The 72,089-nt window shown below is 39.9% G+C and overlaps 2 protein-coding genes across 2 annotated transcripts in view; one reads left to right on the top strand and one right to left on the bottom strand.

The window, feature by feature from the left end:
- nfil3-4 (nuclear factor, interleukin 3 regulated, member 4) overlaps positions 1-603 on the top strand; it is a 9,808-nt gene extending 9,205 nt beyond the window's left edge. The window contains exon 2 of the mRNA XM_021317627.2: positions 1-603. This exon is cut by the window's left edge and continues 2,315 nt beyond it. The gene's annotated coding sequence lies outside the window, so the exon portion shown is untranslated.
- Positions 604-16,671: 16,068 nt separating this feature from the next.
- lingo3a (leucine rich repeat and Ig domain containing 3a) lies at positions 16,672-65,991 on the bottom strand. The gene is made up of 2 exons (XM_012864866.3): positions 65,479-65,991; positions 16,672-18,615 (listed from the first exon to the last, which is right to left on the bottom strand). Exon 2 carries the CDS (start codon positions 18,552-18,554, stop codon positions 16,722-16,724), a length of 1,833 nt encoding a protein of 610 aa, XP_012720320.2. The 5' UTR covers positions 18,555-18,615; positions 65,479-65,991; the 3' UTR covers positions 16,672-16,721.
- Positions 65,992-72,089: the final 6,098 nt, after the last annotated feature.

Genomic DNA, 72,089 nt, shown 5'->3' with positions numbered 1-72,089 from the left:
TGTCTGAAGGAAGATTAGAGAGGCACAAGGTCGCGGTTAGGACACAATGTCCTCTGCTGGTGTTGGTCCCCTGTCCAAAGTTAGCACATTCAACTACCAGTACATTTTGCAGATTCATGCTTCCCTCTCTTAACACGCTTTATGGAGATGCTGGATTCATTTTTAAGCAGGACTTGGCACCCACATCCAGATGTACTAATACCTGCTTTAGTGATCATGGTATCACTGTGCTTGATTGGCAGGGAAACCTTGCTTACCTAACATCTCACCAGAGCATTTGGCTAACAGCCTCCATGTCATGAACATCAGTGAAGTAATTGTGCATAAGACGCTCCAGATAAGGGTTGAGTGCACACTGTAGTTTATGGAAATGTTTTTGACTAGTGTGACATTCCTGTTTTAAAATCATTCTGTTATTAGTCTTCTATAATGTTGTAATTTTTTTTTAAAGAAACTGCATTTTGGATTTTCATGAGCTGTAAGCCATAATCATCCGAATAAAGAGAAAATAGCGCTTGAAAGGTATCGTGTGTAATGACTATATATGTCATATGTGCTTACATTTTTATATTAAAGTATTGAAATCAATCAACTTTTCAATGACATTCTGATTTAGCATTGTTGAACTATCCCGACACATTCAGATGTGATGTCTTAAATGGACATATCGTATGTTGAGTAGACCTAAAGTCCTCTGTGGTTAAATTGCTGTTGGCCCAGCCACCTACATACCAAAATAAAAAATTACGGAAGGAGTGGAGTTTATCTCCTTCAGCTGTCCTTTTTCTTGGCTGAATGTCTGAGTCAGAAGCAGCTCAAAAAGCAGCAGGTTGCTGGCTCTAGCCCTGCCACTGCTGCTAGCAACATTGCTCCTGGGCAGGCAGGCAGTCTGTCCCACTGTCTCATTTATAAACGAAGACTCAGAGCCAACTGGAGGACAGGGACTTACCTTAGGCAATATTTTGTAATGCAACTCTGTTTTAAAGTATACTCAGAAAGTCAATGTATCATTAGCTGTCATAGCTACAACTATGGAATCTAATTTGTGCCACAGTAAGCAGTGAGATATCTTTAATAAATTTAAATAAGTACATATTTCAGTCAAACTGACATTTACTTACAGATTTTTAGGACACTCACTGGATAAGATGGTCATGTTTGAGTTCAGCTTCACGTGTCTGCAGGGGAGAAAAAAAACAACGCTTTACCTCTGACAATGAAAGAATTACCACAGTTTTATTTCTATCAGTTTCTCAAAGGGATCAGAATTTTCCAGAGGGTTCTGTGAAGTAATTATCTGTAGTAGGTGTCTTACCTGCAGTAAATGAAAACATATATAAAAAATTGTATGCTAACAAATGTTTAGACAAGGGCCCTCATTGAGCAAAATGTTAGCCATGGGTAACAACTCAAACCTAAAATCTTCATGCCAGTTTAACTGACAATCTAAGTTTATGTTGAACCTCTACCAGTTAGCATGATCCCAACATTGAGGTTTTTCATTGAGTTTAAAATCAGCTTAAAGTTTCGTTTTCGAGTTGCTCTGCAGGGCTGAAGTCTACTCTTCCAGGGGTCCCAGTCTGGATGATTTTGTTTAAAGAAATTCAGTTTTTCTTCAAACTCAGTTCACTCTGACTTCAGCCTGTACAGGATCCACCGGTCCACATGATGACGCTTCAAACAAGCCACTTAAAATTGCATTTTATAGTTACTGTATTACTTACCTAATGTAACCTTTTCCAGTTACCACCCAACACTATTTTCATCGTCCTTCTGAATTGGCAGCTATGACCGCTGTCATTGCTGCCAATTGTTCTGTAGATGTTCTGAAACAATAGCTCAACATTCTGACCATTGAAATGTGATTTTATTGGCTTAATTTCCATGAAGCCAATAATACCACTGGTTCTTTTGGAAACTATCACATTGTTAGACACCCTACTGGAAAGATCTGTTGTTTATTCTGATTCTGTCCTAGCTATGAGAAAAATAAAAGGTGCAATGCAAGGGGAGTACAGTTCAGTCTTTCAAACACCTGGGCTTATCCTCTTTCACAACAACCGATGAAAAATAAGTGTCCCGCCTTAAGTCCGACTGGAAACATCAGTCGCTTACTACCTGCTAATGAGGCTTTGCAGGAGGCAGGCAGAACACAAACAGGAGGCTAACAGATCGTAAATTTGTCAAAACACTCACATTAACTCCTTAGTGCTTGAATTCATACATTTAAATAAAAAAATAATCAATTGTGCTTTATTGACAAGCAGATGCTAATTTTTTTCTAGAGCTTATTATTGAATATAGCAGAATAAAAATATGAATTGTAGGATGCAAATTAGGCATGACTGGACATGATAGTGTGCAAACAAATGTTCTTGTCTTGGGTACGTAGATTAATTTATGTATAAAACTAAAGGTTAAAAGGGGCTTTAAAACTGGATAACTTCATAAATTTATTTTTAATTCATTCTATTCTATAAGTTTACTGCTTTTCAAATACAGCTTAATACTGTAAAATCACAAGCAAATGTTCTCAGTCTGCCATACCTAGCATGTGTAAAATATGCATCAACAGACATCACTGAGACTGAAAGCAGTTTGGGATGATTCTGTGATTCTAAACCAAGTCAAAGATGTTACACAATCATAATTAACAATTGAAGCCACCAGAGAAAGATAACCATGAGCTAATCCAGCTTATCTAGATTTCACAGTTAGAAAAAAAAGAGGAACTTCAAGACATTTCCTAATCACTCTGACTTTTAGCTTCACGGCAACCCAAGATCTCGTGTTCTTACGCTATGAAGATAAGAGCTATTTGGGCAGAAACTGTTTAAAATAGACTATAACCTTCAAGGAAGGATATAATAGATGAAATAATGCATCATGAGGCCAGTCAGATTTCAGCAGAGGCACGAAACATGTGGCAGCAGATAAAGAACAAGACATGACTGAAACAGAAACTATTGTGTAGTAAAGTATTTTAAAAAAAAGTACTGTGATACACACAAAACAGAGAACAGCAATCTAACCTCAAATCAAAACTAATACATTTTCTACTGTAGACACTATTTTTTTGCAGTTGTATTAAATCTGGAAGACATCCTGCAGTAACAGCAGTATTGACTCATGGTACAAGGGCAATGATCTGGGTCACAACAGTACAGTTCATGATGACGTGTTGCCAAAAATATGTTCATTTGTATAACATTTGTGTCGTCTTCACACTTGGGGAATATGACATTTTAGATTTATTTTACTATTATTTCTTAGATTTATAAAATTACTTTTTTTTCAGTAAGTCATTATGTAAAATGTCCAATGTTTTTGAGAACATGTTTTTTATTGTATCACATCTTCTTTGTTACAATTTAATTGTTTTTACCTGTGTTTGTTAAAAAAAAAAATCCCATTTATCAACAAATCCCACGCCTTGACTTGGAAATGTAATAATGTTTTGGGGAGTAATTATGTAAGAAATGTTTATTATTTGGAGGAACATCTATCTTAAACAGATATTTGTGGCGGCATGGAAACTGATCATGGCAGATGTTACTTGCTATCTCGTTATCAAATAAAATCTTGAAAAACGACATGTTTTATATAATAGTAGTGGTACTAGTGGATCTGACCTAATTTACACATCTGTGACATTTTCTGTTTCATGGCAACATGTCATTGTTATATCTGGTCTATTTCCTCAAAATCCACCCAAGATTAAATGTTTGCCATACCCCAAACTTTTAAATGTGATTATTGATAAGCTAAAAAAAAAAACCTAGGTGGCACATATGAGCTCAGCCACCCCTTGTTGCGTTTCAAAACAAATATTTGATAATAAACACACTACTTAATTGTTGCCCCAAAATGTATTAAAATTTGTAGTAATTTTTCTTCGTGTAAGGGCATTTCTGTACAGATACACATGCATTTACATCTTAACAAATAGGTGTCAACTAATTCAATCACATATTGGTGGATTGCTGTACTTAAAATATATCTGCTGGAAGCTAATAACTGATAGTGAGTCACTGAATAGGTTTGTATTAGTTAAAGCACAAAATGAAAGGTTCGAAAAACAACTCTCTGATGGTCTAATAGGGCTGGACGATATAGAATATAAGCATGTTGATAAAATAGCAATCATATTGATCGATATTGATAATTATCAAAAATTTCAAAACATATTTTAAGCCCTGGTCATTTTGTGCTGATGTTTAATGACCTATTTTTAGGTAAAGAACAAACTAACACTGAATTCAAACTCAACCCTTTATTCAAATAACTTTTTATCAACTTTTTAAAAACTGCAAGTTTTTCTTTTTTGAAAAAAAAAAAAAGAACGTGTGCTCTCTGAATTTTATTAAGGGGGCAGAGTTTGGTGACGGAGTGCTCCTGGTCTGCATTTGAGCTTTGTTGGGAGGATGTAATGACTGTAGTATTAACCTACTTGATAGGCTAGAATGCAAAAGGAAAGAAAAAAATTTCTATTGAACTTTTTATTGACAACGCATGTCTATTGATCAGTCTATATTGTTATTGAATTATCGTCCAGCCCTATGGTCTAATATTTTATATTGAAAAAGATGAAAACACAATTTTTCTTTCCATTTACAAGAATTTTACATTAATGGAAGAACATGCAAGTCATTGTTGAACGAAAACCATTAAAACTTATTTTTGTAGTTTGCCACAAGCCAAGCAGGGGACACAGTAAACATGTGGAAGAAGACGTTCTGGTTAGATGAGACCAAAACTGAATCTCCTGACTTATATGCTAAATGCTATCTGTGGCTGAAAACTTAGCGTTGTATCTCCTTGGTGGTCAAGCTGTGGGGATCTCTTGCATGGAGGCTGACAGATTTGATGGAAAGATACAGTTAAATACAGGACAATCCTTTATGAAAACCAGGTATGGGTAAAGTAAAAGATTTGAGACATCCACCAGAGTTAACGTAGAAGGATTTACACCAAACCATTTTATTCATTAGAGTGTCTCAGTCAAAATCCAGATCTCTGTGATAGGACACTAATACCCTGAACACAATCTTTCCATGTTGAAGCATGGCAATGGCACATTACATTCTGGGAACACTCTTTTCAGCAAGCATAGAAGCTGGTCAGTTTTACAAGGCAATCCATCAAGAAAACCCATCAAGTCTGCAAATCAAAATTATTTATACTGAAGCATGTCTATGTTAGAATGGCCCAGGCAAGGCACTGACACATATTCAAGCATTCAAAAAACCAATAATCCTTATTGTCATTATGCAGCCATAATAACATTTTGGTGAGACGTTGGCTCTGAATGCACACAATAACACACCGACACACATCAAAAACACCCATAGAAAAATTAAGAGTGAGCATTTCTAGAGAAACCCTTCAGAAGTGCAAAAACACAATATGAAAAAAAGCAATATTTAAGATTAAAGGAACAATAAGCCAAAGCCGGGCCGACCTCATGCGCAGGTACGTCCATGTGAACAGCTGACACTCAAGGCTTAGCCCCCCTAAGCCCATAAAATGCCATGTTAGAACAGTGTAGCATGGGAGCAATATGGCAGAGGGCATGTCCATAAAAGTTGATGAGCAGCTGAGTAAAAGGCCCAGTCCGTTTCAGTTTTCTGTGAAAGAAGGGCTGTTGTTGGGCTCTCTTCATCAGGTGGGAGACGTTCTCAGTCCGGGATAGGTCAGAGGAACAATCTGAATGGTTCTACTGATGGGTCTGGTTCTGCAGATCGGAGGTTTGTAGGCAGGGTTCAGATTCACAGAGATGTGATCTGACATTACAAAGTGAGTGGCTGTTGCAGTCTTATATGCTCCTGGAAAGTTACAGTAAACCTGGTCCAGTGTATTGTAGTCTCTGGTTTGGAACTTAATGATTTTTCATGCAGGACTTGAAAATTTATGTTGAAAACTGACAAATGCTCTTTATAAACTCGATTGAGCTTGAGCTATTTCACAAAGTAGAAAGGATGAAAAAAATATGTCCCTAGATGTGTAAATCGGGTAGAGATGTACCCCAAAACTTCTATATCCATGAAGCTGTGTGCAGGTGTGTTTCTTACCTTGTCTGATTGGAGCGTGTGACTGGCTGGTGTGTCCATGCAGCTGGAGCTCTCTAAATTCTCCTTAGGTGCGAGAATGGTTGCTTGTCCTGTTTGTCTCTGTATTGCCCTGCGATAGACTGGCGACCTGTCCAGGGTGTACCCTCTCACCCATTGGACAGCTGGAGATAGGCACCAGCACCCCTTGCGGTCCCACAAGGGATAGACGTGTTAGAAAATGGATGGATGTATTAGTGGATCTCGTTACTGTGAAATCTCTTAGTCATTGTGACACATAAGCAAATTAAAACACCTATTTTCTGTTTTGCCCAGTTTTTCTTGACATGGTAAGGGGTCGTTAGCTTAGCGTTAGCTTAGCGTTAGCTTCAGCACAACAATGGCTAACCGATTTGCCTCTCTTGTTGTTTCTCCATCTGTGTCTGAATCTCTTCCTCGATCCTGATCTACTCCTTTGCCTCCTTTAGTGATCATGGTACATGTAATAAATGTAATATTTTTCTAGGTTTGGAGGTGAGGGTGAAAAACCTGCTGAAACCTAACAGATATTCATTGACCATAGCTAGCACAAACCACCAAAGGGTATTTTCACTTAATATAGCCATGAAAGCTGAGCAATCCGGCTGGTTGGGTGATGGTACACGCAACCCGTCCATCTTTCTAACAGGTTTTCTCCGCTCAGCCAGACACCGACTGAGAAGCTGTCTCTGGTAACTGGCAGCTCCATCATCAGAAACAAGGCAACCTGAATGTCATGAAATTTGCATCTGGTAATGAAAACACATGGAGACCACACTTTTTAGATTTTCATTTGTAACAATCTACGAAAAGCACATCCTTTTCCTGTCACGTCACAACTGATCTGAAGCCGACTGGCAATCAATCTTGGAGGCTTGTCAGTAACTGACCAATCAGCAATCGCAATTGTCCCAAACTGAAACGCCTCTTACCTGCAGTGACTAAACACCCTTTAGCTCTGACAACATTGCTTGGATTTCACATTACAAATGCATTTTGGTCAGAGAAATTTTTTATAAAAAACATCTGTCAAAATCGTTAAAGGTTGTCACATTGTTATGTTACAACTCATTGTTGTGTAAGTTGAGACTTTGTTAGATCATCTAACAGGACTAACAGGATCCTGGCACAAATAGGTCTAACAGGACAAATAGGTATAGTCAAATTTGCACTCCTAATACCGAATTTCACTGTAAAGTCTTGCCATGGATAGCTCTATGGCAGCATGAAAACATCTACTGCAGTCTGCAGTAACAATTTTACGCTACTAATATATATTTTAAGTTGGGTATAAGCTGGGCTTATATGTCAATTTGTCCATGGTTACCATGAAATAACTATACTGACAAAATGTAAAAGTCGTTTGAACATTTTTTCCCTGCCTTTTTTCCCTTAGTGTTGGTAGAGAAGAAGAAATATATCTGTTAACAATATGAGCTTCACTATCTTTTTTGTCAGGGATTTAGATCGGCCTGGGTTGCACTTCCGCGTGGGTGGAGGAATCTTACAGTTGCTGCCATATCAATTTGTTTTGTCATGCCATTAAATGTGCATACTGTTATAAGACACCTTACCTGGAATTAAGTACTAAATTTAATATTTTGCAAATTGACAATCAACAAAAAGTCAATGTGGCTGCTTTTTCACCATTTTTTATGAGAAAATCAATCTAAACAATCTGTTAGCTTAAAAGTGACAAATACAAGAAAGGCATTACATGAAACTTGAGTCATACTGACTCTGCCATCGTTTATTCAGACCTGAGTAATTCAGGACTAGAACATGTTAAGAGAGCAACAAGTATTGGCATTAGAATGTGAAGATATGCCTAAGAACACACATAAATAATAACTGTTTTATAACACTTGTAATATTTATTAAACCATATTGAACTTCTGCATCTAAACAACATTTACACCTAATCCGCCTACATGCAAGCAGCCAGAAAGAAGCTCACATATTCTCGGCAGGTGATTTTTTTTCTTCTTTTCAGCAGCTGCCAACCACAACAATCCCATTTAGGCCACCGCATTTCAACACCATGGTAACACAATATGTGTAATCACGCTGCACACACACACAAGCATACACACTTATACGTGTGCACGCACCACGTTATATCATCTCGCTCACCCAGTGTTTCCAGTGTACCACCAAAAATAGCTCAGGTAAAGAAGAAGTTCAGTATCGCCGTGTTGAAGTGCATTCTGACATCACTTCCTCTCATAACCAATTGACAGAGGCACTCCAGAAAAAGGTTGCTGCATATTTTGGCACTCTTACCCCATTCGAGTAGATGAGTTATTAAATGAGTAGATTAAATTCAGCAGACTAATTTGATCAGTGATGTAATTTCACACAGATGCCTCTATAGAGAGCCGTGCTGGTGACACATCTTTCCATTGCTGTGAACTGAGATGTTGCTGCAAAAAGCGTTAATTCCTCTTCAAAGACTCCCTCCTCTGCAAAGCTGGCCGCAGTTAACACATACAAATGTAGGAGGGAGTTTCACATACATATTATATATATATATATATATATATATATATATATATATATATATATATATATATATATATATATATATATATATATATAGTCTCAGAAATATTAAATACAGTGAAAAAGTGAACCTTCTCCAAGTTTAATCTTCAACAATGTTGCTCGTAAAGTTGGAAAGTGTAAAAGTGAAATCTTCTGTGTATCGAAGGCCTACATATGCTGGTTTTAATACTTCAAGCAAACAGCACCTTGAGGGTATAAATACATATATAAGTATGACTATTTCCTTTTTTTTTCGGAGAAATAAACAAAAACAGAACTGGTGCGTCGCCCCTGCCAAGTCAAGCAGAGCTTTGTGTCATGACAGGGATTTCTCCATTTGTGAGTCACCTGCTAAACATTTTGTTTAGGGTATGTTTTCCTTTTTCTCAGAATGAAAGCAGCAGTCAGTAACCCACGATCTTTGCCGATGCATCTGCTTAAGGGAAATATTACAACAAAACTTGACAATCCCAAGAAGTTATTCCATTTATGTGTGAATGGTTAAAAACAAAAAGAGAACCTGTATACTGATGTCAATGTTTCGTTACTGTAAGAAGAACATGTAAGAGGTGCTTCAAAAAGTCAGATAGATATTTGTGACATCAAAGGTGCGAAAGCCCTTTCCACACACTCCTCTGAGGTGTGGACATATCACTCTATGAGTCATACTTTGCCATATTCGTGGACATAAGTGTGGGGAGTGTAAGAGCAGTAAATACCAACAGAGTGGTCGAAGTGTCAGTGTCTGACCCTGACAGCGCGGGCGTTGGCTGTCTCGTTTTTTCCCCCCCTTCATTTGGACCCACGTGTTCCCTAAGGTGGTAGGGTCATCTGAAACTCAACTCAAAGTCTTTTTGTAGGTCTTGTGTCTAATGCTTAAAAGCATTTAAAAAGGTGTGATAAGGATTTTTGTCTGTGGCATTTCCCTTTTTATTAATGCAAAGGGAAATAAAATTTCCTCGTTTAGCGGAAGTCCATTTTGTCATGTTTGCTGATAGGCAAAGCTGTGACTTTGGCAATAGTAGCAAAACAAAACATTTCCTTGTCAAGACAGATATAAAATATTTAAGGATGCATGGGTTTTTACCTGCCACGTGTTTCATATTATTGCACCATTTAGAATGTCGGCTGGAAACTTTGGATATTTATAAGACGACTATCACATTCTGCATTGGTGGACTGTTGACAGAAACATGATAAAATATTCACAGCGTTCTCTTTTTTAAACATTGGAAGGATAACTGCTGTTCACAACTACCTCAGTCTTGGTCATTATCATATTCATTGTAGGCCTTTGTGAGGTTTATTTAAAGTCATTTCTCCGCGGTATGATGGTTATATAACATAAACCTTTGTTAATAAAAAAAGAAAAAGATAGTGGGCCCACATTATTGAATTTGTTGTGGATTTTCTACACTCCATACAGGCTCTTAATTATACATTAAAGCTCAAATATACAGTCAGGTGTAAAAGATAAATAGGTACTCCAATAGCATCCAGCATTATTGAATGTATGAATATCCCATATCCCTAATAAAAATACAGAGAAATTCAAGTTAAACGTAAAACAATTGAACCTGAATTTAACATTTTCTGTGAACTATATTAAAAGCTGCCATTTCTTGTGAGGAGTAACTTAGGAAAGCCTATGGCTTCATTTGCATAGGCCTACCATATCAGTTGCACATAAAGTCTTTACTAAGCTGTTTAAAGGAGGTTCTTTAAACATCAGACATTTATTGTAGTTTGCCCTTGTGGGTTAAAGTAAAAGTAAACACCACGAGATTGAAAGAGCTGTCTGAGGCCTTAAGGAAGAGAACTGCAGCAGCTTGAGTCTGGCAAGAACTGTGTAGAGGTCTCAAAAGAAACTTTTGAAAGAGACTTCACAAGTTTAACCTTCATTGGAGGTGTGCAAGGAGGAAACCTTTGCTATCGCAGGACCTAAGGACATCATAGTCCTAAAATCCACCATGAATTTTGCTGTGATGTATCAGAGGTTTCCTGGGGAAAAATGTGAGACTATATGTAAAAAAAAAACATTGACGCTAAGGCAGTCCCTGCAACATGACATTTGCCCAAAAATATAGGCTAAAAATTAAGGAATGCAAAGTCCTGGGCTGAGTCAAAGCTTAGATAAAAACAGATAGAAAGGATTAGATGATACACCAATATATTAAAAACATTAATGAAGAAAGAATATTAAATTTCTTAACATGCCTGTGTTGACACTGTCCAACTAACATTTAATTAAGTCAGTGTTACACCTCGACCGCAAGCTTGTTGTAGCGGTCAACAAGCTCTTGGCACAAGGGTGGCTAAGGTCGGGACTTTATGAAAGCCATTCTACAGACCTAATGTTAATCTGCGTTATCCTTTCAAAACCCAGATTTCACAGGCGTTTTTTGGTTAAGAAAAAAGTTTGGCTTAAATTTGTATCTGTCTCAAATGTCCTTTATTCATTTCCGGTTACTTATAGCACAGAATCAGAATCAGAATCAAGTTTAATCGCCAAGTAGGTTTGCACTTACAAGGAACTTGACTTGGTATTGATGATTCAATCTGATTCAAACAACCCCAGACATCTGCTGAACGGAAAAGCAAAATATCGTCTGGAGGTTTTGTGGTCGCAGGAGACAAAGGTTGAGCTGCTTGACCAGAATGCCTAGAGCGATGTCAGTGTGGTTTTAAAACCAAACAACGCTAAACCAAATGTTAAGCATGGTGGTGGTAGCATCAGGCTGTGGGCCCTTCTGTGCCAGTGACATTAGGTCATTTTATCAGCTAAAGAGGGTAAAAAAAAAATGTGGACCACCTCTAAATGTTTTACCTTGAGCACAGCTGGGTAATTAAAACTTGGATGGAAACGATTTAACAGAAAAATCAGGCCACACATAGATAAAATTTGATTTTAATATGGGTAAAACAGATTAATGTTGGTCTTGTGGAAAGGTCCTGACCATATATCTGATTCATGCCCCCAAATCAGCCAATTTAAAAGCTTCCAATTATGCCAAGAAGAATGGTCAAGTCTCCTGCCAGGTACGGCTGGCCAAAAATAATAGTGGGGGTTAACAACTGTAACCCCGTGTTGACAAGAGATTATTAACAATAACCTTAAACTTGTTCTCCCAGTTCTTGTTTTATAAGATGATTTAAGCTGGTTACTAATTTCCCACCAGCTCGAATCATTTCATAAAAGCCACACGTTCTGTAGGGCATTGAGGCACATAATGAGTGTAAATAACTCACCAGACTTCCTGCAGGTTCTCTTCGTCATTGCATGATCTGTTGCACCATAACACAAGCAGAGGCAATCAATCAAACTATGATTCTTACGCTGAGCCTTTGGAGTTTTGTCATCACCTTAGTTTCACAACACATTTTTTTTTTTTTTAAAGCTGTAACATTGCTCCACATCCTACTCAAATAGGTCCTAAGGCAAGATCTCTAAAAATCAAAGCTCAAAGTTTTGATGAGGGCTGTCAAAATCATACCCTTATATAAATAGTTTTTTAGTTTCGGATTGGTTATCGATTTAATCCACAGCAGTAACAGTTTGCATCTAGAGAATCGATTATAAACATTGAATTGAATGACATCCATCCTTCCATCGTCTCCCGCTTATCGGTCATCGGGTCGTGGAGGTAACAGGTCTGGGGGGGGAACCCCAGACATCCCTCTCCTGAGCGACATCCTCCTGCTCATACTGGGTGATCCTAAGGTGTTCCACTGCCAGATGGGATAGATATGTCTTCTTGCGAGTTCTGGATGCTCGTGACTCATTTTGATGTGAAGAAGCAGCATCTCTACTTCTCCTTCTCTCTCTAAGGCTCAGCCCGGCCGCTCCTACAGAGGAGGCTCATTTCAGCCACTTGTATCCGAATTGAATCACATGGATGCTTATATATCTGCTCCCAAGCTTTTATTTATTTCTGCACTTTCTGAAACTACAAAATATGTATAACATCTTATTCACCTTATATTCTTTGAATACAACTTCAGTGATCAAAGGTGACTGGCTGATGTTGAATTCGTAAATACAAATTGTTCAACGCAAAGAAGCACAGTCTGGACATGCATTCACTTTTACAGTTGTTTAGATGAAAAGGGCAAGACTCCTGTACAGATTTACCAAAACAGTACTGAAAAAAATCTAAGTAGAAAATGTGCTCTCATAATTTCTCAACACACAAGGGTTCATTGGTGCCCCATCGTAGCTTAATATGTTGATTCCCATGTTTTCTTCAAACACCTTCAAGGAAGAAAAAGCAAAAGTAACAAAAGTAACTTTCCTCTTATTTTCTCAGTTATTACACTGTGGGTCACACTCATTGGCTCCCCACTAAAGATGTGTGAAAAGCTTAGAAAAATTAGATCATTCTTTGCGTTTATAATTCTCTTCGAAGATCCAGCCTTTAATTTGAGTACAATTATTTAGTTTGTGGGGATATCATGTTAAGAAGTAATGGTTTTAGTTAACAAAATGACTATTGCCCGAGTTGACTGACACTCTACGCTTTTTACAATCATTTCATTTAGTTTTTTAAATTAGGATAATGCATATTAATCTACATGTCCGCAGTAACCATCAGTGTAAATATGCTGGAGTTAGCCCAGCAGCTAAGTCCCCTTTTTCGCCAAAAGGACAGCGTGCGTTCTTCTCCTTTAACATTTCTTTAGTTTGGAGCGTACAAGACAGAGGGATCTTTGATCAGTCGTCTTTGCACAATCTCTCCAGACCCTCGGTTCTTCTATTATGGTTTGGGTCTGTATCCTGTTAAAAAGGCCCAGTGATGACCCATTTTCAGCTGACCGTTGGTCCTGGTATTTGTAAATCTTCATAATGCCACGTACGCTGAGGATCTTCGGATAAAAAGAGTCAGGGGTGTATTATAAAGTCAGTGCCCATTATGGCCTTCAGATTCAGAAATAAAGAGACCAGAGTATTGTCTCTGGGAGTGTAACACATGATAGGACAATCATTGTACAAGGCAATATGAAAATGATCCATGCCTAAAAGAAAATTGTGCTTTATCTTTTACGAAATATCAAAAATAGCATGTAACTTCATGATGCACTGGAGAATTTTTCCACGAACAAGGAATTTACTGAAACTGGACTAATATTTCTGAAATTCTTTACCAAATCCAGTAGTACATATTGGACACATTTATTATTCCGTTTTAAGCTTTAAAAGAGTATTTAGAGGCAGGACGTGTTGTGCCAGGGAACATTAAACTTTAATTTCCTGCAGCCCTGGATTCAGGTTAGCCATGTTTCAATTTCATTTTTTTTTCTTCTTCCTGAGTAAATTAAGTCCATAGCTGTTGAGGGGAAAATCCATCACCGTTTTACATCAACAGAGGGCAGCAGAGCAACACTATTAGTTGAGCGCAGATAAAGCAATATTACTGTAGTGCAGTGTTGCAGGGGCATCGGCACCCTTAAGTCCTAAATTGTATGTTTAGATTTTTATGTAGAGTAATAATCTCTCCCTGCATTCCCTTCGCTCACACACTTTATACATCTGACATACATAGGACAGCATGCAGGTGTTTAATGTCCCACTGTGCTGCAGCCGTCTAAATATCACTACATTTTGTTCTTATCTCTGCCTCAGTTTGCTAGCTGGGCAAGGTCTGTGATACATTAGCGCTTGGCCTGCACTTCTCCATGGAGGTTCTTCAGCCTCTGCTCAGAGAAAACTCCCCACCTCAACACTTACAAAGTCAAAAATAGGCAACTGAACTGAAACCTGCTGCACAGTGAATGTCCTTTATGATTGGTTAACAACAACAAGCAGCCACATTTACATGATATGATACGGTTGAAGTCCTGTTTACAGCTGCACTGAAGTTCACCGATTGCACAAGGGTACTTTAGCAGTTAAACAACAGCAGAGCGGTAAAGACGGATTAGTCACTCAGCAGCACTATAAACTGTCACATAAATTTCAAAATCAGCAATTACAAAATGTATAATACACCTTTTACACTTGATAGGTTCTGTCGACCACCTTGGTGATCAATGTGCACCAGCGGATGTTTGTCTTATAAATACAAATGACTCAAAGTAAGAAGCAAAGTCTGTACATGCATTCGTTTGAAAAGTTCTCTGTGTGTCAGATCAAGAACAGATTTTACACAATAATGATGAAAGCTGTAACTAGTAGTCCTCATCATTTGTCAGCAGGCGAGTGTTCACCTAGGTCCCATCGCAGCCTAATACTGTATGTTGACTCCCGCGTTTGCTTTGAACACCTTTATCTGAAACAGGCAAAAGAAACTTTTCTCTTCCACACATTCATTACGGTGGATGACACAATTGTTGGCATCCCTGGGAAAGAATATGGTAATCTTGAAATGATCTGTTCTTGCAGTAGCTGCTTCTCACACTGAAAATGTTGGAGAAATCCAACCTGTAATTGGAGCCCATAAATTCAGTGGGGGACAAAACATCCTGTTACAATTACAATTACAATTTAACAAAATCATTGCTGGCACAATAACTAGAATCATTAGGCTCTCCTTTTTTGATGAGTGGACCGCACTTGGTCCTCCTTAACAGTTCCCAAGGTTAGATCATACAGAGTGAGGGGTCTTCGTTCAATGCTCTTTGGCGAGTCTCTCTACATCCCTCAGAGCCCTGTTTCCTCTTACAATGCTTCTTCTCCTTAGTTAACCTCGCAGGTCTTCCATAGGATTTACCTCCGGGGACTGGAATGGAAAAGGAAAGTCGATTTTGTGCAGCGTAAACCATTTCTAGTTTGATTCAGCCATATGGTTTATATTGTTTGGATCAGTATCCTGGTGTTTATTTAACTAGTGTTTTAAACAGTTCATGATGCCCCTGTCCCTGGTTTTCTGGAAGGGAAACAGGCCCACAGCATAATAGAGCCACCATCGTATGCTTAATAGTAGATATGAGGTACTTTTCCACCATTTATGGTTTGCCCTATATACCAAAACCCATCTGGAGGGTTTGTTTGCCCAGAAAGCTCAATTTTGGGCTCATCGTAACAAAGCACTCAGCTCCGGCTAATACACCAGAAGAGTACAGCAAACTGCACATGTTTGTGTTGGTGAGGGTAGACCAGAAAATGCTTTTTCCTGACATTACTCCCAAACAGCTATCTAATTTGGAAAGCATCTAGCGAGTGCTATGGAGACTTGGTGACTCTTGTCAGTGGTTAACAGAAATTGGGCCCTTATTGATGTTTATATGGGAGCAAAATGTTGTGGATTTATAATTAGGTCAAACACATTCTGTATAACCTAAAAAAATAAAGTGCACATTTTAAGAAAGCTTTAGGTAATTTTTTTTCAGGGAATTTAGAGCTACCAGTGACTGTGTCACCGGTAGTTTCCTCACAAGGAATATTTTTTTTGTAGTAATCCTTTACCCAGGGTGCCATTAAATGTGGCCCACGCTGTACTTGGGGCTCTGTGGTCAAATTGGCAGTGATCCAGGTACTAAGTTGGTCTATTTTTTTCTTAAGAAATACATTGGTAAAATGCCGGCACAAGCAGAGGCTGTTTAGCTGTATGTAGCTCTGAATATGAATCAACTAGCTGGAAATCTATATATATTGGCAATTCCTTGGCAATTACGGAGCACCACCTGTAATTATGTTTTGATCAGCTTGAAGTCCTTGAGTCACCTCAAATGGAGCAGACAGGTGTGGTTCTCCAAATGAGAGGATGGTCCGGTTCCATTCAGGAAAGAAGAATGGGTCGGCAGGACTTATTTGTGAAGATTAAAGACTGGTGGGATGTTGAGTGCTTATGTTGCTTGGTCTTTTAACAGACTATTCAAATGTTTGAGACCCACTTCTCTGGCATTGACTATGTATGCACAATTATATGAACAAAACCGAGAGCAGTAGAAATGTATCAAAGCATCATACTGTAGTCTGACATTTTTGCATGCATGCACCAGCGTTTAAAAACAAAACCTGGGCTCAATAAAATGTCCCGTGGTTTATTGATTTTGATGTTTTGCACCACAGTTCATTTGTCCAGTTAATTTGTGTCTTTGTTTGTAACTGAAACTGTGAAAAAAAAACAAAAAAACACCAGGAGATCCACAGAGTCAAATCATTTTCATGTTGAACTTGCGCGCTCCCCCCTGTCCTCCGCTGGCTGCGGGTCCGTCCACTTTTCTGAAAGAATACTCGACCGAGAAGTTGTTCTTGTGCTGCCCTCTCCCCCGACTCCACACAAACAGCAGGATAAAGCAGAACAAGACCACTCCCAAAAACATGATGCAGCCCATAGCCGTAGATATGAGAATCGTCTTCAGGTCTAAGGTGAACTTTAAGAACACCCTGGTGTCGTTCAGATTTGTGTCATTAAGGTCCCCGGCGTAATAGGTGCGGTTGGCCATGAGAGCCGCGTCCAGCGGCAGCCCACTTACTGTGAGCGTAGCAAAGTAGGTGTCATTTCCACCAGCATTGCTGGCTATGCAGATGTAGGTTCCACTGTCTGTTACCTGGGCGTAGCGTATTTCTAGAGTGCCCTCCGGTAACACAGTCAGGCGCCCGCTGCTCTTTGTGGTTATGCGACGACGCTGAGGAGAAATCCAGAATATCACCGGTGCCGGCTCACCTTCTGCCTTGCAGATGAATGACACTACTTGCCCTTCGCGGGCAGATATCTGCTGCAGTTTCCTGTTGCGGATTTTAGGTTTCTGGCAGGTAAAGTGGTCAAAGAGAGCCGAGTCAGCGAAAGCGCTGAGAGCCCGTCCTTGGACTTCAACAGGGGTCATACACACAGGGGAGGCACCGTCAAAATTGAGGGTCTTCCTTCGCTGAAGGATCCAAAGCAGGCGGCAATCGCAGGCAAGAGGGTTTCTATCCAAGCGCAGCGTCTCCAGAGTGTTGACTGACTGAAAGGCTCCCTCCTCCAGGGTCACCAAGCTGTTGCTTGAAAGGTTAAGTAGCCGTATTTGCCTAAGACCACCAAGTGCGTAAGGTTGTACTGCTGCCAGGTTAGTGTTGATTAGATGCAGCTCCTTCAGCCGGATGAGATCCCGCAGACCCCAGGACTCTAACACAGTGATTGGATTGTAGGAAAGGTTGAGGCTAGTGAGGTGAGTCAGACTGCGGAGGGCAGAGGTGGGCACAGAAGTGATGTTGGTGTGAGTGATGGAGAGCCAGGACAAATTGAGACCCTGCAAGCTATGAGGGGAGATGTATTCCAGAAAGGGCCAGTGATCAATCTCCAGACCCCTAAGGTTTACAAGTTTGCGAAAGTTCTGGTCATCTAAGGAGGAGATGCTAAGATACCGGAGCCGAAGGGTCACTAGGTTGTGCAGATAAGATAACGATTGGCTGGACACTGACGTCAGGTTGCATCTCTCAATTGACAGCTCCCTGAGTCCCACTAAACCCAGAAAAGCTTTGTTAGATATGTAAACCAGATCATTGTCACCAACTTCCAGGTTCTTGAGACTTTTCAGGTCTTGGAAGGTGAAGTCCAAAAGAATTACAATCTTATTGCCACTCAGATCTAATGAAGTGAGGTTGGAGAGACGTGAGAAAGCCCCCATGGGAACCAGTTTCAACTGGTTGCCCCTCAGTGAAAGTGACTGCAGGTTCTGAAGGCTTGAAAACGCGTTTGGCTCGAGGACACTGATCATGTTGTCACTGAGTTCCAGTTTTTCCAGGCGTGGATATGGAAGCAGATCATCTTGTTCTACCCAGCGAAGCTTATTCCCACTTAGGTCCAAGACTTTGGTGTCAGATGGGATTCCCTCCGGCAGTGAGGACAGACGTTTCCCGAAACAGGACACCGTCTTCAGTTTGGGAATGCAATCACACCGCTGGGGACATCCCTGGCTTTGGGCGGATGACACCGTGATCATGAGCAGCAAGAAGAGGAAAGGCAGGAGCCAACATACATAGTGACCCAGGCAAACCCCCATGACCCTCCTCTCTTCCTCTTCCTCTGTCTCCTGTCCAGGTTTCAGTCACTGGGTCTGGCACCTGAGGGACATGATAGAGGGATAAGATGGAATAAGTGAAAACGAGAAAGTAGGAAAGAGGGAAAGAAGTAGAGAAAGAGACAAAAATAAAGACAGTGAGATAAAATGTATTCAGCTCAGATTCCTTTAAACAATCAATCAGACACCCTAAATCCTGCGAATTACAGTGTAAAACCCTAATAGAACTCACTCTGTAGTAAAATTAAAATTAAAGCTCAATGATAATTCCCAAAGGATTGGGTCTGCTGTTGAATCAGTTTTCCTTGCTATGGTTAATTGTCCTTTAATGAAAACTCTTTGGGTTTTTTATACGACAGACAGGTTTCCTCCCAGCTTTGAGTCAGTTGTACATCTGATGGTAATACATCTCTCTATGTCTCCCTCTGGCTCTCAGATTATATAATGAGACACTGAAATCAAGCATCTATAGTGCTGATAAAACCTTGTGTGAGATAAAACACACGAGAAACTGAAGCCAGATCCTTATTGTAAAGCACATAAAAAAAAAAAAGCAACTGTTTGGCTTATAAACAGCGAATAGCCAGGCAAATGGACTCTGTCGGCACATTTTTATATAGTCTTTCAATTTACAGAAGGCCAGCAAGGAATTTTAAACAGAAAACAAACTACTTTTTTTTTTTTTTAAATAACAGCACTGAACAAACAAACCAAAGGACTGGCATTGTAAACGTGTCCATGGACAACACATGACAAGGTCATTCACCACAGCAGAAGGTTACAGCACATAATGATTGGATCCATCCCATCCTCTGCATGGCTTATCATAAGAGGAGCCTGCTTAGCTTGCGGCACCAATGGGTTTCATATCAGACGCACGCAAACGTGCAAGATGCTCCCACCCGATGTCTCCGTCTGCTGATGGATGTCAACAGCAAAGCAGCAATCTCTCTATAAACCCAGCGTGAAATGGCAACTAACAGCATGGAGAGTAGCTCCCTGATGCTCATTGTAATAGGAAAATCGAATGCTAATGCTGACTGCGTCTCACATGAGCCTCACAGACATGTCTGCTGTTAAATTATGGAAAATTAAAAGGGCCGGTGTCACATTACAACACAGTGGTTCGGTTTCTTTCCTCTTTCTTTTTCTTTTTTCATTTACCGTCTTTTACAAATTCCCTTTAGAAACATCCCTCAACCTTTGTGATAAAGGCCTTTATTGCAAAGATTATTCACAGAGCTTAGGAAACCCTTTTCTGTTGGATTCATCAAAAATAATTTGAGCAGTCCACTTTTCATCAACAAACTCACCAGCCACTCTATCGGGTACACCCGATTCAATTCGTCATTAACACAAATAGCGAATCAGTCAATCACATGGCATCACATTGCTTGTTTGAATGTTTCAGAAACAGGTGACCTACTGGGATTTTCATGTGCAGCCATCTGTCCGGTTTAGAAAAGAAATCGTCAGAAAGAGAGGAAATATCCAGTGAGTGGGGGTTGTGAAAATGAAAATGCCTCTCACATGTCGAAACTTGAAGCATGTGGGCTACAGCGGAAGAAACCCTTGTCAGATAAGAATAAGAAACATAGGCTAGAGACTACAAAAACATCGCCTCTTCCAATGAATCTCAGTTTCAGCTCAGACTTTCAGATGTTTGGCTCATAATATGGCCTGAACAGCATTAGAGCATGAATGGATCCCTCTTTATATAAATCAGGCTGCTTCTAGTGGTTTAATGCTGTAAAGGATATTTTCATGACCTCTATCAATTTGAGCATCATGCTAATTATGTCAATCCCTCTATAATCACAGTGTATGTATGACCAAATGGGTGCTTCCTGCAGGATAATTCACCATGTCAGAAAACTCAAATCATCGGGACCAAGTTTCATTGAGTTCACTGTACTCCACCAGATCCCAATTCAGTACAACAACTTTATCTTTAATCTGCATCATGGATTTGCTGCAGACAAATTTATACTCTGTAAAAAACAGACAGTCCCCTTAAATTCAATGCACTTATATTGTCTTATAAACTTAACTTATTATAATGCGAATTTGACACCGAAGTTAAACCCATGTTTAATTTATGGTTGTAAATTGTCCTGACTTTTCTTAAATTGGGAATATGCAAATCTGAATGTTGACTTTATTTGCAGTTTTAAGGCAGCTTTTGAACTTTTGTTTCTTCGTTGAAGAGACTTAAAGTGCATAACAGTGTGGCAACCGTGTGATGCCATCATGTCAGTATGGACCAAACACTCAGAGCAGAGTCTGACACCTTGTTTAATCTACGCCATGAAGGATTAGGTGAGTTCACCCTGATACTAGCAAGGTCTTCCTAATAAAGTGGCCATTTAGGGTTTAATAAAACCACTTTTAGTATTAAAAACTTTTGTTCTTGTTGTAAGTGTCTGACGTTGCCCTACTGCTTACTATTTTCAAAACTCTGAATGTATCTTTTAAAAAATCCTTTAAAATGTTGATGCAACACACCTTATAAAATATTAAATAAAAGCTTCAATAATGTTGAAATTTACAACTCACCATAACCAGGGATAAATATTTTCAGGCTATGTTTTTTACCCCATATTTATGCACTGAATGACTTAAATCTAAATATGTGAACATAACTGTCTGATCTAAGTAGTCTGGTCTGAAACGAGCAGTGCACTTCCTGATGTAATATTTGAAAATCTGACTTTTCAAAACACATTTGCAATTGAAGCGAGCACACACGCACACTCATCCTTGTTCAATGTACTTTGTGAAGATCGTGCCTTGACTTCCATAGACTTTCATTCATTTCAAGCCTTTCTACAGGATATCTCTGACTTTAGCCCTAACCCTAACCTTTGGGGGTTCATACCTAACCCTAAACCCAATTGACGCCTTGGTCCTAAACCTAAACACTCGCACAGAAAAAAAGAGAAGACGTTTTTCGGTTCTCACTTTACTAGCAAAATTAGCTAAAAAATTTCCTCTTCAGCTGCGAAGAAGAACATAAACACACACATCCTTGTTTGAAATACAAAGCGAGGACCTTGCCTTGGCTTCCACAGACTGCCATTCATTTTCAAGCCTTTCTAAATAGCAACTTGTTGCAGGTTTTTGCAGTGGCCAACAAATCTTGCTTAATTCACTAATTAAGATTGTAGCGAGGAACTGTAAACACTGTGCACCTGTCTGAGCTAATCGACTGGGGTTCAGACCTTAAAAACAATAAGAACTGTTCTAAAGACGGTTACAAATTAAGCGTTATTAATTATTTGAATTAGTATAGCCAAAAATATTACATCAAATAATATAGAATTATTTATGGCTATAAAAATTCAAATAAAAAAAGACTTCAAAGGAAAAGAAATACAGAAAAACCAGAGAAGCGGCTTGTATCACATGGCTATTAATTTTGTGCTAACTTTGTTTTCAAAATATAAACTATCTAGAGATTGTAATGAGACAAAATGGGGAATGCGCTGCTCTTTACACTCAGTAACATGTATTTAAAGTTTTAGAATATTTTAAAACATTGTATTATATATACATTGATAGATTTTTAGCACATTTGCTGGCACTGCTGTAATGCAGCAAGAGGGTCCTGGGTTCAAATCCCAGCCTGGAGTCTTTCTGCGTGTATGTTGCATCTTCTCCTAGTGCGAGGGTGGATATTTCAGCTTTCCCTCACAGTCCAGAAACACGCATGTTAGTACTTGGTCTCTCTAATCAGCCCTTAGGTATGAGTGTGTCTGTGCGTGGTTGTCCTGTGTGTCTCTGTGTTGCTCTGCTCCAGCAGTCTGGTCCACGTAAGCTGCCTTTTTTCCCAATGATTGCTGGAGATGGGTACCAACCCACCACTCTCCCCCCAGCAACCCTGACAGGATAAGCAGGTATAGACAATGGATGGATAGATGGATGCATTACGGCTGATCTTCTTCAACAAGCAGAAGAATGTGTTGCCTGAACAGTAATTATTGCCCATGTTGCAATTGTTTGCATAAAAAGTGTCTCTTAAGACAATTGTTAATGTATTACCTCCTTGGCAATAGTTCCCAATGCACAGCACAATATTTTAACTGCTACTGCCTCTGACTTCAAATTAATGACTGAGGGATCTGAGGAAAGGGAATCAGTTTCATCTAGTTTGTACTGACGTAGGATATTGAACACTAATTAAAAAAAAAGAAAGAAAGAAAACAAAGCCTTCAATGAAACCTTAGGGGCGCCAAAGTAAAACCAAACATCATTTTGGAAATCAGAATAACTAAAATAATTACAGCAAGTTCTCATTTATGTTACAGTTGACAAAAATAAAACCTAAATATAATATATATCGTAAATTGTTGACACGTTCTGATATTCATGTATGTAAAAAACTATCCAAGAAGATGGCCGTCTGCCTAAACATTCACGGCTATCAGCTTTCCACTCTGAGCTCAAAGCTTGGACAAAGACGGATGGGTGCCAAATGTTGTCAAGATTATACATGTGCCATTTCCTTTCAGCCTGCCTTTGTAATGCTTCAGACACACTTCTAAATCTCCCGTTTTTCATAAAAAGCCATGTTGCAGCTGTCCGCAGTCCCTCGGCAGGGTTTCTGCGTCTGTTTGCTGACCTCCCCTGAATGTTTGGATCATCCCTCATCCCCTGCACAGATGCTGCTCATTTGTGCCCAGCTCCTAAATTGCCAAGTTATTGCAGAATTTAACATTCTTTTCTTCATTTCTCACTCCTGCCTATAATTTCGTGCCTGTCCATGCCTCTCTACCTGGTAGGCTTTTGAGGCAACATCCGTGTCCTATTTCTCATTACATGCTGCCACAACCATGATGATAGACAGATGGTGGCTGTCAGTCACTGTCATGGAGAGAGAGAAAAAAAACCTGATCGCATGATCAGTGCATTCAAGATGCACATCCAGCAAAGCCTGGCTGCTGGAGAGTTAGCGTATACCTTTTTCCGTTGCCAGGCAACATTTACTAATCTTGCTCATGCTGTTCTCAGGAAGTAAATCAATACCATCTATTATTACTGCAATTAAAACTGCAGATGGGGCAGAAATTGAGATGGTAAATTCATATAAGTACCAGAGTATGAACATAGATGATAAACTTTCCTTCAAGGAGCACATTAACAGTCTTGTGTCAAAACTGAAAGCTAAGCTGGGGTTCTTCTGTAGAAACAAAGCCTGTTTCTCTCATCAAGTACACAAATACTTAATCTCTAACCTCTTCTGGATTATGGTGACTTGTTTATTTATTCATCCAAGAAAAAGAAAAAAAAAAAACTAGACTCAGTGTTTCACTGTGTTCCATGTTTTATTACTTGCTGTGCACCTTTTACACCAGAAAAGTATCTAAAAGGCTGTCAAATTGGGCTATCTTTGTTACCTCTGGTGTTTTTCATCTAAAGAGTAATTCTGGAAGTCTGGACTCCAGATCTGGACCAAGGTGTGAGTGAATGCAGAGACCTTATTTTTGGGGACTTGCTCAGTCAAACCTTAGCACTGTGCAGCATGCTGCAACAATACAAGTCATCACTAATTATGTCATTAAAAGCAATGCTTTGACTTTATGAAGCAGGGACAACCCTTTCATAAATGTTACCCACAAATTATTAACTGAATGCACTAAGAAAAATTTCTATAAACCAAATTACCAAAACAGAGAGGAGGGAAGTTAGCATTAGCCTAGCACCTCTGCAAAACAGTTCCCTGTGCAAAGATCCTGAACAAAGGCACAGCAACATGTGCTTTTAGGATTCTCTTTTTGTGGCAGAATGTGCCAAGTTAGGTTTTTTTTAAGAAAGAAATGGAAAGGCTTTGTGTGTTTTAGGGTTAATAATACTCTGTGATGGAGCAGGGAGGACCTTTCAGGGGAAAATATTGCTGAAAAAGTAAGTGAAACCCATCCTTATTAGTGAGTGAGTTTGGTCAAATACAATTAGAGTACTAGATATCTAATACTGATTATACTAATTTAAAATGAAAATGCATATGTAAAGAGTTTTTATTCAACAGAAAATTGTTTCTTTACTTTCATTGACAACCTGTGTTAACTTTTTATTGTAAAATAAATATTGAAAAAAATAACAGAAGAACTTAGGTTTATAAGAGCTTTACTAAAACATAAAAATGTATCCCAGACATAGCCAATTAGGCTGCAATAAATGATGAGCGTCTCTGCATGTCTGCAAAACTCATTGTTTGATTACATGGTTTCGTTGAAGTCAAACATAAGTTTATCTTCTTGTTCTTAAACACATGTGAAGAAAGGCCAATTATTTTTGAGGCATTAAAAGAATTAGGTCAATAATTACATTGTTGCCAACAAACTAGTGGAGCCATAAAGTGGCATTTTTCTGTTTGTAAGTCAAACACAAATTTTAAATCATCTGCAACTCACTAGTTGTTCTTAACATTTACCCTCATCTAGAAATCAGATGTGATTTTTTTTTATTTAGTATTAATTGTTTGTGGCACTAATGGCCTGTAATGAAAGTAGGCTGACAGGGAAAGGGGTTGAGAGAGAGGCGGCAGACATGTGGCCAAGTTCCACAAGCCAAACCCAGGATGGCTGCATCGAGGATATAAGGCCTCCATATAAAGGCTGCATACTCTACCGCTGCTTCACCGTTGTACCCTACATGTGAACTTTTGCATGTGAAGTATGAGAACCCACGATCTAAAGAATGATGAACAGCTCAGGTCTTTTCATTTTGTTAACTAAGTTGTATGGGATGCATGTATGTTATGTGTAGACATGATCCTGAGAAATTAGAAGAATTTCAAAAAATCTTTAAAAGCAGCATTCATTGTTCAATGAAATGAGTGAGAAAACAGTCAATGTCCAAAGGAAGAATTTTAAAAACCTTCAGAAATTTCAAAAAGTGTTTCTCATGATGAGTTTAAAAGATTACAAGCACCAATGGATCACTTGCAGCAGTTTTGCACATTGTTGCATGTATCATTATAGCTAGAGTGATAAAACGAGAAACAATGTGCACAACTTTGTTTGTAGTTTGCAAAGAAATTGATACATGTTGTTACATAAAGGTGATGAAATCAAAATGTAATCCTATTGAGACTGATTCATTTTGGAAAAAAAATTACTTTAACTTATTTACAATAACTTATTTACTTATTCTTATAAAATGCAGAATTGTAAAATGGGACCAGTCTGCTAATGCAAGCACTAATTATGTATTACTGCTTTTATTGTGACATGGCAGAATCTACGCATTGTGTTTTATGTAACACCCTCGCCTCAGAGCAAATGTTCTCTGTAGCTTTAATGTATTAAAGTTAGCTCATGTTTTTTCAAAAGTGCACAATTAAAAGTAGGTCTGACAGAGGAAGGGTGATCTGTGAATTGTAAATGTTTTAAATGTAAAAAAAATAATAATAAACTGCTGGAGTTCCCTGCCTGTGCACTAGGTGTTACAGACTGTCAGACTTCAATGCGTTCAAAGTGAAAGACAGACTGCCAGTGAAAATCCGAGATAAAGTCCTCCTCTTGTCCTGCCCTCTTGCAGTTCTTGAGACATGCAGATTACACTTGTCAGGTTCCTGTGAAGCTGTACAAACCTGATTCTGCCTGAAGCAGTGAAATACTTACAAAAGACATGTTCCCCGTTTCCAACTAAGCCACGTTGGACTACGACTCAAATATTTACTCACTGAAACAAAGCATGAAAGGATTTCATTTATATCTGACATTTAAAGGTACAATAGCAGCAAGAGGCTATTAAAATTCTAGTGAATATCACCAATTCATGTTTGCCTTTTTCTAAATGTTAATGAGCATGAATAAACCACCGCCTCCTAAAAGTCACATTACAATATTTAGTACTCATCTGTTTGATCGCATTGCATCAGCTGCGGAGAGTTTTTAGTTTTGATAATATAAAAAACAACTGGGAATATGATGCTGTTAAAATTTCATAAAAGACGCTTTTGTAAAGAAGATACGGTTGCTTTTCACTTTCATGATCTGACACGGAGCAGATAAATGCGTGACAGATTAGGGCCGATGATGCAAACAGATGGGCTCATTGGTTTCTAGCAACCCTCTGTTGTTTCACGTTTGATTTCTGAGGAGTTGTTTTAATTAGAATTATGAGGCAGTTTCTTTGTTCGTGAGAACAGATCAGGTGTCTGATATCTTAATAATAAATGCTTGTTTCAGTCATCACCTTCCGCATTGTGTATCTACAGATGTGTCTATAATGACAAACATTTACATCTTATTTATTATAATCACAGCATGCATCTTTAAATAGACGGGCCCACGTATACCAACTTCATGTTACAGCTTTACAAAGCCATCAGCATGACCTATTTTGCTCAAATTTGAAAGGTTGTTAGCACAGCTGCCTTGCGGCAAGAAGCTCTGCGTTTGAGTCCTTTATTCGTGGACTTTGCATGTTCACCCTGTAGATGCCTGGACTCTCTCCAGGTACTCGCGTCTCTCTAAATTGCCCATAGATCTGAATGTCTGCTTTCAGGATTGTTTGATCTGTGCATCTCTGTGATGGACTGGTGACCTGTCCAGAGTGTAGCCCAGCTCTCACCCAATAACCGCAGGAGATAGGCACCAGCTCCCTCATGCATAGTGATGCAATGTAACCAAGAATAGACTACCTAACTAATAAGGAAAGATAGAAAATAAAGACTAGTACTAAAACTCAGGTGTCAGTGATGTAATTCCAGACTGGCTTTGACATATTCAAGTCAAAGAAAGTAGCAGGTATTATCAGGTATTTCCCACTGTGATGTATGGCTAATTTCTTTAAATACACAGATTTATGTGAAAAAAAGATCTGAATGTCATATAACTAACTTACTTCAACTGCTGGTTCCACTTTGAATTCATTCACAGTGTTAAGTCTTCATATTTCAGAACATTTTAAAAATGCAATGCCCGCTTAAACATGTGAAGTGGTAAACAACCCTGACTTCCTCTGCCACTTTCACTCTACGCAGCCAAAGCAGGCACGGGTCCTTTTTCAATCTCTTAAGCGCAGATGGTTAAGGAGGTGCTCTGCAACTGTTGTGCTCTTTGACTGCAGCTCAATTACCATCTAAACACTGCAGATACTTAGCGAGAGAAGGAGACGGAGCGGGAGACTAAAATAGCTAAATGCAGGTTAGGTATGGCATAAAGAGCCAGATTTAGAGCGTGGAGTGGGCTGCAACAGCAGGAGACTCTGAGATGTTCTGATACTTTTTCTCATACACCTAACCCTGCATCATTCGTTTCACTCAATAGACATCGAAATTAGCTCGTGGGGTACATCTAAACACAGTGATATGGAAAATTAAAACAGCGACTTGCGAGCCCCCCTCATGCTTCATGATGATGGTTCGTTGATTGGAATAAAACAGAGGCTGCTGAAAAACTCTCCATCAGTGATATAAACATGATTCAAATGTTTCCTTTAAAATAAATCTCAACAAATGATAACATTTGTCTAAACTAGTGTTGTGTCAAATTTAATAGCACTGTTATGTCAGAGTAAAATAAATATATTAGGGGCAAATAATAGCACTGGAGAAATATACGTTTGTCCTAACGACTATTTCTGAATGCAGACCGTTTGATCCATCCGTCCATCCGTCCGTCCGTCTGTGTTTTTGTGCTTGCCTTCAACAGGACCTGACTCGGACTAATCTGCAACAGAACATGGAATAAATCTACCCGAAAGAAACTCATGCTGCAGGTGTTGGATACAACTGACAAATGGGCAGCAAGCGTGTTGCAGAGTGTGTAGGTGTTGCCAGAAAAAAATCACACAGACAGAAGTTCAACATCTAAAGAGGCTCTTCAAGTGGCTGTGCTCACTGATTTCTAGCCCGCCCACACAACACACTTTACATAAACCCGATTCTGTTTGCGCTAGAGCGTGCGTGTGTGTGTGTGTGTGTGTGTGTGTGTGTGTGTGTACGCTCCACTGAAGCATCCCTCAATGAAAAAACAGTAGTCATTTACACTGAGGGAAGCCATTGTCAGTGTCCACAGGGAAGCCTCGCACCTCCTGGCAGCTCTAACACACATTCACGGAGAACATTACGAACACTCAAAATTACAACGTGTGAGAGAAAGGGCCCAGGGCTAAAAGTGACTGGGATGCTTGTTCCCTTTAATGTCCCTTCCACCTTGCAGTGTAGTGATGGATTGTTGTTTCCGGCGGGGTCATGCCACCCACCACAGGCAAGGACAGCCAGTCACGGAGGGAGGAAGGAGAAGCTGCGGGTGATAGCCATCTATGTTTTATGCAGATGTGAATAAATGTGTTTTAGGAGTCTTTGGAGATGGAGAGGAATTATGATTTTAATGCATGAATGTGCATGCACAGTGCCTAGCAAACATAGTCATGTCCCTTGAACTTTTCAACATCTCATGTCACAACCACACATTTCAATGTATTATGCTGGGATTTGATGTGATAGACCAACAGAAAATAACGCACAATGGCAAACTGGAACAATCTAAATTTATAAATCTACCCCTTAAGGGTGTGGTGCAACAAATTGCCTTCAGAAGTCGCCTAATTAATTAACATGCATGTGATTTAATCTCTATAGATGTAGATGTTCTGTACTTCGAGAACATTAGTGAACAAAGCAGGGTCAAGTTAAAAACTATATCCTATGCGTGGAAAATCTCATGAAGCGCTGTTCAATTCATGTGGCATAACTACAAACCTACCAAGACATAAACCATCCACCTAAACTGCCAGGCTGAGTAAGGAGAACATTGATCAAAGACACCAAAAGACCCATAGAGAAGCTGCAGAGATCTACAGCTAACCCGGGAGAACGTGGTGAAAAAGCAACTATTCATGTGCTGCATTTCACTAATCTGGCCATTATCGAGCAATATGGAGGAAAATGTTTTTGGTTGAAAGAAAGTCATAATAAGTCATGTTTAGAGTTTGTCACAAGCTATGTACAGGACAGAGCAAACAGACTGAAGAGGGTGTTCTGTTCAGATTCAACCAAAATTTGACTTTTTCTAGCTTACCTCCTACAAAACTAACACTGTCTAGAACCCTGATCACCTTGTCCCCACTGTGAAACATGGTAGTGGCAGCATCATCCTGTGGCTGTACTTGTCTGTACCAGGAACAGGGAGCAGGGAGGATCAGAGCTGATGGGGAGATGAATAGTACTGAATATGGAATAATCTTGCATCAAAATCAGTTGGAGACTGGAAAATGTAAAGCTAGGGCGAAGGTTCACCTTCCAGCAGGATTACAACCTTAACACACAGCCAGCTCTACAATGGGAGGTTTAGATCAAAGCAAACTCGCATGTTGGCATGGCCCATTTAAGGCCCAATTTCAATTAGAAATCTTTGGTAAGATGAGAAAAGTGTTATTTGCAGAGGTTTTGCATCCAATATGACTATTCTGCAAAGAAAAAGAGAGGGAAACAATTTCATTGTCTAAATGTAACGCTGTACATGTTTGTGCAACAAAAGGTTGACTGAGCATCACACTTTTCAAATTGTTTGTTGAAATTCTTTAAAAATGTACCAATTTCCTTCCATGTCACTGTAATGCACTCCTTTGCATTGATCTCACACACAAAAACCCAGTAAATCTCAGGATAAGATGGATGATTGGCATCATGTCCAAACAGCCCAGTCTTTTATTAGATTTCCAGCAAATATATTTGAAACTTTTACCATACACGATTTATGCAAAACGATCGTTAAGTGTGCATGCTTATTACAGTGAGACAATATGGGGAGATTGCTAGACTGCAGTTCTGTGCTTTGAAAAGCATAAACAGTCAAACCAAAGGGCACCTAGAGGTGATTAAGAATGTGCCTTGCCATGTGCGGTGAATCTTTAATGAGCGAAAACTGTTTCAGGGCTCATGGGTTAAAGGCTTCACCGAACAGAAGCTAAATAATTGACGATGTTTTGCTACATGGCCATGACCCACTGGCATGCTGGGTTTGACCTCACCTGGAGCAGTAATTGCCAAAAAAAAATGAGACGGAAAGTGGGTAAAGACACACGATACACTCAAAAACCACCTACAACATTACATTCAACCGAACCGCAACCTCTTTGTCCCTTTCCTTGTTAGTACGACTGATGAAGGTTTTTAGTCAGCTTAATATTCAGTGGCTGGAGTTTAATGTAGACAATTAGAAACAGTTGGTAAAGGAAGTTTTCAAAAACAAAATCTAGTCTTCCCAAATCATGTCCAGGCCAGAAAAACCAAAGCACAGCACCTTTTAAAACTACAAACTGCATTCAAATTAAGTTGTGACTTATTTCCAATGGAAAATTTTGATTGGATGTGAAGTTATTTTTTTTTCAATAGAAGAGTAAAAATATGGCGGGGGGGGGGGGGGGGGTGTTCTTGCTTCTGTACAAGTTATCCTTAAGTAGCCGCTAGCACTTCACTCTCAGTTATTTGATGTTTCTTTTGAGAGAATAAAGGTTAAGATGCCCTCCACATGCTCTCCATTTTGGTCCTACCTTTATAAAAGATCAACTGGTGGGAGATTTGGAGTCTTACTTTTGCCATTAGTTTGACTTTGGCTCTTTTTGCAAGAGTTAACCATCAGAGCATAAAATAAAAGACATCTATAAAGACCACCAGACTCTATTTAGGGAAACCAAAGTTGGACCCCACATCAAAAATATCAGCAAAAACAAATATACAGGAAATCAAAAAATATCTGCATTAGACATAAACACAATAGGCGCTTCGTTCTTCCTGTGGAAAGGTCTATGTTGGGTCAGTCGTCCATAATTATGCGCTCATCTGCGGTCAGTAGGGGCACAGACTGTTTAATAAGTAGGAAAGCCAATTATTAACCTTTACCCCAAAGGAAATAACTGTTTTTTTCTAATTAATGTACTCTTTCTGTAAGTTGTGTGCTTGTTTTAATGTAAAAATGTTACTTTTACCTCAAAATGTTACTCACTAAAACTCAGCAGAAACATGGTGTCTAGAATAATGTTAATGTTCTCTTTCTCCTTGGAAAATAATATGTACATTGTGTGGTGAAAAAAGAGATAAACACAATAAAAATGTTTAATGCACAGACAATGTGCTGGTAAAAAAAACAGAAGCATTAGATTAACATCAAAATTTAAATAAGGTCAAAGATATATCACATTACCAGCAGCACAGTCCTCAAAGCCTGTACTAATTTGACAACTCTGAGAAAAACAACTTAGCATTTCCAAAGGAAATATTGTATAAGTAGAACCTCAGTGCTTTGAATTAAATTGAATAATTAACTTCTTTTTGATTTGTCGCCTTTCTGCATTCAAAAGTTAAACATGTTGTCTATCTGGAGAATTCAGGAGTGTGGCTAAGAGGAAATCCATTAATAATTATCTTACAGAAATTGCTGCCGTGCATCAATCTGACCAAGAGCCCAAAATAACCCAGTGTTCAGAATCTATTAGCAATAAACACTACAGTGTTCTCAACATACAGCTCAGACGTTTTTTTTGTTTTTTTTTTCCCCAGTCGTATAAAATACAAGTAAATTACTACTTAGGAACAATTTTAAATTGAAACTTGGGTTGTAAGATATCAGGATAAAACTGCTGAATAGTCCAGAGCAAATATTGATTAACCCACAATTTCCTGACTCTTTTTTTTCTTTACTTTAATCATAAAGTCATACCGCTCTGTGTGAGCTTTAGCATTTTAATCACTAAAAATATGAAAAAATATTGCTGACATGCAGAATTTGCATGCATGGCAATTTAAATATACTGTCCTGCATAATAATGCATCCAGACAATCCTTGTGAATGCAATATTGCACACATTGATATTCAAACATGTTAAACTCAATGCAATGGTGCAGCGCTGATAAAAACACCGATAAAAACCCAAACAGTCCTGCTTTAAGAGCATCACTGCGCCATAACCTAACGTCTCTTGTAACCTCTGTCTGCCAGTGACATAAGAAGAATGAGGAAATTGGTTTGTTGTAAGAGTAGATTATTTTTTTCCCGGTTCAATAATGTTTGCAAAAGTAATTGGAAAAAAAAACTAGTATTTTGTTTTGTAAAGGTTGAACTACATGCAATGTGAGCTTGACTGATTTTAAAGCAAAGTCTGGCCAGCAAGTAAACGTAAGCATTGGCCACAACCTAAAGCAACACCGTAAACAGGTTCACAATACAAACGTGAGACTGATAGTTATAAAGAAAAGGATTATTTCAATTCCTCGTTGGTTTTGATGTTGTTATACTGTATATTTACCTAAAAACAGCATTTTACATGTATTAGTTGTTCAGCAAAGGCTGCAGTTAACTTCCAGCTGTTTTGATTACTATTTGAAAGACCTGGTAAAGTCCAGGCTTTAATAAAATGTTTTATCATGTCCTGAAACGGAAATGTTCACGACTGAAAGTGGGAGTATTTACTTTTACAAGGCAATTCATAAACCACTGTCTATAAATTCTTGTATCACCTTGGCTTAAATATTATTTATAGCTTCTCTTAGTAAAATTCAAGCACAGGCAAGCAGGTGAGCCAGCCATTGCAATTTTAAGCTTAATTTGGTGCCTAGGAACGATGTGTTATTCGTTTTTATAAATTAGCACTGATGCATGTTTGCAACTAAAGGTAAATACATTATTTTTGTTTTCAAATCGAGCACTCCCACACAATCCGAGCCCTCCGAGCGCAGTCACTTTGAGTTAATACAAAGAGATCTGTGGCTCCAAAGAACATGGAGTGTGATGCCACGCTCTGCGGGGCCACAGGCCATCACTGTAATGGAGGGTGAGGCGTCCTCCCACAAACACGTCCGCACGCTCTTTTGAGGCTTATTCAACCATCAGCAGTGTTAGTGCTGCGACACACAACCTCGAACACCTTCATTAGCAATGTTCTGTAACAGTGATTCATCACCGTGCTCCATTAGTTTTGGCCTATTATACGAGTGGCAGACCTATTTATCCTCAGCTTCTTTATTTCATGGCTTCATGAGAGTTGAAAGCTCACGCTGAACAGACCAACGATGACTGAAACTCCAGAGCCGAGACGTTGATGCTGCCAGTTTGTTTTTGGTTTTTTAATCTGATGTTTTTTATTATTATTATTATGTGAAAATAATCCTAAATTCACTGTTCACTTTGGGAATATTGCTAAACGGCTGTAACGTGTGACATGCCTTTTGATATCGGTGAGGCTTGTAGAAATGGGAACTATTAAGACAGAGTTAGGAGACGACTTGTTTGACTTTAGCTTAAAGAGAGGAAAATGACTGCTCCTCTACACAAAGCCGCACGACCAATCAAGACATAACATGGCAGGCAATTAGTGGCAGAAATGCCGGTTGAAAAGCTCCAGGAGAACAGTTCCAGTCTTTGTGCAGCGTTGGGCTAATTGGCCCTCTGGCTCTGTTCTCACGTTTATTGGACTGACATTAGAAATTTCTGACCCAGCAAGCAAGCAAAATAAACACGTTTCCTGACACGTCAAACTGTTCATTTATGTCTGTCATTTTTAATGCCGCTTTACAATTTCACAAAAAAAGCCTGTGTCATTCCTTTAATTGGAAGCCACATCCTTTTGGTAATAAAAGCAAAAAGGAAAAAAAAAAACAAGAAAATAATTGGTTGACCCCATGTAGGTCTGGAACAACATGGATGTCGTAGAAGAACCCACCAGAACTGTCTGTGTTTTCAGCCAGCTTACTGCGAGGACAGGCTCCCCCGCCGGCAGCCGGCCCAGTAAATTGCCGACCTCTCCGTTTAAGCCCCCCGTGTCCAGCGTTTGTCAGTCACCCAGCCGCTATTCTCCTCAAGTCCCGCTTTCAGGCTACATGCACAACTTTAACAGGGATGAAAAGTGACATCCTACAAGGAAACTGAGGACATAATTGGAGGCACTGGGAGGGCGGGCAACTGTTCCCGCTTAGTGAAATGAAAGAAAAAAGGTTCATTCGTTGTTGCTCAAATCTGCTGGATATGTTTGATTAAAAAAATAGTACCATAAGCCCTGACTGTGTTTTTCTAATATCTGGAAAAAAAAGAGAATAAAATAACCCAGTTTGGAGGAGATGCGTGTCCCTGAGACTACTGATCAAATACAAAATGTAATGGATGGAAACGTCCGTTGCTCTACGGTTCTGTCTTCAGAGCAAATGGCTGACAGCCACCTCTTCTGCTTTGATTGCTCAGTATGCATGGCACCTGCTCAATGTATCGCTCCGCAGCTCCCTCTTCCATTCCCATTACTCTGGTCTAATAGAAAGCTGGGACCAATACAAGTAATAACTCTATTGTCGGTTTCCCACTTTATCAGCGAGTTCAGACAAAGCAGGCTGGTTGTAATTTGTGCGCCGACAATTCATTATCTGGCTTTATTGCTCACAGAGAAATGCGCAAATAACGGCTCATTTGAGCAATTATCCCATAAAGAAGTGAGTGAAGTATGACAAATCATTCTGAGGACATGATGTGAAATTACTCCTCTGTAAATGGGTTTCAATGGATAATGCTGCGTTCAATTTTTCTTGGGTGTGGGAGCTCTGATTTGGGGGATAAGACTGCAACCCCGCTGAGTCCCTAGTTGGAAAACAGGTGGGATTTTCCTCGTTTTCCCAAAGCTGTGGTGCAACGTGCTGTTAGCATTACATGGTGATAATGGGTTTCTCTCTTTTAATGCTTTCCTCGCTGCATGAACATGCTCAAAAATAGCCAATATACATAGAAATGCCACAACATCTGTCAGAGGTGCTTATAATAATGATAATAATACATTTCATTTGTAATACACTTTATATTTATGCGACTCACAAAGTGCTGCACGATAAAGCAGGTAAGTGCTAAAAAATAAAAACGCAAGGAGAGCATGAAAATAAAAAGATAAAATAAACAAAAATAATAGGGAAAAGGAGCTAGAGTTCAATCAAAAGCTCTCCTGAAAAGGTGGGTTTAGGCCACGTTTTAAAGCCTCCACTGTCTGTGAGAGGGTACATGTTGAGGTCTGTGGGGTGAGAAGTTCCTTGACTTCACTGGTGGGTAAGGAGGAAGACCTTGTACTCAATCCTGGCATGAAGACTGAGGAGTGATTTGAGGATGGGGGTGATGTGGTCATGTTTACGCACCCTCAGCACCTTATAGATAGTATACATGGATTGTTTGTTACATTTTATATGCCAGCTAGAGCTGGACAACATATTGCAAATGTATTGTTATCACTCTAACAACATTACAATTAGGGGTGTGCAAAATAATCGTCATGACGATGCATCGCGATTCTAATATTCGCGATCCAATGCATCGATTCTTGACGGCAAGAATCGATTATTAATTTAAAAAATTAATAAATAAAATTGCATGAATGGTTGGCGAACATCAGCCAAAAACAAGTGGAATACAACTTCCAGTCCAGTAGATGTCGCTGCAGATGTGTTGACGCCCGCTGCCTTGTGTCACAAGCATTTCCGGCCGCGAGATACTGCGACGAGTCGTTCATAAACAAAACATGGAGGAGACTGAGAACATTCGCCCGGCTCCATCACATGTCAAGTCAGATGTTTGGACGCTTTTTGGCTTTAAAAACAAAATTCATATGACGCACATAATTTGCAAACACTGTTACATCGTGATGAAATACTGTGGGAACACAACAAACTTAAAAGGCACACGCTGAGGCGCCATGCAGAAAAACAAGAGCCGCGAGCGCCACAAGCACTGATTAAACAAACAACACTCGATTGCAAGCTAGCCCCAATTTCTACACGCGCAAACATTTAAATGTTTTCATTTAATTGGTTTAAAGGACCACTAAGGCCATGTAAACGGCACTGATTATCCTTATTTTGTTATTTTAAGTTTCATAAATCCTAAGCACTTTTTGTCAGTGTGTCCACTCCAGTAATAGTAATAATTGTGTCCAGTTACAGTAATGTTTATTTTCACGGCAATACCTCCAAAAGTCATTTCAATAAATACAGCTATGTATGAATTCAGTTGCTTTCAGTTACAGTATGTATCAATTGAAGACACTATCCAGATCATACACAGCCAGTCAGCCACTGGTGTACAGTGTTCAGTGAAAATATCACAATGCATTGCGATGCATCGCAATAATTCAAGTATCGTGATGCATCGTGATAGAATCGCATCGTGGCATGTGAATCGTGATTCGAATCGAATCGTGACTTCTTTGGCAATACCCACCACTAATTACAATGAACTGCTTGAACAACTACTGATACAAAAAAACTCAGTAAATGCAGCCCAGCGCTCCATCCCTTCAATGTATTTGATCACAACAAACAGCAAATGTAGCCAAATAGCAACTTTGTCAATACACCTTATTGTTGAGATGAAAATAACATATTTAATGTTGTTTTGTTTACTTACTGCAATTCATGGCAACGTAGCAGCGTTCACTAACAGTATCACAAATCACATGTTTACTTAATACTGTGCGACACTGCCTGGAGGCCTGTTGAATAAAAAACTTCTTGAGGAACCTCTGACTTTCCCAGTTTGAGTTTCAACTCCTTGTATTTCTGACTGGGAATTATGGAAATCTGACTTCTGAGGACAAATGAATAAACACGCGATGAAGGTAAAAAGTTAGGGAGATTATCTTTACTTGCAAGAACAATTTAGCAATGGTCCTTAGCTTGAAGTATTTTTTTTTTCTTTTGCTTCAATTGCACAGTGTTCATGTGTTCATGGTCAGTATGTAATATAAATCTGGGACCAAAAGAACTATGAACTCAATTTCTGCTCTCCCACTTCATCCATGAGCTCAGATAAAGCAGGATGGTTGTAATTTGTGCACAAATAATTTATTGTTTTCAGAAAAAAACATTCAGATACTGGCTCATTTAGCAATTATCCCATGCAAAAGTAAGTGAAGTGTCATAAATAATCCCATTGGCCTAAAGTGGTGTAAAATTCCTCCTTTGGAAATAGTTTTCTGTAAATAAACTCCAAGTTTAGCGTTAATAAAGATAATTTTTCCTTGATGGGGAAGTTATTAGCAGCCACATTTTGTATCTGTCCTTGATTTGAGCAGCTAAATAAGATTGTCTGCCAATGGAATGAGTATTTTGACCCGTAAAATATAATAATTAGATATACTTCACTTGAAATAAGATGATGGAGATGAGTTGTTCCCATTTTAAGTTCATAAATATTATTCCATCGTCAGATCATTTAAACCTGCCTGCTCAAATTAATGACAAATACACTCTTTTCAAGAAAATGTTACTTACTTTTAGCTCCCTTTTGGCAGTGTGTGTGTTCAGTAAAAAAAAACATATACATTTCTAGGTGTGGGGAAAAAAAACAACAAAATGACTCAAAGCTGGAGGTGAATGTGATCCTGTACCTCTGGAGGTCATGTATTTCCTCTCTGAATGACTTGTCTGCCCTGTCATGAGCCATCACTTCAAATCCCAATCTCTTCCGTACCAATAGGCTCGACTTTCTTGTCACTATAACATTGCTTGTCACTTCAAAAACGGAGAGACAGGAAGGGGCACATAAAGCACGTATAAGGTAACACATCATTACAGTTCCTTTTACTTCGCATCATTTCACCCTAAGGCATGCAAATACAAATAGAGGTTCCAGTTTACTCATGAAAATGGTCAAATGCACAGACGGGCCTGCATACTGACACACACTAACAGAAATCGACACGTGAACTGAATTATTCTGTTTCCATTGAATGCTTGAGCTGTACCAGAGAAGATACAGATCTGCACAACACTGTAAACCACCCAATCTCTAATATTACATTTAAAGGGTTACTCACCCCCAAATCAACCTTTTTTGGCCAATAAACTGTTAACATGGTTGTCTTATAGTGCTGTCTACATATCCTGGTCATCATTTTGAAAAATGAGTGCATATTTGTTGAAATCCTGCATTTGTGTCTAAAATCATCAGTGTGGCGCCCTCCTAGGGTTAAACGGTGGTCTTGCATTGAATCTCGAATTAACTTTGCTTTCAATTGATGTGACATAACTCTGATCTAGCGACATTGGTAGCTCTGCCGCTGTTGGGTATAAAAGCAGCCCCATCTTTAAAAAAACAAAACAAAAAAAACACAGGTCCTTTTTTTTCTTCAAAAAAGCAACTAAAAACAAATCTACCAACTTTTTATGTGTCATTGGCAAATTTAAGTGAAAGCAACCAATTGTTCTGCCATTAGGGTCTTGAGGCAGCCGGGAAGGGGCTGCTGTGAGAGCGCGGGGGAAGATAGTTTTGGGTTGGACACTGGATAGTCGCACTTCCCGGCTTCAACAGCCAGCCAGCAGACAGAGAGCAGCAGCCCCAGATCAGCCTCCCTGCATCGGCTCGAACAGGAGGCAGACGCCGCTGAAGCCGTGGAGTGCAAATGTCCACTGTTCAACCTAAAACTAACTTCACCGCGGTTGCTGTGAACTTCCCTCTCTAGATCAACCACTCTTCGTTTCCACATTACCAATGAATCATGATGCGCAAAGCTGCCGGTGATCCCGCCTGGATTACAAAGCGGGAAATAAATATAATATATAGCTGAACTGATCCTCGGCAGCGGCGTTTTCCGGCTTCCCTGAATCAGCGCCTTGAGTCAGCAGTCAGCAGAAAACGCTCAGCCTGCTTCCACCCCCCTCCCCTACCATGGTTGTGTATCCCCGCCCACTTTGATACAGTTTTTGAAATTTGCTTGGGGGCGGGATTATGCTTTTACATGCGGGTGAGTTACACTTTAAAGAAAAACATTTGTTCTTATTTTCCTCAACATTTGGAGAATTTAGAGAAGCAAAAAATGTGCTGGACCCTGACCGAATCCCTCTTGAATTCCTGCAGGCTTTTGGTGTTCTTCTTATTAAGGATCCTGTCTTTTCTAGTTCTCTTCCACCGCCAGCCCCGAGCTCATCAACAGGGCCGACTACTGGCAGCTAGCATGAGTCAAAAAGACTGGAAACGCATAAAGACTGCAGCTGCCCTTTCATTCAAGACGCAAAGTGAGAAATTCGTTATGCATAGAATGGGACTAAATTAATGTTGCAGACGGAGCGCGCAGAGATCATCCATAGTGCCTCGTTTCATACATTTTTTCACGACTGTCAGGGTTAGAGTTTCAGGTGGTAATCTAATACTGTCACGGAGGTCCCTTGAGAAAGAGCCCTGGCTAGCGGCGCGAGTCAGCGAGGGAGCAAGCAAGGCAGTGTGCAAATTGAAAGTAATCTTCAGGCCTGGCCTGCGGAGCCTGTAAATTCACGTCAATTCATAATTCATCACTCAACAGCCGAGAGGTGGAGAACATTCTGTGTGTAATAAAGCAACAAGAGACATCTTTTGGAAAAAAGAAAAAAGAAAAGGGAAATCAGGCAGAATCAGTCGCTATGCTGCTGGGGGTCCAAGGTGAGAATTGATCTTATTATAAGTCATGGCAGAGTTACAGAGAAGGCAGCTCTAAGTCTAAAGAGTCCATCCTGTCTCAGATTGTACAATAGGACACCAAGAATGGAGAATAGCTGGCTTAGCTACCGTCAGTGCGGCATGAGCAGCCACAAGCCGGATCAGATAACTTTTAAACTGCAGTTTGGTGGAAAATGTGTTTTTATTTGTTCATTTAATCTTGTCCATAGTAGGTATAGTTGAGGACCGAGGGTTGGTGGTTCTGTGGGTTTAGAAACGTGCCTGAGTTGTCATGATTGATTCCACATAAGTGGGTGTCAAAGTTTCTTAGTTTGGAGAGTTAACGCATACAAGAATATTGAAGTTTCTTGTTTTTTTGGTGAGGATGGAGCCAAACTTATAAACAATAACTAGAAGTGGACTTTGCGAGTGAATATTATGTAATTTAGGGAACTACTGAACGTAGATAAAATGGCTACTCAGAGCTCTGCCCCCTTTGTTTCATCGCATGTGCGACTGAACCCTGGTGTTGCTCCCTCTTGCCTGGAAATCAGGATGTCCTTTTAGAAGTGTATAAAAGGACATCCTCATCTCCATCAAATCTCTTCTTTCTTTTTCTTTTTCCCCAACATCGATTGACCTTACTTGCACACATATTTCTGTGGGTACAGCTTGCAAACCTTTTTTGTAGGCTGTGCACTAGGTTTGGTACAAAAACGTGTAAACACCAGCAAATAGACTTCTCCGAAAGGGAAAACTCAACTTGTGAGTAAAGGGAAAAAGCTAAAAAGTCTTTCATTTCTGCTGGAAAGGGAAGTCATACATTTTTATACGCTTCAACTTGATTGGTGAACACTGGGAAATGAATAAGATTTAGCTCAAGGAAATTCAATACACATCAGTTAAACTATGGGAGTGCAAATGTGTTTGGAGGTTTCTGTCTTTCGCTGCACCTTACTGCAAACATATTAAAGCTTCAACCCGTGAAAAGAGATTTTAGTAATTACTCCTGAAAAAAGCCACAAATAAAGAACTTTAGTTGAAGCGAGTTTTCTGCTGACTTATCAGGGATGTGCACCCCCTCTCCCTCAGTGACCACTGGAGACAGCAGTCATGCTTATGATTGTGAATGAATTGCAAACAAAGGCCTCCGGCTATGATCATTTTCAAATTGCAGACTGTACAATTGAGTGATTTGATTGGATTTCAACCAAAGGTAGTCAGGAATAGATAATAAAACAAACAAACTGCTGTTTGGGCATCTAATAAAAATTCACAAAGGGCCAGAAAAGCCAAATAAAAGGAAATCAAAGCCAGTTTACGTTGAGAATGAGATTTAAAAAATGTTACTCTGTGCTGCTACAAACAGCCCTTTCTCATCAGGACCTAAATTATATCTTTCTCTTCAAGGCTGCTAGACTTCCCTAGAGAACAGTGGATATATCACTATCACACTTTCACCACTGGTTAGGTCTCTTCCTGGCTTTGGTGTTTTCATAAATCAGCTTCGGATCAATGAGGCAGTAGACCAGTAACAACTGGGTTCTGCAAAGTAAAATGCTGGCTTTTGTAGGGTGGGCCTTGGGTTATTTTTAAACATCATTTTACTTTTTTGGATTCTGTAGTCCCTTGGTCTGTTTTTTTCCCCTAACTTTGAAAAAATAATTATTTCATCTTTGCCAGTAGATATTGCGACTAAACCAAGTTCTCCCGAAAGCCAACTAAAACTGTGGCTCTGTTGTTTTATGGCCGGTGATATAAAAGAAGCTTTGTCAGGCTGAGAGGATGCTCAAAGATGTGTGACAAATCTCTTTGTTTTCTTTTTTTCCAACTTTGAGGGACCCCTTTTATATTATTATGGCGTATCTCATCCCTCGGTGCATTGAAAACATGAGTTAAATCCACTAGGTCACTTTCATAACTAAATCCAGATTGAACAACCACATATCAATAAATGCCATGTCTTGCACAGCTTCAGTTATAACACACTGCAAAAGAAGTGGAAGTATTCACAACATTCAAACTTAGTTATCATAAAAACCATCTTTGTTTGTCATTGCAACTTACTTTCCAATAAAAATATGTCCTCTGCATTTAATCCAACCTTTAGAGAGAGTCAGCTGCCACTGTGTGGCGCCTGCGGAGCATTAAGGGGTATTGCTCAGGGACACAGAGCAGCAGTCTGTGGGACTCAAACTGGGGAACTTGTAGCTTTTCTAGGAACCAAGTGCCCACTACACTGCAAAAGGGAATTTAAGGTAGGTAAAAAAAATCTTGAAATTAGTGTATTTGTCCTTGATTTGAGCAGGTAAATCAGATTATCTGCCAATGGAATAAGATTTCTGCACTTGAAATATGAACAACTCTTCTCCATCATCTTATTTCAAGTGCAGTATATCTAATTATCTTATTTTAGGGATCAATATACTTATTCCATTGGCAGATCATGTTATTTACATACTCAAATCAAGGACAAATACACTAATTTCAAAAATGTTTTGCTTCTTCTTAGTTCTGTTTTTGCGGCGTAGGCCACCACTCCCCCTATATACAAAACTAACCTCGGTGCCTCAGTGTAACTGGAGCAGGAAAGCCAACTCATGCTTAGGATCATTTTTTTTTCTTTTTCTTTTTGTTTTAGTTTTTTTTTTTTTTTTTTTTTGCAAAAGCCCCACAGCAGTTTGAGGCTGACATTGTTAGATGACAATAACAGCAGTTCCAGATGACTGACACTGACAGACAGACAGCTCACAGACCTGTGTTATTCAGCATAGCCAGATTGAAATAGACAAAAAAAAATTACTCCTTAAAGTAAAAAAAAGTACTTCCCAAAAGAGAACAAAAACATTATACAACAAAACCACATTCCTCATCCTTTCCCGGTTATCTAAAGGACAGACTGTACAGCATCACCTTGAACACAATGGCCTAATGCAGAGGCACGCACAGCTTGCCTCCTGACACCACTCACCGTATACCGGGGAGGTGACTGGGGTTGTCAGGGATCTTGGCCGGTCACGCAAAAGACTGGCCACCTAAAAGCCGGGACAGCAAACCGACCTAGAGCTAGAGAGGGAACAGTAGAGACGTGGCAAAACAAATCCTACGCCCATTATTACATGAAAGACCTTGAAATGGGCCACCCACTGGCGGCATAATCATAGGACAAATTGATCAGAAACTGTGTCTATAAAGTGCGGCATTAAATAAAGTAACATTGTTTCTGGGTCATTTCCTCCATATTTGAGTCACAGTTGCATCAGTTCTGGTGATGTGGTGCATATGTGCAGTTCGCATGCCGTGCGAGAGCTGTGGCACTTACGGAGCTAAATGTGTCCAGAAATGTGTGGCAGCCTGGCTTTTTGTGGTGATCAGATTATCTACGCTAAAGTGCCAAATGCGTAAGAAGACAATGTGGGAGGGATGTTTTCCTGCCGCTTTCCACCCCATTAAAATTAAAGGCATGGGACGGGCTGAAAGGCAGCACATTCTGTCTATGAAGTCATTTAAATATTGGCTATTCCATTACTGCTGCTACTAATGATAAAACATTGTATGTGTAAAACGCTTTTTATATAAAAAAAATCTCATAGTGCTACTGGATGAAACAATAAAACAGTATGAAATAAAAAGACAATAAACTGAAATCTGACGGATGTGTGGGAAATGCTTGTTTAAAAAGAAAATACAACAGATGCACTCTGTACATGGAGGATTAGATGCATATATATAAAAAAAGCTGTATTTATATATGTGTATATATATATGTATATATGTGTATATGTGTATATATATATATATATATATATATATATATATATATATATATATATATACAGCTTTTTTTTGGCCAATGGGAACATTTAATGACATATGGGTTGCAAGACTTTCTGTCAGATGTCAGTCTGTTACTGGAAATTGAATACAGAAAAGGTTGGTAACATAACAGTATTGTCCTTTTAAATTTGGTCTCTGGTTGATATGATTTGAGATTTGAGAAAGAAGAGCTGGTCCACAGTATTTTCTATTCTTTAAGATTTATTTACAGGGGTAAATTCTTTATTTAGATATTTTGATTTGATGGTCCATCTCTCCCACACCTTGCAACAAATTTCAAACATCCGATTTTCAAGCACTAATTCTCTGATTTAGGAGTTAATATCCGTTGGCGTATCTGGGACATTAACTGGTCAGCCAGGCATTTCATTTTAATTACACCCTATGACATCAGCCGTTAAATGCAAAAGATTTCTCAAATCTAGGAGAAGCTAGTTAAAAGCTTTAAAGCAGGAACAACTTTTTGCAAATGAGCAAAATGTTTTCTTGATCATTTTCACATCTAATTCACATCTTTCACATGCAGCTAAAACCTGCCTGTGTGGGGGAACGAAGTATCGTCTGTGACTCCAAACTGAGGTTTTACCTTTGTTCACAGAACTAAACTGAGCTACTGATATTTGGTCATTTTTTAGCCCAGCAAAAACTTGACTAAGTCACACCAGTTGATTTATTTAATAGCCTACTTGAAGTATAAAACCCCCTTCATAAACAACAGGTAGGTTTATTTTTGTTAGCTTTAAAAGAGGCCATGCTCGCTGCCTCTGTTTGTGGTAAGCACAATGGAAAACAGCAGTGACTTTGTCATTATATGCAACTTATATTATATGCAACTCCAGCAACTCTTTTTCTTATATTTACACATTGCCATGCTTAATTGTGAGTTGTCGTATGCTTATTAGTGGACCAGGAGGTTAAAACCCAAACCAGACTTAAGAAAACTAAACTAAAAAGATTGCTGAAAACGTTTCGGTCCCTTTTTCAGGTCTGAAGCCTGTATGAGAGGGGTGGGTTGGAAATGGGACATTTAAAGAAAATGCTTTGTCTACAGACATAATTTTCCTTACAAAAGTGTTGGCAACTGTAAAGAACAGCAAGGTTGCATAAAATAAACACTAAAGAACAGCGATTAAATATCCCTTTTAAATTCCTGGAGGACTATGGGAGCAGCGGTGAAACTGTGTCCTGAATTACTCAATGCATACGCTCAGGAAATGGTTGAATAAAATCTGTGTATGTGTATGAGAAGGGCAGACTGTAAAAAAACCCAAAAACACCTTGAAGGCATACAGCGCAGTAAACATGCAGACGCAGTATAATACCTCCAGAGCGCTGCAACATGTGCTTTGTCAGATCCTCGGTAAGGCTAATTGCATTTTGTGTCGTCAGGCTAAAATAACTAATGTGAAATAAGGCGTTATGGCCCTTGGTGAGCAGAAACATGACGCAATGTTTTTTCCGCCATTCCCCCTGCAACCAAGCGCTGGAAGGCATTGTTGACCTCTTCCCCGCTCCCAGTTTTCTCCTCCTTTGAGTGACTCTGTGCTGCATCCTTTTCACTGAGAGAGAAGGAATCAGTGATGCCGTGTTGTTCTTCTATGCCATGTCACTTCCTGTTGGAAGTCTTGTTACGTTCTGGGAGCAGAGCCTCATCACGATTAATCTCGGAAACTAGCGTTTTTATTTGAATCTATTTTGTCGGCGTGGGTTGGAGGGGTTATTAGGTTATAGCTTTATGAAGCAGCGTGGAGAATCATCGGAATAATTAAATGGCAGAAACAGAGACGCTGCATCTTCCCATCTAGGGCAGCCAATTAAGTTTGGGTAAAGTCAGAAAGTTTGAGAAGTTCAAATGAGTTTTCTCAATTGTAGTTTCTGTTTTCAGTCTTCTGTGTCAGGTTATGCCAAACAAATAGTTTATCCTTCAGTTTTTTTCTCCCAGGATTTGTACCTGATTGACTATGAATGCTTCTAAAAGAAACTCACTTGAGTGCATGTTTTGCTTTGTGTAAGAAATTACATTTGTGAATGTGAGCTTAACCATGTGCCAGGATTCTCATGGTATGACAACCTTGAGCACATATTCACAGATTTTTACTATATCATGGTATTTGTGAAGAAAAAAAACAACAAAAAAACAAAAATGTACAGCGTGATATAACATAATGAAAATGATTTCAGAGCGTAGTTTTGGAGGTGAGTCTGTCTGTCTGGTTTGGAAACCACAGGGTCTCAGCTTTGCTTTTTGCAGACTACGGGGATCTGTTAGAGCAGTCAAGCCGTGACCTTGAGCATCTACTGCAGCAGATCACACCTGAGTGGTTACGGGTTTGTGACAACCTCCCGAGGCAGATCGAGGGTAATAAAATTAGTCGGATGGCTTCAATCCCCCGTAATCTGAAAGGGGCTGAAGTCTGAGGCCGTGTTTTTCTCGACATGAAAAGAGTGACTTGATCCCTCCAGGTTGGAAGTCAGTCTTTGCCGTAAATGGAGGAGTTTAGGTATCTGGGTTTCTTGTTCAAAAGAGCCTTGTAGGTCTGACCAGTGCTCTGAAGAAAAGCACTGGTCAGTCTGTGTTCGGACCCTCACTTATAGCCATGAGATTTGGATCATAACGGAAAGAACAAGATCCCGTATAGAAGCAGCTAAAAGGAGCTTCCTCTGTAGGGTGGCATGGAGCTCCGCCTGTGCTGCTCTGCACCAAACGAAGTCGGTCAAAGTGGTGTCAGGCCTCTGTCTTCTGAGCGCATCCTCTTTGAAGGATCTCTGGGCTCATCCCGGGAAAAACACAGAACACACTGGCAGGACTGTGCAGCCACTCTGGTCCGGCAATGCCTTGGAATCTCCCTCCTGCCTCTGTTTACCTCCTGGACCCGTTACTCCTATGACCAAAGCTTTGATGAGAAGAAAACAATGACCGCATGGAGAACAGTAGTAATTACTCTGTTTTTAAAACAGCATCGCCCCACTGAAAGTGATGGGTGACACACGATCACTGTTCATGTTTCACACGATCACTGTTCATGTTTCACACGATCACTGTTCATGTTTCTCATAACCAGAAATATATCCAAACTGCAAAATTTGTCTTTCTTGTCAGAGGGAAAAGTATAGTGGCATTATTTCAGCCAGTTGGCTGGCAGTGTGCAGCAGCATGTTTGGGAGGAGCAACAGTGCCTTAGGCTATACTTGATTCAGCCTGAGAAAAAACTCTGGTCACTCCCGGACTCTGACATCTTATTCAAAGGACTTTAAATTGCAGGAACAGTACGATGGCAAATTTAAGAAGAATGTAATCATTATTGTTTTAACACCTTGGCATACTTTGATACCAGTAACCAGCCCATAACTATGAATGAGAAAATGATCTAATCTCACATATTTTGACATCTGTCAAAGGTTTCTATGTTATATCCGTATTCCTGACACAGAGGGATGTAACAAAAACCAAAGCAAGGTTGCACTGAAAACATAATCTCTTGATTAAAAAGGAAAATAGGGCACATGTGACGAGAACAGATTCTTGTGCGTCAAGTTGAAAATAGCAATAACCACAAGTGTCCCTTACTAGTAATTATCCCTGTCTGACACAAATCCAGCCGGGCTAGTGGCTGGGCTAGGATTACAGCGTGATGACATGGTGATGAAATGTACTGGGCAATCCAGCTATGTCAACCTTCCAGTCTGTTGTCCATATTTCGGCTCAGCCTGTTTGACTGGCCTACTTCAGTGTCCCACCCTCTAATCCTGCCTGTGCCTCTGGGAACAGGCCTTTGGGAAATGCTCCACTGCCCGGTCCACTTTCAGTCTCTCCTCTGCTCGGCTTTAATCTCTCTGCAGCCAAGATGGCAACGCGAACGCATCGACGGCGGCGCTTTGAGGAAAATCGGGAGCAGCCGAATGCAATGACGGCACTGGAGTTAAATCAGCTTAAAATATCCTTATTTGTTAATAAGTCACCAAAGTCTAATTTACCCAAATAGACATGCTGAGCCTAACAATGTGAGAGCAGCCTGGTTTGGGAGTCTGCTGTAATTATCCAACAGTGTTAATTACAGGAAGATTTCTGAGGCAATTATAGGATCCCGCGCAACAGCGCTGGCAGTGAAGCTACGGCTCCGACGGCACAGAGTCCCAAAAAGAGTCTCACTGCAACTAACTGTTGATTAATCTTCAAACATTTGCAACAATGATTTCAAAAAGCTGTGGAGAAAAATCTTTCATTTGCCAATTCCCAAACTTACTCATTCTCCCATTAATTCCCTCTTTGTGCTGCGTGAATAGTAACGGGATGTTGACGGTGTTTTTTTTTCTGGAAAGGAGCGACTGCTTATAGCTTTGAGCTGAAGCAGAAAAAACTAGAAGAATCCGTATCTGTGCCACGTCTTCCGAGGGATTCGTTAATGCAACAACAACAAGCCTCGTGTTAAAAGAAGGAAGAAATCAAGCGTTTGAAGACGGGAAGCGGGGGCAGGGGATGGAGGCAAAAGAAAAATGAGAAAGTGCTGACCACGTTAACGCAACACAGAGGAGTCAACAAAATGAGGAAAACTGAGAAAGGACCAGAACAGGAGTGCCTTCATTCAGCACAAGAATGAAAAATTGAATTATAAACAGAAGTTAAAGATGGATGAAGACAGTGCAGAGATGTGAGAGGGTTTGCGGAAGCTGGCAAGGGACTATTCACCCTGACAGAGCCAGTGAAGAAAGCAGAGCTTTAGCAAAGGATTTGTCAAAAGTTAGGCGCTTCAGAGGAACATAGACTGTAACCATGAGAGTTATCTAGATGGGGCTGAGTTGGTTGACAGCAACGCTTTCATCTCTCGGGCGTAAAGACGGTCTTCCATCAGCGAGAGCTCGACTGCAGCTGCAGCAGCCCCGAGTCATGCCTGAAAGAGCACATGCATGTTAACAGCAGCAAACACGCATGAATTCAACCTGCTAAACGTAAAAGCTTTGTGATCAGGTCCTGTGGGAAATTAAAGTGCCACAAAAAAAGGACCTTTTCATGTCTATTGAATGTAGTTGTTTATTTTGTCAGCTTGCAACCATTTAAGAAAAAAACTGAGTCACCCCAAAATATTAGGAAAAGGATTATGAGATATTCGCCGTGATTACAGCGGCAGGTCTGTCGGGGTATCCCACAACCAGCTCTGCATATATTTAGGCTAAAATGTAGGGCATCTGGAAACAGCACTTTAAAAATCTTGCCACAGATTCTCAATTGGATTTAGCCGCGGACTTTGACTGGGCCATTCCAGCACATTGGCACATTATGATCTAAACCAGGGGTCACCAACCTTTTTGAAACAGCGAGCTCCTTCATCGGTACTGTGTCACACGAAGGGCTACCAGTACGGACCTTTGAACTAGAAGAGTCAGCGCTCACCAATAAACATATTTGCAATGCTCTTTTTCTTTTTTTAAATATTGTCATTTTTAAATCTATATAAATGAGAAGTGTGATTACAAAAGTAGAGCAACAGCCTAACATTTTAGATGCAGCTCACTGGAGGGTTGTGCTAGTTTTAGAACAGGCTTGTGGGCACAACATGTGGTCCATGGGGGCTACCTGGTGCCTGCGGGCACCATGTTGGTGACCCCTGGTCTAAACCATTGCGTCACAGCCTCTAAATGGTTCAGCCAGCATTTTTAGGATGAAATGCTGCAGTTTTTCTCCATACATATCGTTCCGCATGCAGTCTCGTCTGCCCAGAGAGCCTTCTTCACCAAAACTTTATGTTTTGTCCAATGTGCTCTTCTTGCCACTCTTCTATTTAGGCCAGATTTGTGTAATGCACAACTAACGTTTCATTCTCCCTCCGATTCACAATGCACGTGCTACTTTACGTTGATCCTACGAGTCTTACTCATGAAATCCTGATGAATTACGATGAAGTTTGTGACTGGAACGAGGCAAAATACATAAAGAAAGCTGAAAGTGTTGTTACAGGGGACAGTAAATGTGACAAATGACCCGAGATGTCAACAGCAGATGAAAGAGCTCAGTGATAAAAAAAAAACTCAAGGAAGGTGGTAGAAAGAGGAGCAGAAGCAGATTGAGGATGAGAGGAGGGAGGAGAGAGACTCAGCTGCTCTCCTGGAAGGTCTCTTGGAAGAGGAGACCAGAACGGGGATGAAGAGTCACCAAAGAGGAGGAGAGTCCAAGCTTCCCTTGCTGTTGACGGAGTCATCTCCGATCTTCAGGGTGGAAAATAGGCAAAAAAAAAAAGAAACTAAATTAGATCTCAGCCTAAGGTTGGGGGGAAAAAAACATCCACAGAGCAGGCATAGAAGATGAGCGATCTGTGCTCCTAAAGGGGATCACCGAGCCAAGGCATCACAAAAATACACCCCGAGGCGGGTTACAGTGCAGTGTTGATGTTTTTCCTCACTTGTTAAGGGGCCCTTTTTTTAAGTCTCTGGTTTCAGCAACCATGTAACTGGGCCACGCCGGTGTATTAAACATAAATATGTCCTGACATCACATAGGAGCTCAGCCTTGGATTTACTGGGATGAAACAGCATGTGGGATGGAGAAAGACGGCGCCACGAGAAAAATAATGAAAAAAAAAAAAAAGAGACCTCATCCATGCATGCAGAAACCACAAAAAGAGTCTGACATACAAATTATTTACAGGCTCTTTTCACAGCGTTTACTCTGACATGTTCAGGTCAGCCCTCCTTGCTCAGAGAGCTGAGGGATCTTCTTAAAGTGGTACTTATGAGGCGTAAAAACCTAAATGCAAACAAAAAGGCGACGAGATTTATTTATTTATTTTTTTCAAAAGAGTCACTATGCGTGTTTATTTAAAATAATAAGGGACAGAGAGAAAAGGAGAGCCGGCGGGGTTGTCTGAGCAGATGAGGTGAGCTGACAGTGTGCTGTCATACAGGCGGATTGATCTGAGAGTGAGTGATCAATGTTTCTTGTGAGAGGAAAGGAAAAAAAATAAAAATAATAAAAGATGAAAAAAAAGATCATCCCACAGTGGTGACAAGCAACTTCATGCAATCCTGTTTCCCTGAGACTCTTCGAGCCGTCATTATAAATTCATAACCCTCGCCTGATGTCCACAAGCGGCCCGTCCTCTTCACCTCAAAGCGCGCAGACGAGAAGGCGCACCTGTCAAACTAAGAATACGTAGCGGGATTAAATGTTTGTGTACACATGTGCGTATGCAGAGCGGCATTGAGCGGTATTTATAGCCACGCAGATCTAAAGGCGATCTATTCTGACAAATGTAACCCCATACTTCTCGGCAGCAGCATGCAATCCTCCTCCACATGTAAAAATGGAGCGAGCGCTCTTCTGTCAGCAGCCTCTACATAGCGTTTGGTCCAAACAACAGAGCGGGGAGAGAGGAAAAAAAAATAATAAGAAAAAAAATTCACCACAGCTGTGAGTCAGTTCAAAGCGAAGAATACTTCTGATCAAACACTTCTGACAGGCAAACCAAATCCGTATGCTCCCAGAGAGAGACAGAGAGAGAGAGAGAGACGGCAAGACGTGTTGGAGAAGAAAAAAAGAGAGGGAAGGAGGAAGAAGTCTGTTATAAGCAATCTCATCACTCCCATCTGTCACGGTTACACATGGACACATACAGCTGCGGATTTATTAGATCAAATCAGGCAGAAACAAAAAGCAGCGAGCGATGCTCCTGCAAGCTTTGACGGATTCTCAAATGGCAGGCGGAAGGGGAGAAATAGTTTTTTTTTTTAATAGCTGCATGGCCACCTTTTCTTCAGAGCATGCACAAAAATAAATTAGCTCAGCATACTAATTAGTCACTCTTCATCTATTTAAAGCAGAAATACTTTGACACTTATAAAGAGCGATATTGATGAGCGTAGAGAGATCAGCGACTAATCATAATTTTTTTTTTAAAAATCAGAAGTTAATCAATAATTAGAAGTAGAAAGTAAACCAATAAGTCCAAAAGAACAAAGCACAAGCCAGCCAACATCACAGAAGACGCTAATGATTAATACTTGGAATACAAATACAACAAATCTTATTGGATAAGATTAGTCAAGACAATAATAGTGAACCAAATCTGGATTAACAAAGTGGATATTCATACGCTTATTTATTTAGCAAGGAAGAGAAAGTCCAAACTGTTGATTTAACAAACCAGGTCCACACCAGAGTGTTTAAAAGCCCTCTCTGGTGAGCCTCTGTGCCGTCTACCTGTCTGTGTTTAACCACGACCACCTGTGGGAAAAATGTAATTCGAACCATTAAATATCTGGGAGGATTCAGGTGGACATCATCTTTTCTGCTCCACTTTTGAGCAGCACCTTTACCCTGACATCCAAAGGCATCAGCCCTCACATACAAACACAATCAGAATACTTTATGTCAGAGATGCATACTGACATAAAGTGTCACTCTTCTCCACAGAACCAGTCTTAGCTTAACTAATGAGGGTTCAATGTACATGTTACACCTTTATTCCAAGGGCAACGTCAGTCACGCCATTTAAACTCTACAAGTCTGTCTAGAGTTTGTTTTCTCGCAACATGTTATTTGGCCTTAAATGTCTCTTTCGGCTAATGCTGCATATTGGCTGGAAGGGACGTTAAAATACACAGAAAGCATCAGCAGCCAACCATTCGCTCTTTCTTTTGGGTCATACAACAGATGGCGACAAGAGTTTGAGACTCCGACTCATAAATAAAACCCTTCAGACTCGACTTAGACTCGTGCACTAAAGACTTGACTCGGACGCTTGGTCAGAAAGTCGAGTCTTTGTGCTACGTTTTCATGTCATTTAATGTAGATTGAAAGTAAGCTGGCTCGTGAACTACAGAAAGCAGCTACTGTGTGTATTTTACTGCGGAAGGAATATAAAGATGCCTTTAGAAAAATTTGGGATATTAGTTAAAAGATTAGGATTATAAAGATTAATAGATTATCAAATGTCCATGGAATCACTTAGTACAGGGCTGGAGTCCTAGCCTGCAGCGGTGAAGAGTTAGAGATTTGAAGAGAAAATGTTTGTTTCTGTTGTTAGAGATTTGAGGCTTGACTTGGAAAAAATGACCTGTGGACATCACTGAAACACACAGAGTAATTAAAATGACGTTGCTAAAACAAAGTTTGAGAGTTGAGATCCCTTTATCCTAATATTTAAAACACCAAATGGGCCCTTGGACCAACTTAGCCCTAGAAAACACCACAAAGCACAGTATGTGGCCTGTAGTCAAATGTGGGCTGAATTATTCCACAATGATTACAGATTCTTAAGAATAATTTTTTAATAAGAATAAATTATTTATTTATTTATTTTCTTTCACTTTCTTTTTTCAGGTATCACATTCCACATGTCAGCTTAAATAGTATTATATATGATTTAGTAATGGCATCAAGGTGTTACTCGATTGTATCTGTTGCTTTATGTCTGTTGGTTGTGCTGTTCTTTTTGCGTCTCTTTCCAGGTGATGGAGCAGACGGAGAACGTTTTATTATTCTCTCCCTTTTATCTCTTCTTTCTTTCACCTCTTCTCTTTCTTTTTTTTCTCTTCTTGTTCTTCCTTTACTCTCCTACTTTCCCATTGTAGTGTCCATATAATTTGAAATTCTCCCTGCAGGAATCAAAATAAAGCTATTTACATGCACAAATCAAGTGGAGCACTATGGCGAAAGCTGTTTGCTCCACTTGTGAAAGTAAAATCTGTCGAGCTCTATTTGGCATTAAGACATCAATTCCTATTGCCACATTGCTAGACAGGACACTGGGAAGAAGAAGAAAAAAATAATAATAATAATTTTTGGATTTAAGAAGACTTTGACGGTATCCATGAAAACAAAAAAACATGTGTATTCCTAGCTTTCCCTAAAGAAAATTTCGTTTTTCATCAGTTTAATCATCTACTTTAGAAATAAAAGCTAAAAAACAATGGAAAATGAAGCAACTGAGTCAACAAAAGCTCCGTCCGTCCGTCCGTCTTCTTCCGCTTATCCGGGGTCGGGTCGCGGGGGTAGCAGCTTCAGTAGGGAGGCCCAGACGTCCCTCTCCCCAGCCACTTGGGCCAGCTCCTCAGGAGGAATCCCAAGGCGTTCCCAGGCCAGCCGGGAGACATAGTCCCTCCTGCGTGTCCTGGGTCTTCCCCTGGGCCTCCTCCCGGTGGGACGTGCCCGGAACACCTCACCAGGGAGGCTTCCAGGAGGCATCCTGACCAGATGCCCGAGCCACCTCAACTGGCTCCTCTCGACGTGGAGGAGCAGCGGCTCTACTCTGAGTCCCTCCTGGATGACTGAGCTCCTCACCCTATCTCTAAGGGAGAGCCCAGACACACTACGGAGAAAACTCATTTCATTTCAACAAAAGCTAAGATAAAAAAAAGAAAGAGGAGCTCAAGCTCATCTTCCCGTTCCGCTGATCTCCGTTCTGAGAAAGCGACGACAACAACTGATTATCTGGTTCATGTTCGGTGCCGGAGAAGGAGACAAAAGTCTACTTTAGTTTTCGTGTTTAAGCGTGACAACCTTTGTATACAGTGCAGAAGGACAGAAGCACTGAAGGTTGGGAACTAATGCAAGAACTCAAAGCTGAGGATTTATGCAACTTTATTTTAAAAAACTAAAACCTAAAGTAAAAAAGAAAAGTCTATAAGAATGCTTAGGAAAGCTTGAGTTTTAAAAGAACGAGAAAGACTTGGGAGCAACAACAAAAAAAGCAGGGTGTATTTAAACGGAGGTTGGATGATTACTGACATATTTCGGCTAATGAGATGTACAAGTCAGGGTCAGTGAAACAAACTAGGAAAACCAACTAAAGAACAGAAGCAAGATCATTTTAGCAGTAACACACTCACAACCCACACTAACCCTACCCTAAAGAACAAGAACAGTGAGACATCCAAACCAACAGAATTGTAAAAGGGAATCAGGAGCTTTAGAGAACCAAAGGAGATGTAGATTCAAGAGCAGAAGTTCCTCTAAACGCCTTCATCGGCTCAGGAACAAAAGTCCGACTGAGTGGTTCAGAGTTTAGATGAGACGAACACGCCATCAGCTGTCGTCAGGAGCAGCAACTGGTTGAAGAGTGACTCATTAATCGTGTGTTCAATAACCTTTGATGGTGTTAATTGTGTTTGACCCCGACAAAAACAGTATCAGGTGGTTGAAGACAATTTATTTTCCTAAAAAAAAAAATAGGATTTTAGATTTAGTTTCTTCTTTGGGGGGGCGGATGGAGGAATGGAAAATTGTCAATGCATGTTTCGCTGATCAGTCTTTAGAAGCAGTCTTACAGCGAAAAACCCTGTAACACACTATCACCTGTGTTAATCTCATCTTGCCCATAGTTGCATAATTGAAGAGAGCTGATTACAAAGCTATCTGATGTGCAGGGCGCGCTGTATGAAAGGAGCGTGTAACCCGAGTCAGCGCGCGGGACACAGCTGGCTCGACACAGTACAGTAAGTCACGACTGCGTCGCTCCCAGACTGAGAAATGTGCTTCATAACAGATGAAGGCACCGATACGCCTTCAAGAATGAACAGATAATTTCTCCGGAGTCTGTCGGTTTTTACAAAGCAGAAAGTCTAAATAGGTTATTTTTTTCCACAGTTGTTCCACTGAGGGACTTATAGTGATGAATGACAAAATGTCAGAGCACGAATGATGTTTGATCAATGGGAGACAAAGAGAAAAAGATGGAGTTGCTGCTAAAGGGTTTCAATTAAAGCTGACACATGCGTGTTATTTTTCATTTGGACAACCTAAGCAAGTTTTATAATTACCCGGAAACAACGAGTTCACACATGAAGTTTTATTTATTTATTTATTCGTGTCCAGTCTAGCAATGTGTCAATAAGATTTTTTTTCTTAATGCCAAAATGAGCCCAACAGATTTTACTTTCATGAATGGAGCCTTACTGCTTTCGTCATAGTGCTCCACTTGATTTATATGTATTATTGTCAAGAGAAGTGATGGCCACTCAACCTATTCTTTGAACTATTTCATGTTCAATGGACACTGAAACAGGAAGGTAGAAGAGGAAATAAGAGAGAAACAGATGAAACAGAATGCCAGAAGGAGAGAAAAGATGAAAGAAAAACAGGAGAGGAAAGGGAGAGAGCAATATAACATCCTCTGAGTCTGCTTCTTCACCTGCAAAGAGAGAGATAAAAAGAACAGCAAAACCAACCAATAAAGTATTACAGGTACAAACAACCAACACCTTATACCATCACTGAAAAATATATAGTATGATTTTATACAGAATGTATAAAGTGACAGCTAAAGATAATAATAGTGGTTTTCTGTATTGAAGTGAATCTGTAAGTACCTGGATCCAAGCACATGAAGTTTTAAAACAGCTTCACATTTTCCTGGTTTATTTTCTTCAGTTAAAATTGTCAGCTGAAGAAATGGTTCTCTCAGTAGGAACAATGTTATATAATGTCTGCTTAGATCTTATCTTAATGTAAAATGCCAGAGGTGCATTTCCTTTTAATTGACAGTAGAAATTTAATTTAAATAAAAATGAGGACGATAAAAAGAAACGTGAATTCCTAAGTTTTTGAAAAGGGTGGAAAAAAAAGTCATAGTGAGCATTTGGGGGACTAAAGGGAGCGGGAGACCAAAACAATTGTAATAATAATAATAATAATAATAATAATAATAATAATAATAATAATAATAATAATAATAATAATAATAATAATAATAATAATAATACCAACAATACATTTTATTTGTGAAGCACTTTAGGTTTGATACCAAACCTCAAAGTGCTTCAGAGGCAGACAGATTAAAACAACAAACATCAATAAAACAGTCATTAAATACATAAAACAATAAGATGTACATGGAGAAAGAAGCTTTAATTTGCATAAGCTTTCCAGAAAAGGAAAATTTTAAGTCATTTCTTAACAGCTTCAACCGCCTGTGGAGATCTGAGTTGGTCCAGAAGAGCGTTCCAGAGACGGGGAGCTGCAGCCACAAGACTCTGTCTGCTACGTTCTACGCCTCGTCCTCGGCAGGACCAGACGGTGCCGTTGGCCTGACCGGGTCCGGGTAGATGTTTGGGGTGTGAGCAATTCAGTGAGGTAAGTGGGGGCCACACCATGCAGACAGTGATTCGTGAGCAAAAGAATCTTGTATTCTAATCCGGAGGGGAACGGGGAACCAGCGCCTTGTGCTTAGGATGGGGAAACAACATCACCCCCATCACCCTGGCTTAGTTTAAATACGGGAATGACCTGCACCACTTTCGGAACTCGATTGGTGAAAATACATTCACATTCCTTCTTGAAATGATCATTTTGCTTCGGCTGCTGTCGACTCAGTTATGTGACGCCCCAGCACAGCAGTCATACAGACGTCACGCCGTAGATCACACTCTCCACAAAGTGAATAAACGGAGCAGAGGACACAATTTTGTGACTCGTGCGAAACTCAGTCGGGAGCTGCATAAGGAGAGTACTGTGCATCATGTGTCATGTGGAGCCACGGTGAAACCAGCTTGGTTAAAATGGACCCAGCGGCTCGTACGACTGGCAATCAGTCTAAGCAATTGGTGCAAGGTGATGAGGCAGTTTAGCCCGTCCTGACAGGTAGATACAGACTCTAAAAACAGAATGCTGAAACAACATAAATTATGAATAGCTTCAATTGGTAACAAGCAACTGAATTAGGTTTAACTAACTTCATTTATTTACAGTGGTTTAACTTGACAACTTTTGAACTAAATAAAATGAGTTGGGTAAAGTTAATTCAGTTACATGTTAGCAATTGAAGCAATTTGTTTTCTCTTTTTAGAGTCTAAGAAAAAGGATTTTGTTGTTGCCGTTAGGAACACCAGTGTATTTTACTGAAGAATGTATGTGAATAAAAGCAAATAGTCGTGCTTCAAATGCACCTTACTGAAACTCGAAACGAAGAGAGTGGTTTGCTGCGAGCATAAATGCTATCCTGTTAAATCCCCGATTTACAGGAGAAGCAGCAAAACAAATTGAAAACCCTTACCGTGACGTTTTTTGTGTATAGAGACCGAACAAGATGCAACTTCGATTAGTTTTAAAGCAAATATCGGGATATTGTGTTTAGAGTGTTCAAAGAAAGCTGACAAGGTCTAGCCGGTGTTTCATCTGGATCAGGCAAACAAGGCTGGAAAATATATTTTCATGTGCAAAGCTGAATACAACAAAAATTTATTCAACTGAACCAATAATTTTGTTTCTTTATTTTCTTGTAAAACAAATTGTGATTCATTAAAAAAAGAACAAAAGACGTAGAGGATTATTCTTTCAGCAGTGGCCTTAAACGCTGCTGTCCTAAAGCGAGCCTTGGCAGGAGCCCCAAGCTCCTTTTTCTCCAGTAATCTCAGCTGTGATGGTTGATCCGTATTGAAGAGTAATGGCTGTCCAGTCGCTGCACTTGAAGCTGCCAGCAGCAATAAGTATACATAAAAATAAATGGGGCAGAGAGCTTGACAAGTATATAAACTCCCAGATACCCAGCTCCATATTTCATAATGCAACTAAATCTTTTGAGGCACACTGTTCTCTGTTACACTCACACTTTCCAACATCAACAGAAGAAGAAATTTAACAACCTTTTGGTGACCTTACACTTCACCAAACTGAGCCGTCTAGCACCGCTTCATCTGTAATTCAAGCTCGTGCAAAGTTAAAGGATCAGAGGTGATTATGCTCAGCCATCATATCCGGGGGAGCAAACTGACTGCATGCAAAAAGCAAAGGCTGATCTCTGAACTCCTCTTGACTGTGCATGCACCTACACTCAGATTGCTCCGTGTCCCTTTTTTCTAAACTTATGTAACACTACGACCAACTCGTCAAAACATCCTTTCATCCAGAGACCTGAAAAACATTAAATATGCAACATCCAAAGAGCAAAAAAAAAAAAAAAAGACGTTTTCTCACTTCAGCACTTCCTCTCTGGGACTCATCTGTGTCTGAGTTCTGCTGCTCCTCATCGGATCCAGTCGTCACATAGCACCCATCATAGCAAGATTTGCCTGTTTTGCTTACTAGGATATTAAAAGGCGGAGAGACATTTCTAGAGCTTCCAATATTTAAGAGATTCAGTTTTACATGTGAATAAAGTGGTGTACATACAGCTCAAGGTCCTATCTTTTAGTTTAGTTCAGAAGGAATTTTATTCACAATTTATCCGTAGGTCAGAGTTATTAGGCTTAAAGCTATAGATAGTAATCCTGTTCAGGAGCACTTTTTGTAATACTGGGTGAAATGGTCCTTCCTTCCTGAAAGTAGTAAATACATCATGTATTCACCAAAAATGAGGTTAAAATGAGTTTTCTGTGGGAGCTGCAGGCCTGTCAAAACTAACCAATCCATGCCCCTCGGTCCGAAGAGCATGGATTTGACAGAGTTTTGTTCCTGCTTTCATTCCTCTCTGTCCCTCAAGTTCTGAGATATCGGCATATTTATTGGTGTCCCACATGCCAATCACGCAACGCCAGTTTCTGTGATCTTTCCTTTATTTCCGCTTGCTGGCTGCACAGGCGCACCTCTAGTTTTTATGTATCCGGTTAGATTAGCAGCTAGCTGTTCGTTGTAGCTCCGCTGCTCTCACCGTAGACTTTGAGCATGGCTGAGAGTCGCATGAAACGAACCGTGTTCATGTTTATGAGAAGAAGAGGAAGTCCTCAGTAGAAAGTAATAAGACCAGAGTGGATTTGGGAGATTTTTAAGACGCGATCCCCCTGAAAAGTGGAAGAACGGGGTAAGCCGGTCTTGCACGTGTGCAGTTATTCAAAAAGGGACTTGGGGGAACCTCCGGAAAAATAGTTTTAATGATGACAAAAATAAACATGGTCATTTACTACAATGAAAATAAGGAAACGACTTCTGACAGACCATTTTGGATAGGCTAGTGAGATGTTGATCAAGATCGATTTAAAGGAACATCTTACTTCTTGAAGGTAAAAATATGACAAAATGATTGAAGACTTTGAGGCAGTATTCAAACTTGTCTAAATTTATGTCACAAGCATCTGTGGACAGTTGTAATCGCTTGCATCTGGACCGTGTTGCTTGACGTTTTTGCTTTGATTCTGTTTTGTTTCACAAATTACAACAAAAGCTAGTTTTTATGACTCAATTAAAGCCACATAAATAAATAGCACCGCAGTGAGCTGAGACGCAGCAGAACGCAGCCCTTTTTACCGCTAAATAGCCTTTGTCAAGAGCTTATTTTTCACCAGAAAGACAATTTAGCAGAAGCCTGAATAAAAACTCTTGTATTTGGCCTCAATTAGGCCCAAACACACATGGGTCCTATTTGACAAAATGTCACTTGAAATTGCGCTTTAAGCATTACTCACTAAGGTCACTAATTAAAGTCAGTCTTAAGGCAGGGATGGCCACTCAGGGACAATGAAGTTTCCATTCCTGTCAGAAAGAGGATGAACAGAATGTGGAGTAAACTCTGGTAGTTGTACTGAGGAGGAGGATGCAGAAAGTCACTGGCAAAGTACAAACATATACATAAGTGATACTATAAAAAGTATGCATAGGTTGAAAAAAATCACAAGTCAATCATTTAAAAGAATTAGAGAAATCCATTAAATAATTTTCAAAGTTTGATAAAAAAAGTACTAAATAAAGTGAAGAGATTGACCAGTTTTGCAGGAAAGTTGTAAAAAATAAATAAATAGAACGAGAACTAAACATGTCACCCATGTAAAAAAAATATCAGAAGCAGGTGCTCCTCTGTTATGTGATCAACATTTTGATCTACATGCAAAACCCTATATGATGCACAATGAATGTAATTCTGAACATTCAGTCTCCGTAACTAAACATGGTGGTGACAGCAACATGCTGCTGGGATGCTTTTCTGCTGCACTGAAAGGAAAGCTGGTCAAAGATGGAGCTAAATACAAGTCAAACCTGGAAAAAAAACCTTTAGAGGCTGCCAGAAGGCCTGCCTAGGGTGAGCGGTCACCTTCCACCGGGACAACAACCTTAAAACTACAGCAAAAGCTACAAGGGAACGGTTCGGAGCAAAGCATATTCCTGTGTGTCAAAGTGACGACCTAATTCCAAATGAGAATCTTTGTCAAAACTTGCAAAATGATGTCCAGAGATGTCGTAACCGGACTATTATACTAATCATCCGCAATCTCCAGATGTTTTTTTTTTTATATATACTAAGAACTTTTTATCGTCTTTCTTACACTTTATGTGCTATTCGGTTTTTGCCTTTCACATGAAATCCTAAGTAAATGAGTTGAAGTTTGGAGTTGCCTGTAATAAAAATGTGGAAAGGTCCAACATCATTATCAGATTCATTCTATCAGATTTTAAACTGGAGGGAGACAGGTGCTAATCTGTTACAGTTTGTCGATTAAAGTGCTCGGCGACTGCAAGGTCAGCCATCCACATATGTCAGAACAAATGTTAGGTAAGGCAATCATGTTTGGGGAAGAGGGGTGGGGGGGGGGGTGTAAGGTCCAGATGCTGTCTAAGCTCTGCATTTAGGTTTCAGCTCCATGTATAACGGCATTACACCAGTCAGTGAGTGGGCGGACAGCCAGCACACAGTTCCAGTTGGACTTTTTAGCAGCATGACATGCCAGCATGCCTGCATGTATCCTAACCCTCCTGTACTCCTCCACCACTGTGTCGCTCCTTCCTCGTCCTCCCCTTTTTTTACTGTCCCTCCCTGGAGAGTGGCAGGGCCCCCGTCTTGCTGACAGAGGATGCATCTCTGCTTTACTGCCGTCATAAATACTGTGAAATTGAAAACAATGTGGCTGTCTGGGTATTGGCAGCGTTAAGCTGCGGTAATGTCACTACTGAGCACAGATGACAGCTTTATGCACATCAGAAAAGGCTCGAAATGGGAAGGTAAGTGTGGGCGTTATAATGGACAAGACTAACAGGCCTGATTCAACAATGCACTCTGAAGGGACACATAGGCCCGTCGGTGCAGATTTCATTACTGACGCATAAATCTGTCAAAGAAGGAGCCTAAGTGGCACCTTGGGTACCATTGAAGTGCTTTTGCATAATTGCTTTCGCTTTGGTCCCCTTTTCCTTTTTAATTTTGCACGATAACTTCTCTTGACAAGCAGGTGTAGGAATCCATAAGATGGGACATGCAGTAAAAGACGACACATCCAGGGACGCACACCGTGAAAAACAAAAGTTTTGATTTCTAAACAACAAAGAGGTAAAGATTAGGTATCGTCCTGTTATTTGGTACTTAATAGTTATTTGATGTCAGTCTTTTACGCTTGATCTAAACTCACTGGTTTATACTATCCGAGAAGCACAAACGTTTATTTTTTCCTCTAGACTCTGCTGTGACTGGCATATATTTGCAGATATTTATTCACAGGTAAACAGTGGATCGCATCTCCAGAGTCTGCCAAGTCATACTGAAAGTTTTTGCAATCAAACTAAGCCAAGATGTAACTGAATTTCCAACAGTCTGACACACAGTTCAATAATTATGTTTTATTGTTCTTCCACGGGTCAATTCAGTTCCTAATAAATACATAATTTACTATGCAAGCAGAGGAAGAAGCAAACTGAAAGGATTTTTCCGAATAATGTGACTTCATAGTGTTTTAGTTTACAGATTCGAAACGCTAAAAAAGATCCCATGGCAGTGATGTTTGGGGCAGTATTTGAGGGGTTCACATTTATAAATGTGTGAAATGTGCCAAACCAAACAAAGCCACAAACCTATCTAGCCAGGAAGACAAAAACACATACAAGTCAAATTAGAGAAAAATTATGTTCAGATTTTTCCATTTTAGCTCCTTAGTTTTGTTTTTGTTCTTTCATAAAATAAGAGTGCTTATGGTGCTTAAAGTGTCAAAACACAATAACCAAAGCTGTATTATATTTAGGGAGAAGATAGCAATGATGACACTGTGATCACAGATCCAGTAAGGCTTTCTGGTGTGTCTAAAAAGGTGTCATTATCTCAATCTTGAACCCAAGAGTTTGATTAAAAATCACATGTAAATATTTCATTAAGGTTGAAACTTTTATCATAAGCATTTGGGAAAATTGCTTGCTTCCTTGTAAAATACATTGTAACCAATCATGCTCACATTGTCCAATATTAGACCTGACAATACAATCCAAAGACCAATGTCTACTTGTACCACATCATTCCCATGTGTGTTTATGACTATGTCATCTGCATACATTGTAATTTCAACATCATCACACAGCCATCCATCTTCTAATGACAAATCTGAGTAAGCAATTAACCTAGCAGTCATGTTTTTGGACCGTGGGAAGAACCCACGCACAGGGAGAACATGCTAACTCCATGCAGAAAGACCCCAGGTCGAACCCAGGGTTTGCTGCAAGGCAACAGTGCTACCAACTACCCCACTGTGCATCCTCACCATCAGCAGGACAATTATAAAATACAAAAATGGTTCCAAATATTAATCCTTTTAGTGCCTCATAATACAGGCAGAGGAAGAGGAAGATTTATTTGTTTAACACTGGTTTACCTTAGTTATTGGCTATTTTAAGCAATTTGTTTGGCATAATAGGAATAGCATAAGAATCACGTCAAATAAAATGCCTCATGACATTAACACAAAATTATAATAATGTATAAATTATCATAATCTAAAATGTTCTATTAAAACTGCTTGGCAACTGGCTCTTAGCAACACACCTGCAGCTTTAGGGTGATGTTCCTTTACTTTGCACAACTCTGTGTTTTTACAACTGGACATATTTGCAAACTGCTATATAATTTTTCAAGCAGCTGACCAGCAGTGTGCAACAAGAGGTGTTGAGGATTTTGAAACTTTACTTTTAAAAAGTAAATTACCTTGCTACCAGCAATTAGGCCAGGCATAGTGAAGCCTGATCGCTGCAGCCCAGCCGTAAACGCTCCAAGTGTTTCCTTTTCCTCATCCGCCTCTCCTTCCTTCCAGAGTCCTACTCTGATAATAGGAGCATTAACACCTGTAACTGGCTGTCCAATCACTTTTGGATTGGATTTTCTCCCTGACTTGTCTGGCACGACGTTTCCACTGCAACAAATTATACAGTCTGGCATCGTTATCGCACAGTGTGATAGGAATTACATTTTTGAAATTTTCTGCCGTGTGATAATAACTCTGCCCTTAACAGATTAAAAGCTTTGAAACTAGATAGAGAAAAGGAAAGATAGCTCAAAACACTGAGCACGAATAAGGTCATTGTAGTATAAATGGCTGATGAAAACCTTTTTCTCTCCATAAAATGCAAACAGAGAATAGAGATGTGGCATTTGAGATACTGTAGGCAAGCTAGTGGAAAACAGATATAGTATTATGTGTTCTATTGGAAAGACTGAATATATAACAAAAAGGATGGGCACAGGAATTAGAAGTCTTAAGTGTACTTGTTTGGATGTCAAGAAACATGACCTACCGTTTTGTTTTTTGGGTGTTCTGCATTTTGTGCAAAAAATACAACTTAAAAAAAGCTATTTGTAACAGCATTTCATGCCACCAACGGTTGCCCAACAGGCTAAAATGAGCCAGTGATGAGCTGTTGCCATCTAATCTGCTACTTACGAGAAACCCCAACACATATGCCCTGGAATGAGACCTAGATATTATTCATGTATTCAGAGAGAGAGAGAGCTGAATGTTGCTGCAAAGCCTGTGTACAGGATAAAAGTCTGAATAGCTGGGTGATTGAGCAGACCTAACTGTTCAGTGATTGCACACAAGAATACGGGGGGCAAGGTGGGTGCCGTTTTGTTGCTTCTTGACAAATGTGTAAGATTGTCAGGTAATTATTCACTGAACGCTGGCCAGGTAATGGAGAAAGCATGCAGTGACATTGCAGTGCAGAAACCTTGGAAGGGGTCAGTGCATCTATCAATAAATCAAAACGGCTGGAAAACTGAAATGATGGAAAAACAAGGGCAAAGTGGCTGACTTATGGACTCGACCCACAGGTCTGAGTGACTTTATGCCTTTATCTTCTCTCTCGCCTCGTTGCAACTTCTATGGAAGTACAAACTGTCTGTGTAACTATTGCGTATAAATTAATTGCTGGGGGAGAGATGAACTCCAGAGCCGTCAGATTGAAGCACAGCTGCGTTTCTTAGAATAATCGCCTGATTTGTAGTAGCTGCACTCAGAATGGAGCGCACACCATGGAAGGCACGGGAGCAGCGCTGGAAATGGCCTGAGCAAACACCGAGGATTAGATATGTCATCTGGTCACGCTGATATAATTGCAGGATCGATCATGGGCTGCCTTACCCTTCCTGCTCACCGTTTACATCATTAAATCCTAATTGAAACCTGATCAGCGAAGGACACACACATACCAACAGAGATGAGTTGTGCACTGTTGCACAAACACACTTCCTCAGCGGTGACAACAGAGAAGCACAGTCAGTGTAAGATAATGAGAGCTGATGTCCATCTAAGTTAAGGAACAAATCGATGTGGGGCAGGGGTTGGGGGGGGGGGGGCTGCAGCATCAGAAGAAAGAACTGGAGGGATGAAATAGTGTCACAGAAATCTCTGGCTGCATCTCCTGCCCATCAGCAGCAAAGCAAAGCAGCAAACAAGATACACGCGCCACGTGTATACGATCTGTTTTTGTAAAAAAAAAAATGGATGCAGACAGTGACAGAGAGCACATGGAGTACACAGATGAGTGTGCTGTGTTGGGAAAAGATGGGAAGTTGACTCACCCAGGACGGGAAGCGGCACTGTGCTGCTGGTACATCTACAAGGCTGAAGATGCTCTGATCACTTGTGGCCGTTCTGGCTGCCTGTGCAGGATAACGCTGCTACTCCTGTCTCCCCAAGCACAGAGCATCCTCCTCCCCTTTCTCCTCCTCCTTGTCCTCCTCCTCCTCTTTCTCCAGCAGCAGCAGCAGCAGCAGCAGGAGCAGCAGCTGGACTGGGTTGGTATTCACTTGCCTTCCCCCGCTTTCTCTCCCTGCTCCGTGGATCAATTGTCCACCGTCTCAAACAGAAATCCACCGATCTCCTCTGTCGCCTCCGAGTGCAGCAGGAACTCCTCTCACGTCTTCGCGGTGCGGAGAAGCGGTGAGGGATGCCACCGGCAGCGGCGGGCAGCTCGGGCTGATGCAGCTCGGGTTCTTGGGTTGCATGTGGGTGTGTGTGAGTGTGCTGCTGGCATGCGTGTGTGCGAGGGATAGAAAGTGTGGTGCTGTGTGCTTGAAAGAGGAACCGACTGTAGTTCATTGGCGCTCATCTGCACTGTTGACTCTCTCTCTCTCTCTCTCTCTCTCCCTCTCTCTCTCTTTGGATCTCATTCTCTAGATGTTTTATGCTGCATTCAGTTCCTGTGGGATAAATGCAAAATGTGTGACACACTTAAAATTCAGCCAGCTTCAGTTTTTCAGTGGGTGGATGTACACAGAGCCCTCTTTTGGAAATATAAAAAAAAAAAAAACGAGATCGCAAGGATGTGTCTATGTGTGGGAAGAAGAGGACCAAGTAGATATAAACAGCTGAAAACAAGTGAATCAAAACATATGGTATGGTTTGGATTTGAGAAATGTGCACCGCCTCCATGTTCTCCCAAAACATAATTAGATAGCATCTTTAAAAAGACTCTCTCTTTTTCATGGAAGAAAATGGAAAAATGGAAATGGAAAAGATGGTACACCGTAGACAGGTTGTTTTATTTGGTTGAGTCATTACAGTCAGAGTGACACCATTTTGAGCTTTTATTGATATTAGCATTGTTTATCGGCTCACAGATGATAACAAAACAAAAACTATTTTTAAAAAAGTAGACTCTTCTGTAAGAATGGCTTCCACAAATAGGATGAGCCACAAAAGGTAATTGTGAAAAGAAGACAGACTGTTCCCAGAGTGCCATATCCAAGCTTATCAGTGGAAAGTTGAGTAAAAAAAAAAAGTATAGGATAAAATGTGTACAAGCAATAACTGCAGTAGTAAAAGGGCAGACATGTCTCTCTTTCAAATAAAACCTTGTGTTTCTTTCATGTTCTCCAGCTGTAGTCATTTCAGTTTATATTGTTTTATATATTCCTAGTTAGATTCCTCCAAGCGTTTCCCTTTAGCTCTGTTCATTGCACTCCTCTCCGCAGCTCATCGGTTTCACTGCACTCAGCTGTTTCCTTCTGATTACTTTCACCTGTCACTGCCTCACTTTTCTCCACACCTCCCTCTGTATTTAGGCTGCATCTGACACGGTCAAATTGGTACACTTGGGACACTTCAGCCAAAGCGCAAGTGCGGTTGCCTTGATAAGTGCTGTCCGAATAGTGCAGTCAGTAAGGAAGGAGGTAGGAAAAGGAGCCTGTATGCTTCCTATCATTGCTCCTTCAGCATAAGGAGCTTGCAATGTCCCATACAAGCGCTAAGGAGCCATAAAGAATCCCACAATCCTTTCTGTGACATGACGTATAAGCAGAGCCCACATGACGGAAATTTACACAAATGTCTGGAGAGAAGAGAGTGCGCACTTTGCAGTTCTTTCTCAGATTTGACCAGAATCAGCCATGTGCGTTTCCGTTGCATTATGACCTACGAGTTAAAGGCTGCCTGAAATCGGCACAGCAGTCCGAAGCTTTTTTCCTCCCCATCATAAAGTTCTTACTGTTGACTCCATGAAAGGTCAAGGAACAGAAACTATTATTAGAACGTTTCAGATGCAGCCTTAAGCTCATTGCTGATTTCTTCTGCTGAGTTCCAGCTTCCTGTAGCTTCGTTGCCCAGATTCTTTTTTTTCCATCGCTCCTCCTCATGCTTTGTTTCTCTGCCCTGTTCCTTATGTATTGTAAGTTTTCTTTATTTCATTAAACCTTTTGCCACTACCACGCTCTGCACTTGGGTCCTCCTCTAACCCCCAGTCATGACACCTATAGGCTGGAGGACAAGGGGAGCGGGATAGTCAGTGATGATTTGGGGATCCTTGTTATCTGAGTAAGACCGGTCCTTTTAAATGGTTTTTTTTAACATATTGTCCTTTAATCTTTATTGTAATTGTGTATTGTCCCATAGTGGGGAAATACAGATGTATCAGCAGCAATTATGGGGAAAAAAAGTCTACAACAGAAGAAAAAATATCATACAGCTATTAAAAATCTCATACTTAGATTGAATGAAAAGTGCAACTCAGTATGGTGACAAAGTGTACAAAGTGTGCATGAAAAACAGCAACAGACTACAAAAAAAACAGCAATTAACAGCGGGGATGTAAATAACTTACCATGTTTGTTGGGGCAGTGATGATTATAAAGTCTAACAGATTATGCTACTTAGTGCACCCAGGGTGCTGCAGTCTGTCACTGAAGGAGCTCTCTAGTTTGTAACAGCTTCATGCATGGGCTGGGACTGAGAGGCACTTTGTGATCTTTATATCTTCAAAGGTGCTATATACGTAGATAAAGATTTACTCACTCACTTAATCACTTCAAGCAAAAAGAAGCCCAGCCCCAGTATTGAGTGCATATACTAGATGATACAAGGACATACTTTTCTGGAGACCCATATTTCTGGAGCAAAGCTCTTTTATTAGTGGTCTTATGTTGTTAACCTTGCAAGCCAGATTGATAATGTGTAGCACTCTTGGTTTAGTTCTACACATTATCAATCTAGGACTGCTACCATCAAATCAATTTGAGGAAAGGAGGGACGTTCAGCAGAACTTTCTGAGCTGATTGGGCAAAGCGACACCTAGTGCCCGCCTACCAAAGGTTGGTTTTAGCCAATCACGGTATCAAAAGAAAATATAAGCTGCAGGCGTCATGAGAAACCCCACCAAGTTACATTGCTCAAGTAACTTGCTTGCTGTTCTTCTTTAAAGGAGGAAAACGTGGATTCTGCAAAAACAAATGTGATGGCAGCAGCTACACATGTGTCCTCCTGTGCTGCCATATTTATTTTGGTTCGGCCGTGGGTTCGGTGACCGCTGACTGCTGTCTCTGACTGACAGTTACCTGCCAGAAACCAATTTAAAACCCACCCACCCTTAATAAAATATAAATACAAAGCACAAAAAAAAAAAAAAAACAGCCCAATGACAATCCCACTTACAGTTATATACACAAATAACTAACCGTACGACACAAACAATAAAGAACACGCTATTTGCAAACAGTGACATGAAAACAAAGAAATGGTGCACATACAATATCTTCACAGTGTGCCATTAGGCAAACAAGTAACCTTCACACAGAGATACAGTTCCCAATCATGTCTTAGGAACACAAAACAAGTTATCAACAGCCTCCCAACATGAGTTGTAAAGCTAACTAAAAGAGAGAAAAATTATCTCTTTTTCTCTCTCGCAAGAGTAAAGATCAATCTAACATTTATCTTTAATACACAGCAGCAGCCATGTACGGAGCCCGGGAGAGCTTACTTTGGGTGATAATTTTTTTCAGGTCGTGATAATTTGTGAGCACGTTTCCTTTAATTGAGCCCTCAAATTAATAAAACGTGAGCATGTTTTCTTTTAATTGAGTCCTCGAATTAATAAAACTTATTCGAGCACACGTTTTAATTATTCGTGGGTGCGTTTTGCTAGATCGAGATCTCGAATATACTATAACGTGCTCATGTTTACATGTGTCAAGAAAATATTGAGTGCACGTTTTACATATTGTGGCCACATTTAAGTAGATTGTGCACACAATGTTCTATAACCAAGTTCACTAAATTGTGCGCTCGTTTTAGTAAATCGTGCACTCGTTTAATAAATTGTGCCCTCGATTTACTATGCTTAAAATGAGAGCTCAATTTAGTAAAATGAGCTCACACTATAGTAAAACGAGAGCACAATATAGTAAATTGTGCACAAGATTTAGTAAAACAAGAGCACAATTTAGTAAAACGAGCGCACATTCTCTCAACATGCAAAACATTTTGCGATGACCCCTCTAGGGCTCCATAGCCATGAAACAAGTTGATCAAGTATTTTTCGGGGCGTTCACAATTGACATTGACCAATACCTTTCATAGTGAAACTTGAAATAACCCAAGACTTTTAATAATGGATGATGTCAGGTTTGACAGATTCTAGGCATTTGAAAGTAATTAAACTAATAAAATGATTGCAAGGAAACATAATTTTATTACATTGTATAAGTCTTATTTTTCTGCCACACAGTGACAACTATTTTAATAGAATTTTCCTATGAATACTTTCAAAAAACCCGGTAAGTGTTGTCAAAAGCAGACCAAATTTTAACCCGCCCAAAGCCCTTATTTGCAGCCCAACGTCTTCAAAAAAAGCTCAAATTGGCAGAAATCCCTTCAATCTGGCAAAACTGTCGGCAGCTCTTGTTTTTGTCACGGCTTTATGTCCCGCCTTAATCCAGCAACACGATTGGTTGACCCATTCTAAGTCACGATTGAGGCGGGAGTGGGAGAAGATGGATTCTCGTGTGTTTGTGAATGCACCTGAGAATTCAGCTTGCAGGCAAGGGTATAATATTGCATTTTTCTGAGAAACTGAACTCTGGTTTTCTATTAGCTGTAAGTCAAAATCATCATACTTAATAGAAATAAATGCTTGAACTATATCCCTCTTAATAAAAGATGCCTCACAGGTTTACTGGTGATCCGTGGTTGTTTGTGAAATATAAGCAGAGAAAGGTAAAGATGTCAGCTGCATGAAAAAAAAATAACATTATAGGTGAAAGCATATATGTCAGAAGGTATAAAGAGACCTGCCAAAGTATTAATATCCCTTGAATTTTGTCATTTTTTGTCACATTACAACAACAAACCTCAGCATATATTATTGGGATTTTATGAAAGATCAACACCAAGTGGTTCATATTGTGAAATGCAAAGAAAATTATACACTAATGCGTGGTTTTCAATTTCATTTATGGGTGCAAATCTCAAAACCATAGCTTGCAACTGGGTTTAGCCTCATTCACTCTAATATGCCTGTATAAAATCCATGGATTTTCTGTTCCTTAGAATTACCCAACCATCTACACCTAAACCATTAAGTGAACCGAGGTGTCTGCAAACTTTGCTGTTTTGTTATTAGGACCTGACCAGAAAAGAAAAAAAAAAGAGTACATCACAGGAAAGGGTTTGGTTTTGTTTGAACAGTTGTAGGGCAGTCTACACAATAAACCTAATAGAGGGATCTCCATTAGCAACACTCAACCTTTAGAAAAAATTAGGGCTATTTGTCACACTACTTCAAAGCTTGCAGAAATGCAACAAACTATAACAAAGTCACATCTGTTTCTTATTTTGCAGTTACTGCCTCAAAGCGGTGTATTTCTGAATTTTAATTTCGAATAAAAAAAACAGCTCAAGCTGTGGCGTAGTCTAATACAAGATAAATAGGTGCTTACAGTTACACACCAGATTATTCTAACCCTTGGCAGATTTAGATTTTGAGTAATATTTTACTCTGACCAACCTATTTCTTCTAGAAAGGATATAGACAGGATGTTAAATGGGATTGTATAATAAGGCATTAACTTTCAGCAAAATAAAAAAAAAACATTATTGTGAAAGCTAATGTCTGAAATGTTTCATACCCGTTGCAAATATTGACTCTCTGTGGGAACATTCAAGTTTGTGGCATACACATTCTAGATGTTGATGGAGATAATCTGATTTGATCCTGAATGTGAACCAGCAGCCAGTCGTCATGTAAGCATGAGTCAGACTGAAAGACAAGGGATCAGACATGTATCATTACATTACTATTTGATTTCAAATACTTCCTTCAAACATTTTATTGTTGAATAGCTAGAAGTATAACTTATTGGTCCAGCTTTTAAATTTGAGCCAGATGGAGTCTCGGGTAAGCAGACGTTTCTGTGGTGAGTTACTGTTTTTCCATGTTTTTTTTTTTTTTTTTCTGGACACTTCAGCTTCCTCCCACAGGCTGAAACAAACATGCTAAGTCAACTCCCCATTGTTTGTGTTTCTGAACTGAATAATTGTATTAGGTCTGACTTGGCTGCAGGCAAACAAACCTAATAATCTGCATCGGTACTTTTACAGTAGCTTGCAAAATGTTTTGTTCCCCCTGAAATATGTCATATTGCGTCACAGTACATCAAGCAAAGCATTTTATTGTGATTGTTAATCCTTTGACCAAGACAAAGTGGTGCATACTTATAAAGTGAAAAGAAAATGATACATAGGACTCATTTGTTTTCACAAATAAAAATATGAAAAGAGTTGTCTGCATTTGTATTCAGGCCCCCTGAGTCAACACACTGTAGAGCTACTTTTTGCTGCCTTTACAGCTGCAAGCCTATTGTGGTTTGTCTCTACCTGCTTTCCACATCTAGACACTGACATTTTGGCTAGTCGTTTT

Source organism: Fundulus heteroclitus, chromosome 9 (genome assembly GCF_011125445.2).
Source record: "Fundulus heteroclitus isolate FHET01 chromosome 9, MU-UCD_Fhet_4.1, whole genome shotgun sequence".
In the NCBI taxonomy this organism is placed as follows: Eukaryota; Metazoa; Chordata; class Actinopteri; order Cyprinodontiformes; family Fundulidae; genus Fundulus; species Fundulus heteroclitus.
The sequence above is the reverse complement of the archived record's forward strand: the minus strand, read 5'-3'. Positions and strand labels throughout refer to the sequence as shown.

What these genes read in the sequence shown, in the direction of transcription:
- lingo3a (XM_012864866.3), bottom strand. Translation starts at nt 18,554, where the DNA reads ATGGGGGTTTGCCTGGGTCACTATGTATGTTGGCTCCTGCCTTTCCTC.